General features: G+C 34.0%; 8 protein-coding genes, 1 long non-coding RNA gene and 1 other non-coding gene across 14 annotated transcripts in view; 4 read left to right on the forward strand and 6 right to left on the reverse strand.

Annotated features, from left to right (window-relative positions):
- The window catches only part of LOC7481241 (probable leucine-rich repeat receptor-like protein kinase At2g33170), a 5176-nt gene extending 1831 nt beyond the window's left edge, over window positions 1-3345 (forward strand). Inside the window, exons 2-3 of the mRNA XM_002303773.4 lie at window positions 1-2358; window positions 2662-3345. The exon at window positions 1-2358 is cut by the window's left edge and continues 631 nt beyond it. Coding sequence (XP_002303809.1) covers window positions 1-2358; window positions 2662-3047 — 2744 coding nt within the window. The 3' untranslated portion in view covers window positions 3048-3345. The remainder of the gene's footprint in view (window positions 2359-2661) is intronic.
- Window positions 3346-12333: 8988 nt separating this feature from the next.
- Window positions 12334-13511, reverse strand: LOC7478271 (S-protein homolog 21). Its single transcript, XM_002304660.4, has one exon. The coding sequence runs from the start codon at window positions 13078-13080 to the stop codon at window positions 12655-12657; it is 426 nt and encodes a 141-aa protein (XP_002304696.1). The 5' UTR covers window positions 13081-13511; the 3' UTR covers window positions 12334-12654.
- Window positions 13512-14524: 1013 nt separating this feature from the next.
- On the reverse strand, window positions 14525-20733 carry LOC7478272 (uncharacterized). 4 transcript variants are annotated; one of them, XM_052451190.1, is made up of 9 exons: window positions 20543-20733; window positions 20283-20375; window positions 19947-20069; window positions 19756-19842; window positions 18672-18821; window positions 16518-18115; window positions 15217-16100; window positions 15090-15134; window positions 14525-14741 (listed from the first exon to the last, which is right to left on the reverse strand). In XM_052451190.1, the coding sequence occupies exons 1-8, from the start codon at window positions 20603-20605 to the stop codon at window positions 15094-15096; spliced, it is 3039 nt and encodes a 1012-aa protein (XP_052307150.1). In that variant the 5' UTR covers window positions 20606-20733; the 3' UTR covers window positions 14525-14741; window positions 15090-15093. The 4 variants fall into 4 exon arrangements, with proteins under 4 accessions (XP_052307150.1, XP_052307149.1, XP_052307151.1 ...); XM_052451189.1 differs by lacking the exon at window positions 14525-14741 and having other exon boundaries at window positions 15081-15134; XM_052451191.1 differs by lacking the exon at window positions 14525-14741 and having other exon boundaries at window positions 15081-15134; window positions 15223-16100; window positions 20543-20732.
- A 3522-nt stretch (window positions 20734-24255) lies between these two features.
- On the reverse strand, window positions 24256-24451 carry LOC112327042 (U2 spliceosomal RNA). The gene has a single exon (XR_002981121.1). It is a non-coding gene; the product is annotated as a U2 spliceosomal RNA (small nuclear RNA).
- LOC112326878 (uncharacterized) lies at window positions 24287-28227 on the forward strand. The gene is made up of 2 exons (XR_002980872.2): window positions 24287-24932; window positions 26130-28227. It is a non-coding gene; the product is annotated as an uncharacterized LOC112326878 (long non-coding RNA).
- Window positions 28228-29755: 1528 nt separating this feature from the next.
- LOC18097128 (glycine-rich protein 23) lies at window positions 29756-30651 on the reverse strand. The gene has a single exon (XM_006385853.3). The coding sequence runs from the start codon at window positions 30361-30363 to the stop codon at window positions 29956-29958; it is 408 nt and encodes a 135-aa protein (XP_006385915.1). The 5' UTR covers window positions 30364-30651; the 3' UTR covers window positions 29756-29955.
- Window positions 30652-34290: 3639 nt separating this feature from the next.
- Window positions 34291-35430, forward strand: LOC7478274 (uncharacterized). Its single transcript, XM_002303775.4, has 3 exons — window positions 34291-34528; window positions 34957-35058; window positions 35197-35430. Exons 1-3 carry the CDS (start codon window positions 34409-34411, stop codon window positions 35299-35301), a joined length of 327 nt encoding a protein of 108 aa, XP_002303811.2. The 5' UTR covers window positions 34291-34408; the 3' UTR covers window positions 35302-35430.
- A 2972-nt stretch (window positions 35431-38402) lies between these two features.
- On the reverse strand, window positions 38403-42649 carry LOC7481245 (LRR receptor-like serine/threonine-protein kinase RGI1). 2 transcript variants are annotated; one of them, XM_024596894.2, is made up of 3 exons: window positions 41333-42649; window positions 39239-41116; window positions 38403-39154 (listed from the first exon to the last, which is right to left on the reverse strand). In XM_024596894.2, the coding sequence occupies exons 1-3, from the start codon at window positions 42252-42254 to the stop codon at window positions 38634-38636; spliced, it is 3321 nt and encodes a 1106-aa protein (XP_024452662.2). In that variant the 5' UTR covers window positions 42255-42649; the 3' UTR covers window positions 38403-38633. The 2 variants fall into 2 exon arrangements, with proteins under 2 accessions (XP_024452662.2, XP_002304699.4); XM_002304663.4 differs by having other exon boundaries at window positions 39239-42649.
- A 5984-nt stretch (window positions 42650-48633) lies between these two features.
- On the forward strand, window positions 48634-52292 carry LOC7478275 (inosine triphosphate pyrophosphatase). Its single transcript, XM_002303777.4, has 9 exons — window positions 48634-48847; window positions 48936-49000; window positions 49092-49155; window positions 49254-49263; window positions 50428-50459; window positions 50557-50669; window positions 51634-51710; window positions 51807-51928; window positions 52019-52292. Exons 1-9 carry the CDS (start codon window positions 48706-48708, stop codon window positions 52036-52038), a joined length of 645 nt encoding a protein of 214 aa, XP_002303813.2. The 5' UTR covers window positions 48634-48705; the 3' UTR covers window positions 52039-52292.
- A 1907-nt stretch (window positions 52293-54199) lies between these two features.
- On the reverse strand, window positions 54200-59401 carry LOC7481246 (probable pectate lyase 8). The gene is made up of 7 exons (XM_002304664.4): window positions 58959-59401; window positions 58369-58422; window positions 57729-57806; window positions 55770-56412; window positions 55576-55679; window positions 55214-55352; window positions 54200-55104 (listed from the first exon to the last, which is right to left on the reverse strand). The coding sequence occupies exons 1-7, from the start codon at window positions 59075-59077 to the stop codon at window positions 54883-54885; spliced, it is 1359 nt and encodes a 452-aa protein (XP_002304700.1). The 5' UTR covers window positions 59078-59401; the 3' UTR covers window positions 54200-54882.
- Between the last annotated feature and the right edge of the window lie 11376 nt (window positions 59402-70777).

Below are 70777 nucleotides of genomic sequence, written 5' to 3' on the forward strand. Positions count from 1 at the left end.
TAAGGAATCTTAAGAATTTGAAAACAATCCGTGCAGGGCAGAATCAAATTTCTGGTAGTATTCCTGCTGAAATAAGTGGTTGTCAAAGCTTGAAATTGCTTGGTCTTGCCCAAAATAAAATTGGAGGGGAGCTGCCAAAGGAGCTTGCGATGCTAGGGAACTTAACTGAATTGATTTTATGGGAGAACCAGATCTCGGGGTTAATACCAAAAGAGCTTGGGAACTGTACAAACCTTGAGACACTTGCTCTTTATGCAAATGCCCTTGCTGGACCAATACCAATGGAAATTGGGAACCTGAAGTTTCTGAAAAAGCTGTACCTCTATCGGAATGGATTGAATGGAACTATTCCAAGAGAAATTGGAAATCTTTCAATGGCAACAGAAATCGACTTCTCAGAGAATTTTTTGACTGGCAAGATCCCAACTGAGTTCAGTAAGATAAAGGGTCTACGACTTTTGTACCTCTTCCAGAACCAACTTACTGGTGTCATACCAAATGAGCTTAGTATCTTGAGGAACCTGACTAAGCTTGACCTCTCAATTAATCACCTCACTGGTCCTATTCCTTTTGGGTTTCAATATTTGACTGAAATGCTTCAGTTACAGCTTTTTAACAACTCTCTGAGTGGTGGCATTCCTCAGCGGCTTGGACTTTATAGCCAACTCTGGGTGGTTGATTTTTCAGATAATGATCTGACTGGAAGAATACCTCCTCATCTTTGCCGTCATTCTAATCTGATTTTGCTGAATCTGGATTCTAACAGGCTATATGGAAATATCCCGACTGGGGTCCTGAACTGCCAAACATTGGTACAACTTCGTCTTGTTGGAAATAAGTTTACAGGTGGCTTTCCTTCAGAGTTGTGCAAATTGGTGAACCTTTCTGCTATTGAACTGAACCAGAATATGTTTACTGGTCCACTTCCACCAGAGATGGGGAACTGCCGAAGGTTGCAAAGACTTCATATTGCAAACAATTACTTTACTTCAGAGTTGCCAAAGGAATTAGGTAATCTGTCTCAACTTGTGACTTTTAATGCATCATCAAATTTGCTCACCGGAAAGATTCCACCTGAAGTTGTTAACTGCAAGATGCTTCAACGACTCGATCTCAGCCACAACAGTTTTTCTGATGCTTTACCAGATGAGCTTGGAACTCTTCTTCAATTGGAGCTTCTTAGGCTTTCAGAAAATAAATTCTCTGGAAATATACCCTTGGCATTAGGAAATCTCTCCCATTTGACTGAATTGCAGATGGGTGGCAACTCATTTTCTGGTCGAATTCCTCCCTCATTGGGCTTGCTTTCAAGCTTGCAGATTGGAATGAATCTCAGTTATAATAGTCTTACTGGCAGCATACCACCAGAGCTTGGCAATCTTAATTTACTGGAATTTCTCCTGCTCAATAACAATCATTTGACCGGTGAGATTCCCAAAACATTTGAAAATCTGTCGAGTTTACTGGGATGCAACTTCTCATACAATGAGCTCACTGGGTCTTTGCCTTCCGGATCACTATTTCAGAACATGGCCATCAGCAGCTTTATTGGAAACAAAGGGCTTTGTGGTGGGCCTCTTGGCTACTGCAGTGGAGATACATCTTCTGGTTCTGTTCCACAGAAAAATATGGATGCTCCTCGAGGTAGGATCATCACAATTGTTGCAGCCGTTGTTGGTGGTGTTTCTCTCATTCTGATTATAGTGATACTATATTTCATGAGACATCCCACTGCGACAGCCTCTTCGGTACATGATAAGGAGAATCCATCTCCAGAATCAAATATCTACTTCCCTCTAAAGGACGGAATCACCTTCCAAGATCTGGTTCAGGCCACCAACAATTTTCATGACAGTTATGTTGTTGGAAGGGGAGCTTGCGGAACAGTTTATAAGGCAGTTATGCGTTCTGGGAAAACCATTGCTGTGAAAAAGCTTGCTTCTGATAGGGAGGGGAGTAGCATTGAGAACAGTTTTCAGGCTGAGATTCTGACTCTCGGAAAGATTAGGCACCGAAATATTGTGAAACTTTATGGCTTCTGCTATCACGAAGGTTCCAATCTGCTTCTTTATGAGTACTTGGCTAGGGGGAGCTTGGGTGAACTGCTTCATGGGCCCTCTTGTAGCTTGGAATGGTCAACTCGATTCATGGTTGCTCTTGGAGCTGCTGAAGGTCTTGCTTATTTACATCATGACTGCAAACCAATTATTATTCACCGTGACATAAAGTCAAATAATATTCTACTAGATGATAACTTTGAAGCCCATGTTGGTGATTTTGGTTTGGCAAAAGTGATTGACATGCCCCAGTCCAAATCCATGTCAGCAGTCGCAGGATCATATGGGTATATTGCACCTGGTGAGCCCTTCCTCAATTCAGATTTAATAAAATTATCTTTCTTTTGTTAATGATGGTTTTATTTCTTTTAAGGTTGTATAAGTTATTTATTTTCTTGATATTTCTCTGCTGCTGATATAGTTTAACTAAATGAAAAAAGTAGTAGATGTCAACTTTGTTTATCAGAGAAGAAAACTTTCATTTCTGTTATAATACGTTCTTAACATTCACACACCATCTGCTTAGCATAGTCAAACTCAATGGATGTTAGAGAAGAGATATAAGCTTCTAACTTATTCGTGGCTTGCCTCTTATTCACTGCAGAATATGCGTACACAATGAAAGTTACTGAAAAATGTGACATCTATAGCTATGGAGTTGTTCTATTGGAGTTGCTAACTGGAAAAACTCCTGTACAGCCACTAGATCAAGGAGGTGATCTTGTCACATGGGCGAGACATTATGTTCGGGACCATTCATTGACATCCGGGATACTAGATGATCGATTGGACCTTGAAGACCAAAGCACTGTTGCTCACATGATTAGTGCATTGAAAATTGCTCTACTTTGCACGAGTATGTCACCTTTTGATCGGCCATCGATGCGGGAAGTTGTGTTGATGCTTATTGAGTCTAACGAGAGAGAAGGTAATTTGACTCTGTCTTCGACTTATGATTTTCCGTGGAAAGATGATATTTCACGAAAATAGGTGACCATTTCCCAGATTTTATTAACTGAGATGGTTTTTCGGTGCTGATTCTTCCTGATATGATTTGCAACAGCAAGTGATTACATCATGTACATTTTTTTATAAGAAAAGATCCTTACCTTTTCCGTTATGGCTCATGAGGGTAATTGATGTTACTCTCAAAATCTGTATTTTGTCTTGCAATCAGTATAGGCTCGACCTTTTGTACAGATAGAAGTACCAACCTCCCATACATGTATTTTACAGATCTTGATGTGATAAAGTTTCATGAGTACTCACCAAATACCAGTTCCTGTTATTTCTTCTGTCATTAATTTTAATTTTTTAAGCTATATATAGCTATAAAGTCTGAATTGTAGCTACTGTTACTCTCTATCTCCTCTGATTATAATTTACGAGGTTAACATAACTTTCTGATGGTGTTGGTTGCTATGGTGAAATCTTACTAAATGTCCCTTCATATATGGATGCGAGAAGCGATTCTTTAGACATTGCTTTCCAAATTTCTTATATGGGCATGCCTGTAGCCAGATTGAAGAGGTGGACTTGGTAAACCAACTTCAATGGAGAAATGGGTAATTTGAATGGACTCTTAGTTTAAATAGTAATGGCTACTTGATAGGTATTAAGAGATTATGAATTCAATCATTGTCACTTGGTTTCTCTGTAGATTTACAGGAAAAGATGGAAAATAACACAGCAAAAATGGGTAACCATGAAAGAAAAAGAAAATAACAAGCAAGCAATATTATTGCAATTATGTCTTCCTTATTATTTATGATTGTTTATTGAATTGGAAAACTTCCATTACCACTGATACGCCCGATTCCAATTGCTGTTCCCGTTGCTAGAATCGAACCCATCCTCCCTGACAGGCCACATGAAATGCTTTCTGCTGCATCTGTTCTCGTCTCTTTTTGCACTAAATGCATCAATATCTGTTTTAAGGTGGAACTGTTGTTTCCGAGACAGATATTGGACTCCGAGGTCCTTGCTTTTTGTCCTTGCAGTGAACCATCAATTTGTTTGCCGGGTCACCAGGCAAGTCATTAAATCGATGGATATTAATTATTAATCAATAAAAAAGAAATTAAAAACTACACAACCATTTGTTATCAAACTGTTATCTCATTGACAACCAAAACTCTGTGATACAAATATTATATTCATCATATTGTATGTACATGCTTATTTTCCAAACAAATTCAACGACAATAACACAAGTAATCTATGGATATAAATGCATTCGGTACGAGAATAGAAACTAAAAATCACTCAGTTTCCCATCTGTATTTTCTCACCCACTTGGCTTTATCCCAGCTAATAAAGAACCCATCTTCTTCCACCATCCAAAACAGAGTTTCATGATTCCCATCTCTACGAGGTTGAAATGCATGCCAGGATGCAAAAAATCTTTCCCAGATAGCTACACAGTAGTGTAGCTTCCTCTTTGACACCCTCCATTTGTAGACTTCACCATTAACGAGTGACTGCTCTCCGATATCAATATTGTTGGATGAGCAGCTGACATTCATTGCTTTTGAGCTTTTAGGCAAGGCATTGATAACGTAAACAGTGGGTAAAGGATGGTCATCATGCTCATTTGTTGTTGCAGTACTCAAAAAGCACAGTTGGAGAACAAGGAAGAGAAGAAAGTTGATCCAAGAAGTCATCATTTTGTTAGGACTGGTGCTCTGCCTGATTAGTCTGCTATCCTTTTTATAAGAACTTTGAAATATTGGAATTAATCTTGAAGTTTTAAGAAAATATAAAACTGAGTTTATTTAAATAGTGAGTTTAAAAAAAATGCATGAATGATTGTTTCCACTAGAATAAAAAAGTTTAGTCAATGTACTCGTCGTGGGATTAGAAACTTAGCAATAATTTCTTTTTTGTTAAGTATATATAAAGATTTAGTTATTAAATCGAGACAGACAAATATAGATAAAGAAGATATGTTTCTTTCGTATCTTTTATTTTTTTTTTAAAAAAAGTAGAAATCCATTCAAATATCATCATAAAATATATTTATTTTATTTTCATTTCCTGTCTTTCTAATCAAACATATTTCTATATCTTGTGTATCTTTTTTTTTTCAATTACACCCTCCATTCAAGGAAGGAAAGAGACATTTCCTTTTCTTTTTGTGCGGCTCTGTATGTTGTTGATTAAAGGATAAGTACCGTTTTGAAATCATAATTCTTATATAATTAAATATTAATTCTCCCAGACAAAACTTTCCCGGCATGCGGTTCGAATCACTCAAGTGTTCATGGATAAAGGGACCGTAACCATGATTCCATGATGACAGTCTAAATAGTTATACCTAACGGGCTAACACCAACGAAGAACAAGTGGAGTAATCTCTTATGGGACGAAGAAACACCAATTAAATATCCAGGGATTGTTGGGGAGGTGGGTTGCTAAGACAGTGGAAATTAAGGTAGGCATATGCAATTATGATCCTGCGGAGTTAAAGTTGGGCTCAATTTAGCATGGATGGGTTACTAAAGAAAAGTCATCCAAGAGCATATGGAGGGGGCTCTCAATGCTGCCGTCTCTGGGCGTTTCTGTGCTGATGGTGAAACTGCTATTCATTTTACTGTGAAGGAAATATGTTCAAAGGGAAGGGAGTTTCTGTGCTGATTTGCTCGCAAATATTGGAGCGAGTGGGAACTGTGCATCAGTTGTTTTTCACCATTTTCACCTCCTGGTCCTGCGTGGTGGAGTTTGCTCTGGGCGGATTTTTGTGCCTCAGCTATATTGCGTGTAAGGAAATGCAGTAAAAGTTAATAGATTGAGGTTAAGTATAACTTAAGTATGCATAAACTTCACCCATAAAAAATAGCTTTTTTATTTAAAAATAAATATAAAAAAGTAAGAGATTAATGTCTAGATTCTTATTAATTTATTTTCCAGATATACAAGTTATGTAATTTGTTTTACATACTTAACATTAAATCGGTAGATATGGCAGATTTTAATGAATCATGATACCAAGTTTTTTGGGTACCCAAGATCTTATACTGTAAATCATATATATTATCGCCGAAATTGTAGTATATATTGTCTTATAATATAATGACCTTAATATTAATCATAAGTAATAATAACTAAAAAAAATATGTTAATCATATAAATCAATCCGATAGTTTGATATTTAAAAAAATATTATTTTTAAATAAATATATTTTATAAAGTACAATATTTGAACCGATTGAAGATAAGTTTTTGGAATAATCTTACACCTATAAATCGAAAAGACTAGGAAATAAGAAAAAAAATGAGAAAATTAGTAATATTTTATTAATTATTCCAAAAACTCACTTTAAAAAACCTAGAACGATAGTAATGAAATATCACTTAGTTATTATATTAACATTATATAATTTCTTCTTAATTACCATAAAGTTTTCGTGACGATGATTAAAGCAAGTCAAACCTGCTCCCATACCTGTCCTCTAATTCCGATCAAATTAAATCCAGTCCGATTGGGGCTGTTAATATAATTTTATTTTATTTTTGTCATAGGAGTTTATTTTATATATAAAATAAAGGTTCGGATTAATTTTGTTTTTTAAAAGGAGACGCTACTGTTAATTCATTTTTGTTTTATTAACGTGGGTGTCTGGATCAACTTGCGCATACCTCGACTAATCATATGAGTCATAAATTAACGATCATGTAAGCCGTCAGTGGTCATGATTTATAAGGTTTTGTGAGACTCGAACTAATGAATTTTAGAAAGCAAATCTAGAACCTGACCAGTCGCTGCTACACCCCCTCATGATTCTATTAACCATTTTATTGACCCTGTACATGTTAGTTAACACATTAAAGAGATTCATAATTAAATTTTAGAATTGCAATTCCAACATGTGAGAGTAGGCAACGAGTAGCCATGAACACACCTTTTAATATCCCTTTCGTTCCTTGCTTACCAAGGCATTGTTTCTTGGGTTATGAAAGATACGAGAAAACATCATTGAAAAGGGGAGAGGATAGAGGAAGGGTCGACAGTCTAGCCATATTTTAACTATAAAAAGCTTGATTTTAGCGCTATTTGATTTGTATTGGAGATAGCAGTTCAATGAAAGTTATGGTTCTGATCTTTGGATATACTGAAAAAAATATATCAGGCTCATAATTGTTTTTTAATTTGATTGAATTTTTTATTTTTAAAATAATTAAAAAATATTTTGAGGTTAAAAGAGGCTTATCATAGTTCATAAAAGCAATAAAATGATTTTAAAATGTTTTCAAGTAAAAATAAATTGAATTTGAGTTTTTTTCAATCCAAGTTAAAAATATTAAGTAATACTCTAAAAGGTGCGGGAAAACTACTATAGTTTTCCCATGCCTTTCACTTTCCTATCTTTAATATATTATATTATTATAATTATTATATTATATTATAATATATACTAAAAATTAAATGAAATGCTAAATTTTTTTTGAGTTTTTTTGTTTTTTTTAATGAAATTTTTTGTTTGATCCTGGGTTTGATGGGTTAGTCTGGTTTGACGCGTTAACTTGAATTTTTTTTTAATTAATTTTTTTCATTTAGTTTAGTTTGTTATTGTTAAATTTTTTTATATTTAATTATCAGATTTTCATGACACGTATCCCGGACTTGACGGGTTAACCCAATTAATTTTGGGTAAACCCGTCAATTATTTTTTTCTATTTAGTTATCAGATTTTCATGACACGTATCCCGGACTTGACGGGTTAACCTGGTTTGAAGGGTTAACCCAGTTAATTTAGATTTTTTTCTTTTTCTTTATTAGTTTTTTTCTTCCTATTGGTTTTTTTTCCTTTGTTTTTTTTAATTAATCTATTTAATTATCACACTTTTATGACACAACTTTATAGCTCGACCCACATTCAATGCTCTAGGGTCCGGTGTTGCGGCCAGGCTCACTTAAACTTAAGTCATGTAAGTTTAATGTTATTATTAATATTATAAATAGTATTCTTAAGTCAAGCGTTGCAGCTAGACCCAAGGCTTTTGGGTATATCTTTGCAGAAAGACCTAACACTCTTAGATCTTAGCATTTTTTGATATTTTTTTATGCAAGAAAAAAAAAATTAACCCGTGGCGTATGCCTTTGTTTTTTTTTTTTCCTTTTTAAGCCTTTTACTTTGAATAGCACAGTGCAATCTACAGTGAAAAAGCTTATGCTTTTAGTTTATTTTTTTCTATAGTTTTTTAATATTAAATTTTTTCTGTTTAATTATCATGCTTTCATGACACGGATCCCAGGTTTGATGGTTTAACCCAGTTGATTCAGATTTTTTTTTCTTTTTCTTCATTAGTTTTTTCCTTCCTGTAGGTATTTTTCTCTTTGCTTTTTCCTTTTTAATTAATCTTTTTTTTAAAAAAATTAGTTTATTAATATTAAATCTTTTTTCTATTTAGTTATTACACTTTCATGACACAAATTCCAAGTTTGACCGGTTAACCTGATTTGACAAGTTAATCCAATTGATTCAGATTTTTTTTTCTTTTTTCTCATTAGTTTTTTTTCTTTCTATTGGTTTTTCTTTCTTTGTTTTTTTTCTTTTTAATTAATTTATTTAATTATCACACTTTTATGACACGACCTTGCAACCATACCTACATCCAATGCTATTGGGTCTGGTATTGCAGCCAAACCCACTTAAACTTGGGTAATGCAAGTTTAATGTTATTATTAATATTATAAATATTACTCTTAGGTCAGACGTTGCAGCCAAACTCAAGACTCTTAGGTATAGCTTTGCAGAAAGACCTAACACTTTTAAATCTTAATTATTTTTTATTTTTTTTACGCAAAACAAATTAACTCGCGGTATCGCGCGGGTCATGTAACTAGTAACTATGAATTACATGTTGCTTGATCAATTTTTTTTTAAAAAAAGTCGAAACAACCCTTGATTTTTTTACTTTTGTTTTTAAATATTTTTTAAAATAGCAATAAATATTTTGGGTAGTACCTCCAAAAGTTTATTTTATTGTAATTTATACATAATTTCTTTTCCTGCTAAATTTAAAATTGATGAGTTATATTTGTATTATGCATTTATAAGAACAAAAATAATATGTATTTAGCAACCAATATAGATTAAAAAAAATAAAAAATAAAAAAGATGATTTAAGTAAAATATTTGCATTTATATCTATCTTTTACTATTTACATGAGAAAATTAACTTTTTACTCTTATCTTTAATTACCATTCAAAATTAATTTATCAAGTAATACAATTTTTTAATTTATTATATTAAACACAAACATATCTTTCCATTTCTTAGGTAAAAAAATTCATGATATTAAAAAAACAAATCCATAATGACAGTGTCTTCTTATCTTGCATTCAAAATCAATTCGAAATACTATGCACAGTGCAGTACGGTTACATCAAATAATACAAGTAGCAATAACAATAAATTTATTATTATTATTATTATTATTATTAGATAGAATTGTATGTGCTAGATTAATGCACTTGCTCCGACACTACAGCAAACACGAACATAAGAAATCACTCAGTTTCCCATGGATCTTCCAGCACCCAACTGGCTTTATCCCAGCTACGATAGAACCCATCTTTCTTCACCAACCAATACACAGCTCCATGATTCTCATCTCTAGGTAGTTCAAAACCATGCCACGATTCAAAATATCGTTGCCATTGAGCTGCGCAGGAATATATATCCTTTCCCTTGACTTTAAATTCGTAGGCTTCACCCACAGAAAATGAGCGCGCGCCCAGTTTGATGTTCTTGGAAGAACAGCTGACATTCAGTGGTGGTGAGTTCGGTGGCAAAGAATTGATGATTTGAACAGTTGGTAGAATCTGCTCGGCCTCATCTTCAATTGGTCTCGCACTCAAAACACAGAGTGCAAAGTTGAAGAAGAGAAGAAAGTGGATCCAATCAGTGGCCATGATGTATTAAGAGAAAGCAAATTTCTTTCGACAGTGTGAAGATATTATTTATCAAAATACATGCAGTAGATATCTTCTGTAGAGAGAGCATATATAATATCGAAAAACTTGCAACTATAGAAATTTATAAAGTCCAGCATTAATTTTCTTTTATATTCTTTCTTTAGTAATTGAAATTTCCACATTTTCTTATATAGAAAGTCCAAGAATTCAAGAAATTTCTGAATATCTTTCCTGACATGCATCCGAAGATTTCTATTTACAGGGTGGCTTGAGAATCAAAATATTAATTATTCATAATTCATGAATGAATAATCATAGTTAATGAAAATTTATAAATACATTGATTCTTATCATATCATAATTAATGTATTTGTTTATGTATCAAAATATTTCAGGGAATAAAAATTACTAATCAAATATGGACTTAATAATAAAAAAATATTTTTCATTAATGAAACTCAAGCCATTGTGCACAAAACTTTTATTATTCAAAGATTCTTTGAGAACAATTTATGATTCATCTTTAGTTGATTTTTAAACATGTTGATATTACATGTTAAAGTACTCATATTGAATTGCAAAATTCAACATGGTTTTAGCCCAAATATAAATGGACCTCACATTTAATTTGATCTCAAAAGTGTTTATTACATGTTTTATAACATAAAATAATTTTTAAACTTATATAGAATTATTTTTTGCCAACCTATTTTTTAATTATCCAGTTCATGAATAAATAGAATGAACAATTTTCTTTTTTAACTTGAATAATTTTGATTTAAATAAAAAAGTTCAATTTTAAAGCCAAAATCTTTCATGTTAATTTTGTTTAATCCGATAAATAGTGCAAATTATTTATAATAATTATCAAAATTAATTATAAATTAATTTTTATTCTAAAATCAACTATGAAATGCGGGTTGAAGGAAGAGTGTTTCACATAGATTTTGTAGACTTTTCTCCACCTAGGTTTTTTTTTTCAAATTACTTTTTCCTTCCTCTGTTTTTTCATATACTTTAAGGTTTAGGTTTGATATATATTTCATAAAATTTATGAATCTTGTTTAAGTATGCATCTCATTAAAATGATGTTGAAATCATAAGAGATTAATTGCAGTTTGCACGAAAAAACAAGAAATAAAACTTTAAGAATAAGAAATTAATCATTAACAATAAATTTTCATCTAATTCAAATTTCAAGTGCTTCGATAAACAAATGTTCTTAACAAACTAGTTTAGATATTATTTTTACAATTTGTTCAAGTATATGTTTTTCAAAAAAGCTTTAGTATGATTTTATGACTATATAATTATTATGCAAATTTATGTTTATGTTAAAATATGTTTAGTTCATGGTTGGAATACATTCTATAATCTTGATTCTAGTAATTCAACCAATATAGTTAATAATCTTAAAATTGTTTAGTTTTATGCTCAATTTTTTTTACCAGTAACATAATTAAAAATTTCCTAGTTATTATTTTTCATACAATTCTCTAAAAATTAAACTAAACAATAACTTATCCGAATTGAAATTAGATTCTTTTATTTATATCATTATTCTCAACACAGTATGCTCTTTGCAGGTTATTGAATGAAAAACAGTATCCTTCTTTTGCAATAAGTTCCTTTTATGGACCGTGAAAAGAGGCAGAGAGAAAAAAAAAAAAAAAAAAACTCCACTACTGGTATCCTTGATATTTATTTACAAGTATAGCGGTTATTAATAAAATGAAATATAGATTTAGTCCAGTTACTGTCTTTTGCAGGAGAAGTGCTTTTGTCTCGTGTTTTACATGCGGTTTTGTTTGGAAACACGTTTGAAATCATATTTTTTAAAATTTAAATTTATTTTTATGTTTTTAAATTTTTTTAATGTGCTAATCTGAAAAATAATTTTAAAAAAATAAAAAAAAAATAATTTTGATGTATTTCTAAGCTAAAAGCACTTTGAATCGCAAGCACTACCACAATCCTAAACAAGTCCTAAACATATTTGAAAAATGGTAATGTTATACTTATATGTGTTTTTTCAAAAATATTTTTAATTTTTTAAAAAAATAAATTGATATTTTTTAATGTTTTATGATAGTTTTAATATGCTAATATCAGAAATGAAAAATTATTTTAAAAAACATTTTACATCTTAATTCTATACGAATATTAAAATGGTGTTTGGAAATATAGTAACGTTTATTTTTTAAAATATTTTTTGTTTAGAAATATATTAAAATAATATATATTTTTTAAAAAAATTATTTTTAACATTAACCCATTATAACAATCTAAAACAATACAAAAAATTAAACTTTTAAAAAACACATTTCAAACACGTTACAAACAAAATCTAAGTGTTTCATATAGAAGAAAAACTTGTTATTCAGGCAAACAGTAATTTAATTATTGAAAAACAAAGTTGAGAACTTCTATTAATTAATTAATTAATAATACTCTCCTGCAATAAACATGATTACAAGCTTGGACGATCTCTTGGATATCCTAACTTGTAACAAAATACAAGGGGGGAGTATATACTACTGCAATATTGCTAGCATATATATTGCCAAATGCTGATAACTATTGCATCATTAGATTTGCAAATCCTCGAAAGTACATGATTAATGATTTTAGCAACAGCAAAGAAGCCATGTTGCCCAGAAAATGAAAACATATAATTATAACCATGAGAAGTCTTTCTTCCAGTTCACTTCATCATTGCTGAAATAGAACCCATCCTCTCTCACCGACCAAGAGCACTTCCTGAAAAGGCTGCAACGCTGAAGATCCCTTGGAACCTTGAAGGCATCAAATTTCCTCCTCATTGCATCCCACTTCATGGTGCACAAGAAATGAGTAGTGCCCCAGAAGTTGGTCTTCAGGCTCCAACTGAAATCATCACCTTCCTGGAGGGCACGTCCGCCGAGATCATCATTGTTTGACGAGCACCATATGACCAGTGGCAGTGATGAGTTGTTTTTAAACCCATTGATGACACGAACATCGTACTCTAGTCCATAGAAATATTCTGGTTGATATATTGACATGAAAATGATGCCTATGGCCAGGCTAGCAACAAGAAAGATGTTAGTGAGAACCTTCATTTTTGTGACTGGTGAGATGAAAATCTCGAAGGCTGAATATAGGCTGGCAGATAGATTTGTTAAATCGATTATAAGGGTAGGACTTGACTCCAATCCACCTCCCTCCAGATTCAAGAGATTACCATTTAAAGTTGAAAACCGTTGGTATAGTTTTAAAGCATATATGAGCTGTATTTGGGAAGCCTGATTATCGATGAAATCTCTTCGTATCAGAATACAGATTTGTTTACCTTTTCTAATGCATATTTTTTTGGTATCTATAGACTTTTCTATAATTTAAAAAAGTATGCATTACCATGATAATGATTGGTTTTAAGGTTAAATAACATTTATTTATTTGTTGGTACATGTCTATATGTTCCTTGGCCTAGTACTATTTATTCCTTCACATATAAAAGATACAATTAAAAAATGCATATAAGATTATAATCTAGGCTTGCGCCGCCCTTAGCACAGCAAAACAGAGTCAAGGTTCCGAGCTGAGCTCTAATTTTGTATCGGTTTAAATAATTTCATAAGCACGGTCGTTTAGCTCTTCTCTATTCTTAAAATGAAATGTAATTTGCCTCGTGTGGACTCCCTAATTTACTAGTTTCGACAACTTCTATAATTTGTGCTGTGTTATAGATAGGATTTCAAATTAATCTTTTTTTATAAATATATCGTGCAACAAAGATAAATCACAACAATAGCTTCGTGTGAACTTCAAAAAAAATTATTATTTTTTTAAAATTGAACTAAATAAGGGATATTAATTAAAACTTAAATAAAAAAAATGAAAAGAAAAATAAAAAAAATAAGGAAAAGGGTATTAATTAAATTATTTAAAAATAATCACATGTTAAAAAAAAGATATATTACCCATGATTGATATATTAATCAACTCAATTATACTGAATTGAAAAGTATAATTGGAAATAGAATCAGTATAGAAAAATATTTTTTTTTGTTTGAATAAAATATGACTTGTAATGGAAATAAAAAATTAATAACACAATTTTTGTTTGCGCGAGAGAGGAAGCTTTTTCGGGTTCTTTTTTCCCTTAAAACAGATTTGCCTCCTTTCATCCAAATAAATAAATAAATCGGCTTCGCCACTGCCCCTAGATTAGCCCATGGCTTCGCAAATGCTAATGCGCTCTAAATATCCATTAGATTGACACACAGAAACCCAGCACTGAAACAAGGAAAAGCTAAGCCCACTGACCTAGGAAAGCATGCCTAGTGTTGTAGGATGAGCTAGGCCACTAGCGAAGGACAAAATTGATATATATTCTTGTTTTACAAGAATATGAAAAACAATGGGCTGACGGCCCATTTTATTACTATATTCTTGTTTATATATATATATATATATATATATATATATATATATATAGAGAGAGAGAGAGAGAGAGATTTGCTTTTTTATATAATTCATTAAGATTTCTATCTTTCCCTTTAATCATATTAAATCACATAATACATGTTAAAAATATTTACATTAACTAATAAGATTATTACTTAAAAATAATATATATAAAGATAAGCTGTTCTTTTAATCCTTTAGTAACCAAATGTAATTTTTTTCCATTCGCTAAAGGATTGAGCATTGTAACCATAAGATCTTGTTGAACAGGTTAAACGTTGCATTTACTGACAGCCTATATTCCAAGCATAAGCTGTTGCATGTAAAAAAAACTCCAGTAATTAATCAAGGAATAACTAAATAATAAGGTGAAACCTAAAAAATCCAGTTCTAGAAAAAAACTAAATAGAGAAGTCTTCATTTCTTGTCCATCAGGTTTCCTCAAGCAAACATGATTAAAATGACAAATCTATAATTAAGAATTAATACTCGTTTCTGTTAAATTTATAGCACTTGGAGTTTCGAATTACTGTGATTATGGGTCCGCTACACGGGTTAATTCTTTCAAACGCTATACTGGAGAGGGAGAAGCGATACCATTTTCACAGCACGTTAAATTTGTACTTTGAAAAATAAGAGAAGACGAGGCAAATAAACATACCTGCTCAGCACTTAATTCTTTTATTTACATTCATTCCTGCAGTACCTGTGCACTTAGAAGTCAGTAATTTGGTCCTTCGTCCTCTGTAGACAATTTTCCACTAGAGAGCTAAAAAATGGAACTTAACCGTTACCAGCCAAGCCTGTCAAGTGAGCAACGACATCTTCAAGGCGAGAAAGGTGGCTCGAAAATTTGTCATGAAGTTCGGAGGATTCACAGTGATTTTCCTGCCACTGAGAAATACCATCACCAATAACCTTCAGACCATTCTGGAGTAATTCCAATCCCTTGCTGATTCCATCAGGGAGTTTCCTTCTCTTGTTTGATACGCTGTCAACATCAATCTCCATACTTTGACATTCCATAGCATCTATACCTGAAATCTTCTGAACCATTTCTTTCAGCATCATACCTTCCTTCACAAGCAACTCAAGCTGCTCAATGCTAGGTGTAGTGGTAAGAGCTGCTTCCTTATCCAGAAATGCCTTCAACTCAGACATAAACCTCTCCTCGCTTGCTTCATTCCCTGACACCAGATCATAAGATAGCGATGCATTTTGTGGCACAAATCTCCATAGCTGATTGCAAGTAGTACGAGCAGCAAAATATCCAAATGCCGCAATTGAAAGATGGACAAGTGCCCAATGCCGCTCCCTGAATAGCATGTGATACAACTCCCACACAGCAGAGCTTTTTGCACAATCATCACTCTCTGTCATCTCCATGTCTCCAAGTCCTCCCATAAAAAGAGCAAGATATGGTTTGCATTGATACAATTGGGTATTTGATGCTGCTGGCCCTGAGACAAACAGGTTCTGAAGCTCCAATAGGACTCCCTCCATCTCATCAGATTTGTATAGATGCTTCATATTTGACACAATTCCCAACATTTCACTTAAAAGCTCATGACAGTGTTCCTTCATTATTTTCTCGACAGGGTTTCTGAAGTTACGAATTATAGCAACTAAAAACTTAAGGGTCTTCACATCAACATCAGATATGCTAACCTGCCTAGAAAACATAAAGTTTCATCATATAATTTTAACTAATAAAAAAAAAGGTATGAGGATAAATCTGTTTAGGGTTTCTCTCACGCATTTACGATTTTAAACCAGAGGATCATTCAGAAAAGTTTGGTGATACCATTAGCAAGACTATGTTTAGAATAAGATAAAATGGTTTGAAAATAAAAGAAGGAATCAGTCATCACATAAGAGTGAGAGAAGCGCTGCAACAGCAAAAAGGGGATGGTGAAGCTCTGATTTTAATCCTATATATGAAAAACTACTTGAGAGCTATAAATGTTAGAGGCAATGTATAAGCTTCGTAGTTTGGTCAGGATTGCAAAATGTAAATGAGAGAGTTCATTTTCCATTTTATCAGAACAGCTTATATGTTGTATGTAAATAAAAGAAACTGGCTACTCACTGTGCCTGCAAGGATGCAGATAGAGCATGAACTGGAATCCCAAATGCACCAGAACTACAAGTAGTCAACACTTTGTCATCAAAACTCCCTATGAAGCCAAAGTAGTCAGTAATGATCTTCTGTTTTGCACCACTTCTGATGTTATCTGATAGTGAATTTAGAGGGAACCCTTCCAAGAGCAAGGCTGCATACAGAACTGATGACAATTGAAATCTTCCGTCACCAACAACAGAGCTGTATACATGGTCTGCCATAGGTGGTGTACTTTTAGCAAGCAAGCAGATTATCCTTGCCACTTTCCTCAGAGGAGAACCTGGAATAAGAACTGATTCTGGTGATTCCAGTAGCTTCATTAATGAGCAAAGTTTATCAATGATGCCTTTCACCATGTCCATTTCAGCATAACGCACTAAGAAGCACCAAAGTTCCATTACAATCTCCCAGCAAAGAAAATGTGGATGGAAAAGATTTTCAAGCAGGAAAGCCTCAAATTCTGCCCAGGCAAAACTTGAAGACACCGCAATCATGAAGGTTTTTAGTGCATGCAAAAGAGCTGAAAACATAGGTTGCCAAATCAATTCCAGTGTTTTCCCCGAACCATGTGGCACAGGAATCTGCAAATCAAGAACGAAGGAGTATACATCTTCAACAACTAACATATCCAGAAACCATCTGAGTTTTCTAGTGATCTTGATCTTTATGTCATCTTCAAGATCCATAGAATATCTTAGTAAATTATGAAACAATGCAATCCTGCCAAGCAACAATAATCTTGCTTCAGACATAGCTTCACAGCTCACAGAAAAGATTTCAACCATTGAAGTCATGTGATAAAAACTACTTGAATCTCCATGCATAGAATTTGAGCAGAAATCATCATTGAACAACCAGTCCAGAAGTTTAAACTTGAGCTCTTGTTTCACTTCAGCTGAATTGAGTAAAGAATTCAGCAAATCTATTGATGTCTTCTCCAAAAGTTCTGACAACACTTCACTAGCTGTGTTCAAAAGTTTTTCATAGCTCAGTAAAATTCTAAAGGATGAGATCATTATGACACAGAGGGTCACCTCCTTGTACACCAAATATGCTTGGCATGGATAGAGGGAAGATATTTTCACTGCGTTGGTAAGGTAAAACTTAGATGGAAGAAATGTCCTCCTGGCTTCAGTTAAAGAAATGGTTTCCTTCAATAAAGAAGACCAAGCCCCGGCTGCACACCTGAGAGGTTCATTCACCAGTGAAATTAGGGTTAGAATAATATCCTGCACGCTTAACATCTCTCTTAACACCCTCTTGCCTTGCTGAAGCAAGGTAATCACACCTTTCCATGACACATTGAGAATGGTTACCAGACTCCCACCATCATTTGCTGCAAGGATCCCCAGTTCACACAATTTCTCTATTGTACATTTTGTTATGTTCGTAACATGATTCATTATATTGGCTCTCTCTGAATCTGTATTGTTTTCATCCTTCTCAGGTCTTGCATCACAAAGATCCCAATTCACAGCATCAAAATATCCTTTGCATAGTCTCACTACAGTATCAATCACAGTCTGTGCAGCCTTTAATGCTTCTGAACCGAAGGAGTTGATCCTCTGCTTGAGAACGGTAACAGAATATTCTTAGAAAGAGATACTAACTAAATCCTCTAAGCAATGAATTAATATCATAAACAGGATAACGAAATTTCACCTAAAATGCAATTCAAATGGACCACCTGATGATAGCCTTGGTATGATCATTATGGTCGTAAAGATGTAATTAAATGCCTCGAAGGCTCAGAGTACAATTATGTTTCATGGTTGTAGACAGCTATGGATGTCACAAAGGCCATGCATGATGGAATTTACTCAGAAGCAAAAATTAGAGTGGGAAGGAGATGAAAAGGACTCACTGATATGGATCACGGTTTTAGGATTTCCCTAAAGATCTTCACTAAAAGACAGAATCATTGAAGATGTTATATATTATGATTTCCTATAAGCCTGAAAACAGATAATCTACCATTGACTTTCACCGCAAGTACAATTTTTGCATGTAAAAATTGTTAATGAGGTTATGGGCAACAGGTATTTCAAGCAAGCAGCCTGATCCCAAGTCACAAGCTATTCGATGATGTAAAAGCACAGAAGAAAATAAAAGACCTGGTACCTTAATCTCTGATACTACGTCTTTTATCAAATTTAGCTGTTCCAAAATGAATTTCTCAACAGTAGCTGCTGATGCATTGTCAACAAAAACAGGGTGTCTTTTCAAAGCAACCATACTGGCAGCAGAGAGACTAAATAAATCCAAAAGAAGCTGCAAAAGATAAGTTTAAGACGTCAAAAAACAAAAGCAAAAGCAACCACTCGTTATTCAGAAAATATATGATAATAATCACTGGGATCTTATCAAAAAAATCACATTTCAGCTCAAAAGGCCCATATTTTACAAAAGCATAAACCCCAATATTATTGTCAAGAAGAGAGGATGTTCATCATTGGAGAACTTGTAAGTATATTGCACAAAAGGAAAGTTAACTAATACAGCACAAATTAAGCACCTAAAAACGATATGAATTACTCAAGAAGTAGTTATGACCAGTTTCTTATTAGACACATCAGATCAGCATTAGTAATTTTCTCACATACTAAATATGCACTTCTATGGTTGGCTGCTTTGCAGCAACTCCAAGATAAGTTCATGACCTTTTTCATTTTGGTAACCTGTAGTTCAAAAGATGTTGGTTGATGCAAGTTAAATAATTTGCCCAAAGCTTTTAGCAAGGAGACAGACATTATAGCGAACGACTCACTTTCTTCTTTACAAATTCCCATTGGGGATATGCACAACTTAATATGCAAGATTGTCATTCAATGTATAACTAATGATATAACATAGTTAAGCATTGAGAAAACTAACATTTACATAGGCCTGCAACTGATTGAGTGCATTCAAATATTATTATATTCTGCAAAAGTTGTCCTTACTAAGTAATAACACACTACTGGTTTCTAAAAGTTCAGAAAACATACAATTAAAGACTGCCAGTGTCATTTTAGTTTCTATAACAATAAACAAAGACCATCAAAGTCATGTTGGCTCCAATCCAGCTCGTTCCAGGAAGCCTCTTTTCTAAAAAAAACACAGATCAAGAGTGGGAAACCACATGCTAATCATGGAGAAAAACCTAAGAATACTATCCTAAACAGAACAATCTACACCCAATGGCGCTGCAGAGATCAGTACATACCTGAAAGAATAAATTTGAATGTTCTTCTTGAGATTCTTCAGTTGACATCGCAGTCATCTTCAGATGTTTTCCACACCACCCACTTGCCTAATGCACACACGGTCTCAATAAGGTCAAGAACAGACATACCACTCAACAGAATGTCTAACAAGAATACCAACAAACAGAATTAAGCTAAAGTGAAACTCTACCTTTGTCCCGAGAGCAAGAAACTGTACTAAACATCCAGACACATCTGAATCTACATATTTCGCAGCCACGCTCAAAATAGTCTTGTTTAACATGCATTGAGATATATCCAAGCAAGTAAAGTCCTCCCAAAATGTCCAGCTTCTTGTTAAGGCAAAATAATAATAATAATAATAAAAAATCTAACAACAAAGATATTCAGAACATCTATCGTAAGCATCCAAAATCATAGGAATCCAAACTAATCTCCAAACCCTAATTTTTTATTTTACATCAGTGATGCATTTTCCGAATAAATAAAAAGAAAAAAAAATAGAAACAAGTAAAATGGAGGATACTGTGAGGAATTCAAGAAGAGAAGCCAAATCCGATATCTCCAGGAAATCAAAATCCCGAAGCTTGTTAACCAGTTCAATCTGGCTCTCAACAACCTGTATTATTAGCATTCGAAACCTCTCAGATTACAAAATACACAAAATCATAAATGAGATGAATCATTTCGTTGCTGTTTTTGAGAGATCTAATTTCGATTTTGGTAGCCAAACAACATCAAAAAATAAGAAGGCGAGAAATGAAGAAATTGAACGAGCTAGCTTACATCTGAAGATTTGATGGCTTGCAGAAGATCCTGCAACTCCTTGCTGGAGCTTTTTCTCTCCATTTTCCGCTTTCTTAGTTCCCCTGTTTGAGTTTGGTTTATTGTTTTTTGTTATTTTGTTATTTTGTTTTCCCGCCTTCAATAAAAATTGAAGTGGAAAAGGGCTTGTCGAAGTTGTATTTACAATTGGGTCCTTTTTTCAGGTTTTTTTCGCGCTATTGACCTTATTATTAAATCTCTCTTCACAAACACACACACATATTAGAATCATCCATGATGAAAAGCTATAGCATTCCTTGGTTTATTGTTTTCATCTTGCTAGTTTGATTCCTTGTGTTTACGCTGTGGGATAGAGTTTTTTTTTCTCGACACAAAAAAAAATTGTGGTGTTCTACTGTTATTAATGGATTTCTCACTAAAAAAAAATTAATTACAAACTAAAAGATTTATATATACATTCAATTAAAAATTATAACTGTTAATAATTGGATGGAAGGTTGAGGTAAAGATATTATTTCTTTAAAAAAATTCAATTTTTGTTTTGTTTTTAAATTAGGTTTTTAAAGTTTTAATTGATTTGAATTAATAAATTTAAATTTTATTTTTTCAAATTAAACATCGACTCAATATAAAAAAAGTTATTTTTAATATCGTGAAAGACGCATATAAAATTTTTAAAAATAAAATATCAAACTCAATCTCCAGTCAACTTAATATAAGAGGGTTAAATTAGAAATATAAAAACTCAAGTGATAAAAAAGGAAAAACAAAACATTGTAGATAATTATTAGAATCCACAATAGATTTTATCTTTCTTTTATATTGCATTTCCATTAATTTTTATATTTTTTTTATTTTGCATTGCTTCAAGTGTTTATGATTTATCGAGCATCAATTTTATAAAATCAAACTACAATAATTGAGAAGCAAAAGGACTAACAAAAAGAATGATGTAAATAAAAAAAAAACTAACAAAAAGAATGATGTAAATGAAAAAAAATATCTAGTAAAAAAATAATGAGTGAGAAAAAAAAAAACTTTGAGGTGGTTCACAGTTGACAATCAAAACACAATTTCATGGTTTGCTAAATGCAAATTTCATAAAATCAAAACATAATTATTAAATAAAAAGCAAAATAAATTAATAAAAAAATACAAATAAAAAAAAAGGATCAAAAGAAAAAAAAAGTGTTAAATGGGAAGTAAAATGCCTTTATGTTAAAGTATCTATACCCATAGATTTACCTCACATCGATAAATCCACTCATCAAAAGAGCCCCAAATCAAACCCCCCTCCCCTTTGAACTCCCTCTAAAATAAAGGATGCAAATAAAAAAAAATAATCTAAAAAAAAGAAGGATGTAAATGAAAAAAGAATTGAGATGGTTTATTATTTATAATTCAAACACCTTTTTATGGATTACAAAGTCGATTTTATAAAATTAAATTATAATTATTAGATAATAAACAAAATGATCTAGTAAAAAAAAAATGCTAGGATCCAGTAAAAATAAAAAGGATGTAAAAGAAAAAAAAAGATTCAAGGTGGTTTGCTGTTTTTAAGAACAGTGTCTTCACCTGTATCATTTAATATATATATATAATACTCATATGGAAATTCATTTAGTTTTATATGAGATGACATGCACGCGTGTTGCCGCGGGTTTATAAAACAAATGTACTTGATAGTGTTATAATTGTGAACCAACGCTAGATAAGTAATAGAAATTAAAAGTATGATGGAGCAAATATTTAATGACAGAAAAAAAAGTTGTGTTGGTGATGAAAAACTTAAGACTGAACAAAATGATTTGTAGCAATCTACAGTGTTTTGTGAGGAAAAATACAATGTTTTCGCCACATGATTTAGCTTTTCAGTTAATAAAAGGCAAAAAAAATTACAAAGCTAAATTATCTACCAACTTAATATTAAAAAAAAAACCAACAAAGATAATTTTGGAAGGAAAAAAACCCATGAGAAAAAACGTTGCAGCAATTGACAATGTTTTGTGAGGAAAACTATAGCACTTTTCCCAATAAAATAAAATAAAAAACCATTTTTCCTCATATGATTTAACTTTATTGTAATTATAATTCTTAACCAACTCAATATTAAAAAAAAATCAACAAAGATAATTTTGAAAAAAATCATAAAAAAATCACATGGGAAAACATTGCAACAATTCACAGTGTTTTAAAGAAAAAAAATTACAAAGCTAAATTCTTAATCAGCTAAATATTTTTTTTTTAAAAAAACAACAGAGACAATTTCAGAAAAAAAAAAAAAAACAAAACAAACACCAAAAAAAGGAAAAAAAAATCATGTTGAAAACACTGTAGCAATTCACAATATTTTTGTGATGAAAGCTGCAGTGCTTACTCACATGATTTAACCTTATTTGTAATGACTTGTAATTGTAATTCACAAACAACTCAATATTAAAAAAATAAAATCGAAAAAGATAATTTGAAAAAAATTATAACAAAAAAAAATATGCGAAGAGACACTGTAGCAATCCACAATGTTCTAGGAGCAAAGCTACAATGTTTTCCCCACATGATTAAGCTTTATTACAAAGTTAAATTTTCGACGAAGATAATTTTGGAAAAAAATGTTACAAAAAAAGAAAACACAAGAAACTGAAAAAAAAACCATGCGAGGAAAAACTGTATCAATCCATAATGTTTTGTGAGGAAAAACTTGTATTTACTTGTAATTGCAATTCTTAACCAGCTTAATATTAAAAAAATAAAATTGACAAAGATAATTTTAGGAAAAAACATAACAAAAACAGAAAAAAACCATGTGGGAAAAAACACTGTAGCAATCAATAGTAATTTTCGAGGAAAGTTACAGTGCTTTTCTCACATATTGTAACTGTAATTTTTAACCAACTCAATATTAAAAAATAAAATAAAAAAAGATAATTTCGGAGAAAATTATTAAAAAAACCATGAGGAGAAACACTGTAGCAATCAACGATGTTTAAAAGAAAAAAAATTACAAAACTAAATTCTCAATCAGCTCCATATTAAAAAAAATCGACAAATATAATTTTGAAAAATAAAAAAATAAAAAAGAAAAATTATGTGGAAAAACATCGCAGCAATCCACAGTATTTTAAAGAAAAAAATTATAAAGCAAAAATTTTAATCAGATCAATATTTAAAAAGTAAAATTAACCAAAATAATTTTGAAAAAAAAAATAAAAAAAAAATAAAAAACCATAGTGATTTAGTTGTGGGGAATTCACCATTTAGATATTGTTTAATATATCGAGGGTGCAACTGTTCGTGTATTTTTACGCAGGGACTGGAGTCCACCTTCCTTCACTTTTCAGGCTTGGATCGATCCGAGCAGTTGGTTGCCTTACCAGACCCGAGCTCGCAAGTTGAGACAATGTCCAATCACACCATGAAGCCCTCACCTGGGTTACCAAACTCGGCGATTGAATTCAGTGTGCAGAGTTCTCATAAAGTACAATGTGGTATATTTTTCTTCCGACCAGGAATATGTTGGTTCTTTATTAGAAGTTCGATTTTCTCGTTTTCAAAGAAAAAAGAAAGGAAAGGAAACAAGACGGATTATTATATTTAACGTAGCGATAAGCATGCTTTAAGATTGACAGATGTCACCAACCTTGATTTGCAAACCGCGGAGTTACGCCTTGAGTTCTTGTCTAGAACAACCGACTTCGTTTAAACTAGACTTAGTGGGGTGCGCCAGGCTCTTGCTATAGTGCAACGCATGAGCGACGCCCGAGAGCCCCAGTAGCAAGCTACTGTTATGGACTCTCCCCCTCAAAAAATTAATTTAATATCGTGTGGACCTATGGCCCACGTATCAGATATTAAACTGATAAGAACAGATACTACACTTGATCTTAGCCAAAAGGCCGAGAAAGGTATGATTTGTCTAGCATTCAGCTTTCGTTTATATACACGACTCGTCTCACTTACATGGTCTCTTTAGCGATGTGGGACTATCGAAACGCATTAACATGGCTTGTAACTTGTAAGAAAAACCAAGAACCAGCAGTTTTTCTCACTTGCAAATTGCACAAATAAAAAGAGAATTTCTCTCTTTTGGATGCCTTCCAGTGTCGAGCAATAGATTAAGAAGCAGAATCACTGGTTTTTGGCTAGAAGGTGGCGATCTTGCTGTCAAGATCAAGGCCATGTTGGTCATGTATGGGCTAAAGCTGTTAAACGACTGTCTTTTTTAAGCTAATAAAGCTGCTATAGGAAACAGTGGAGGTAAATTTAAGAGGCTCCCAATTGGGGTCCAGTAAACAAATTTGCGGCAGAGGCATATTTGTTGGTGGGTTATCTCAAGAAGGCAAGTAAAACGTTTGAATTGCGATTGTCATGCTCATATCATCAAGAGAAGGTATCTTCCTTGTTAACTTTCCTTTGATTTCTCAGTAATTAAACAGCTAATTGGTGTTATGGTAACGCATGCCGTTAAATTGGATAGTTTGTCATAGAATACTTGATTGCTGAGAAAGTGGTGGGATGGGAGAGTTAAGTTGAATTTATCGTTTCAGTAGAATGAGAAAACTGCAAGCATAAATCTTCAAACAAAATTTTTGGCCCCTCTTGCTGCTAAGAACTATTGAAGTTATTGTAACTACGAAGGAATTGTTTTAAGGTTGGATGCAATGCTATTGATCAAGGACACATTTGAATTAGATATGGGCATGCACAATAACTAATCAGCCGAAGTAGCTAAAAGAAGCTAAACAAGCAGAAGCAAGTACACAGCTTATTTGATAATATTCCAGTTAAGAAGATTTGATAATTGTGAAGAGAGCACTCTGGTACGAAAATCTCTAGTAAATGTTTTTGCCTGATGGATACATAAAAGTGGGCAGTTCTGAATCTTCTGATGGTATTAAAACTCTACTTAATGATTGTTTATCTTAATAGCCTTTCTTTTTGTGGGCTTCTCTTCATACTTCTTTACATTAAAACGAGCCCCCCCCCCCCCCCCCTCCCCCTCCAATCGGTCATCATGCTGGTAAGTTAAGCTTTTGCAGGTTGCATAAATGCTTGCACAAGTTAGTCTACTATGCTTTTCTTACAGTTAGCTTTCCTGTGTGTGTTTTAGTTCCTTCTTTGCATTTTGGAGTCATGAGGATGTGATTTTGAGTAATGGGATCAAATTAAACTAGCAGCTGTTTCCAATCCAGCAGAAGAGTTTTTATTGTGACGTTTCATCTTCCCCTTGCCAAGTTTAACTTGAGATATTAACAAATTCCGTGGGCATTGGATTTAGGAACTTCCAGTAGTTGAGAATGGTTTCGGTACAGTGAAAACTTACAGCAAAATGAAACAACGGCCTAAGAAGTGCCATATGTGGACGATGATGGTTTCAATCTAGAATCATGTGTTTTCTGTAACAAATACAATAGCCATGTACAAACCTCGATCTATCCATTCACAAATCTTTTTTTCATTTGCTGCTTTTATTAGGGAGAATTAAAAGCTAAACAATTTTGATTGCCATTTTGATTTCATATGTTGTTTTGTAAATTAAAATTGACATCGTTTCATTTCTTTTGTACAACAATCCTTTTGTTTGAAGATGATCATCTGACTGTCCAGTCTTCCTTGCCAAAATGTTTGAAAGTGGCTGCGCTATAACTAAATAGAATTGCATTTACTTGGAGCAAGGAGCATATGTCTGCTGAGTGCTAGTTTTATCAAAGAAGAGGATAGATCCCGAAGGGAAGATTGCCTTGGAGCCACTGGAAAATCATGAGAAAAGCCAGAGAGGTAGTGGAAGTTTTGAGTAAGATACTGAACGATGCCTTGCTGCTTGTAGCACATCATTTTTGTTCTTGATTTTGTTTTCATTTATTTTTTGTCCTGTTTTATTTTTATTGCTTGCCATATATGCGAGAACAATCTTCAATTGCTTTAGTGTTCTTTTAGCTATGATGGTAGATGGCTGGTGCCAGGGACTCAGGTTTGGGAACTCGAAGGTCAGCTAATGAGGGCAGAGGTGTACCTGTCCATTGCAACAATGAAATGCAATCGGGGCAGAGATGGTTATATTAAAGAATTATCATTTTACGTAAATACGCAGCTAATTAGAATTCCGAACTGTCAAAATCGTCAATTTTTTCCTAAACGCTCATTTCAGCTTGTTACATTATTTAAAAATTCTAACACAACTTTCAGTCATGCAGGGAAACCAAAATTAGATCAGGGAGTGTACCTCTACTCCAAGCTGTTGAGTTTGTGGAAGCTCCAGGATCTTTGTTATTCCACATGCTTACATGGTCATTGTGCAATCATTCCTGGAAAACGCACATGCTTTCACCACTCAAGTGCCATGACCATCGTAGAGAGAGATTTTACACAGAGATGCAGAGAGTTATTCTTAGAGAGTTTTTTAGACTCAAGTTCTGATCCATGTACTGGCTAGTTGGTTTTCCTTTTGAAAACTAGCTAGCAAGTTCATGGATCGGAACTCTCAGTCTGAAAAAACTGATGAGCTGGTTTTTTATTGGCAAAGTTCCCGTTGATTTAGAGGACATAATCCTGCATTATGCAGTACATGATCATGATATTACCTTTTCCCTCTGTTATGCATTGACAGTCATCAGTTTGCACATGTATTAGAGTCCTTCTTGCTAGTGGATTCTATATTTACATGTATGACAAATGCAATGTTTTTCCTCGAATTCGCTTCAGATTGGAAAGCAGAAGTTAGGGCATCGTGGGAGTATGTATGCATGCTCATTATGCCCCTACTGATGCCTGCATATAATTGGTAGAAAACTGCATGCAGGCAATGTATGGGCAAATTTACCTTGGATTTTATGTCCCTGATGACCTGAGGTAAAAACAGTAACAAGGACCGAAGTCTTTCGCAAGTTGTTCTCACGGGGATGGATTCATGTAACATTACTTTTCAGAGATACACATGTGCCACGTAATGGATTGATGTGCCTTCTCTTTGGCTTGCTTTCTATATAATGAACTTGAATTTCAAGCATAACCAAAAAATATTTTATATCAGAACTAAATTAAATATGAAGCAATTCTATTATTTGTTTATCGTCCTCTCTGTGCTGTACATTTTATATTGTAGGGTTGATGGTTGTGATCCTGATTATGGTGGCTGTCGATGAAGCAATGATGCGAGTGGTTGCAATCGTGATGATAATGGTGGGGACTTTGATGGACAAGATCAATGTGGTGGTGGCCAAATGGGAATTAGGTGGAGGAGGGTAGGGTGGATTTGGCAGTGGTTTTGGTATGTGGCAGTTATGGAGGAAGAGGAGATGCTGGTGGCGGTGGAGTTGGAAGTGGCAGTGTAGGTGAATGTGATCATGGTCAACGGTGCTCCTAGCTAGGATGTCAAATGTGTGTTGGATGCAGAGCCAGCTTGGTTTAATTTTTTAATGCTCGCATCAGTGCCTATTCCATGATGTTTCCATTTTGTAATACACGCACAAACCCTTCAATTTTGTGTGCATCTAGCAGAACTGTCTTTCATTATCTTAGTTAATGTCTTGTAAGTTTGTTTTCAGGTGGTAAGGTTGTTGCATTAGCAGTCCATCTCAAGGGTTGCGCATGCATATCACTCTCATACATGCTAGCTACCTTAATTCTCGTAATGTTTATCTTGTAGTAGATGACAGTGTCTTGAATAAATACACAATAATTGTATATGTGATTGCTACTGACTTAATTATCTTACACTGTCTGAATTTTGCTTTCAATGGGTTATATTAGTTGCTTTCATAGCATTTGACTAGCTAGCTAGACACAGTCAGGCCTGTGACAGCAACAAAGGCAATGCCTGTCTCCACCATTTTGACTTTTGCTTTTCTTTAATTTGGAGTTAATGTATATATACTTCTTCTGTCTGGGATTTATTGTCAATAAATGCACATTAGACTGATCTGAACTGCTGCATGACACTGCCTGTACAGGTGGTTTACATGCAAAATTCGAGTTCTGATTTTATCTGTAATAGTCGAATATCGAAGAAACAACTTCTTAGAAAGATTAAATAACAAAAGCTGAAACTGCATGCAAATTTTATCCTTTTAGAGAGAAAACGTATGATTGGAATCTCTTATGTATGATTTTAAACTGTGTTTCAATTCGCGAAACTACGTTGAATGGTGGGGGCTACGACATCCCAAACTTCAGAGAAAATTTTACATTTTAGTGTTAGAATTTTGAACATGTTTAATTATAGTCTTCAATTTTATATATTATACACCCAAATTAAAATCAATTATTTTCTTATCCATCCCCCCATTTGAAGTTTTTGATTTGAAGTTTAATCAATAAATAATATAATATTTTAACGAAGCAATCTCGTATAAATGTTATTATCTCTAATAGCAACAATTTTTTATCTTTTTATTCGTCTAAATGTCTTTTACAACACTATATATATATATCAAGCGCACAATGCGTGTATTTAGTTTTAAATGTTAAGCGTATTTTAATTTGGACCAACAATGGAAGGGGGAGGGCTTTGTAGTTTCTGATTATTTGACTATTTCTGGAGGCTTTACTGATGTTGTTTTCGTGTTTGTTATAGGAGTAAAAATAGCTTTTACTCTTCTTCATTGTATTTTTTTTAAAATTCTTTTTTATAATTAGATTAATTGTTTAATTAAATCCTCAAACATTATATAAAATAAAACTAGTTACTACACAAAGAAAATATATACAGAAAAAAAATATTTTTTTTTTTATCTTTTCTTCTCATTGTTTTAGAAGTTTAGAATGTGTAATTATATATACAGAAAATATTGTTTCTATATAGAATAAATAAATTAAAGATAATATTTTTACCGTTCTAAAACTAACTCTTTATTTATTTCCATCATAAATAAATTCTCTAATATATAGTTGTTGTGGTGGTCGGAGTTTGGGTGCTCATTGATGGATCTAATGGATGAAGTTTTAGGGTTTTGGTGGCAGTTTAGGGGGGCTGGGGATGGTGATACAGGTAGTTGTTTAAGGAGATGTGGTGGTGGTTCCAACTTCCAAGTGAGAAGATGGAAGGGTGTTTTAGTATTTTATTGGTGATAACCAAATCGCCAAAGCCTGGCATGCATGCTTGGTTCTGGTTTTGTTTTCTAGTTCACAAATTAATCACACAACTAACTAATTATGCCAAGAGACAAGGTAATTACATTAATGATAAATCCCAGCTGGGACAAAATTAACACGAGGTTTTGCTAAAACACGAAGGCAACAACTGCAATTATCATTGAAACATAAAGATAACAACACATACAGCATAAGATGTGTCCAAGGAAACAACTATTTGACAAGGATAATAACTCGCACTTAACACAACGACCTGTCTCAGATAGTTCACTAAAAGTCTAAAACACCAAACCAAGCGCAAAAACATTAAGCTAATTATTGACTTAAGGGGATGGTAGAGTCGAACCACCAGCACCACCAGCTGCACCTCCTACACCACCAGCACCACCAGTGCCAAGGCCAGTAGCACCTCCTATTCCACCAACCCCTCCAACCCCTCCATATTTGCCAATTCCACCAAGGCCACCAATAACTGGCAGACCACCAATGATACCAGCGTAACCTCCCATTCCAGCAAAGCCACCAACACCACCATAGATGAAATTCTTTTTGTCTTTAAGGCCAGTGCTGCTAGGTGAATCGGCAGCTGGTGCACTAGCATGCAATACTTGCTCTTCATTAGGGACAGCATTATTGCTATCAAGATCAACATCATCACTTGGAACATTACGTGCTGCTGTTGCATGCACAAATGCTAAAACAAGCACAAAAATCACAACCCAGCTAGCCATCTCCCTCTCTCTCTCTCTCTCTCTCTGATATACTTTTGAAGCAATACTTGAGTTAGTGTTGTTGCATGGATGTGGATTTTATAAGGATTTGAAGGGTGGATAACGGTTGAGGATAATAAAGGGGTTATAGTAAATGACAATGAGACATAGCTCTCGTAATCTCGAAAAGGGAAATTCTTTGAAATTAGAACCAGAGAGTTAGGTGAATCAAAAGTAGTAAAATTTAAGGAAGTCATGTGTCATGTCATCCAAGTGAATTGCCAGGTTTGTCTGTGGTGTCAAGCCTCATTAAACAGTGCCAAATACATACATTTTTGTCCTCTGGGACAGAGTACTGATTAACAGATTCTGAAACGATCATCCTTCATAAATTATATATATAAAAAAAATTTAAATGGATCGTATAAAAATAACTATATAGATAAAAATCTGAATTAATTATAGCTTAGTTCTGCAATTTAGCAAAAATATTATTCGATCTCTAAATAATTGGTCCACGTAAAGAAAGAATTTCAGGAGGGTTCAAACAATTTTTCGAATAAAGAAATATTTAAGCAAATAAGTATTTTCCATAACTATGTAGTTTTAAACCCTGATAACGTTCTTGACATGCTAATCTTAATCCTATTATTAAAGAATGTCTTGATGAACATATGGACCAATCACGCTAAAAGTTTTAAATAATTTTTATTGTTAACAATCAACGAAATTATTAAGCATATCAAACCCTCCCACCCCTGAGAAAAGAAGAAGAAGAAGAAGAAGATTTTTCATGTGTAGAGAAACTCTTTCTTCAAGGATTGCTAATTTTTATGCACCAACGGCTCCTGATATGGAAGCATATTCTCTAGAGAAAAGACTAACTGTAAACATATTTTCATATCTTTTAAGTTAATTTAGGATTCCCTTTTCAAAACTAATTTGAAATTAAGTTAAATAACTTCTGTCATAATAGAAATTATTAATTTTCACACTTAGAAAATTGGGATTGAATTCTAATTAGGGAAGGCTGAAGACTCTCTTGGACCTAGCATTGAAATCCATGCAGGTCTATTACGGCATAAATTGATTTTGGAATTTTTATCGTGGAGATGTGCTGAAAACTGTTTCAAAATACAAAACAAAAATGAAAAAGAGTTCTGCGTCAAATCTAGCCTAGAAAAGATTTTATGGTAAACTATTTCATATCAATTATCTCCCAAAAACAAGAAAAGGCAAATCGATCAAGGAAGGAGGGAGTTGCAAACAAGTACTCCATGAATCATGATGGCGGATGCTTTTTTGTTAATAAAAAATAAGATTTTAAGGTTTTTTTTCCTTCAAAAAATACTAACTCCTAACCATGGAAATCTATATTATCGGAATAGAGACTTTTGTAGAATTTCCATTTTTTGATTAATTAAAAATTTTTCATGATGTTGAATATAAAAGAAAGTACATTATGGTATTAATTATACTGCCGATTAGTTTTTTTTTTTTCAAAAATAACAATTCGTAATAATGGAAATATATATTCTAGGAATAGAGATTCTTCTATAATTCCTATTTTATAACTAATTAATTACATTTATATATATTTTTTTTCTTTTGTAATAGTCAACCGTACGTTGTGTTAACATGAGAACCAGTCATATATATAATGTAGAAATTTTTCTAGGATTGCTATTGTATGGCTAATTAAATCATATAATATAGAAATTAAGCTATATTTGGAAACGGTGAATATGCCAATATAATTATTGCAGGGGATATAATTAAATATATGGAAACCCTGCTGAACCTCTCAAGAAATATAAAAGGTGTACTGTACTGATAAAAAAAACTCACCTACACTACCATCGCAGAAAATCATAGAGGTGAAACAAATGGCTGTAAGACATTCCTCTGTCAAGATATCGATCATCGCAATCATGGTCATCGCTCTCCTCTTTGCAATAGGTACACACACACACACACACACATAAATATATATAGAAACTGAAGCTGTTGCTTATGTTTACTTATCTGTGATATGTTCCTGTAAACTGTTGTTTCTGTCTCGTAATTAATCCTCTTACAACTTCACACAGTGAACTAACATCCTTTTCAAGATCACACAAACAGTAATTGGTCAACAGATTACATATAATTATAATAAATAAATCTACCAAACAGACAACTTTCAAAACACTTAATCTCTTTTGCAAGAGTACTCGGGCAAAACCTCGTTGGCTGCGTGCACTGGAACAATGATTTTCCGGGTTGTTATTTATGTTTTTATTCACTTCTTAGTTTAGATAGGTAGGATTATAAGTCAAGATAATTAGATTAAAAGTTGAGGACCTCGCTCAAAGGCGTAAAGGGTTGGTTCTCAATCTTCTGTTCAGACGATGGACTAACAACGAAATATGCAAAGCTAGTGAAATCTTGAGGTATAAGGTTCCCGTGGCTTGTAAAAATGCCCAATTATTTTTTTAGTAATTGGAAAAAATATAATTAAATTATCATAAGAAAAAACCAATAAAAGGACTATGTAACAAACAAATATGAAAATTGGGATTCAATAATGGGTTTTTAAAACCAAAGGATTAATTGATTATTTCACTAAAAAACAATGAGATTAAAAATATTTTTTTTTTTAGAGCACCCAATTATCCTTTAAGAAAAACTATCATATTGACATGCGTGTGTATATTACCTTGTGGAAGTTAGAAAATTAATTTTCTCCTCTTCTCTAAATACAATCAAACTCTTAACAATAGAAGATTATGTTTATGTTTTCAGAGAAAAAGGAAAAAGAAAAAAACGCTTACTGATGCTTTGCTTGCAGGAGAGGCTGCGCTGGTTTGCGTAGAAAGATGTGGAGTCCATCCTGACTGTAATGCCTTTTGCAATCGCCTTGGTTACAGAGGAGGCCAATGTCTTCCACCAGTTTACGTACAATGTTGTTGCAATCGGTGATGGATTTCTCTTTATTATTAGTGGCAAGACAGTTGTTGTGATACCTTTCTCGAGGAATAAAACAGGATGGTTATAATGCCATTCTCAAGGAATAAAATTCATTATTCGTCTCTTATATTTTTTTCACCTTGCTAACCTTTGCTGTGTTTTATTCCTAAATATAAATAAAAAAAAAGAAAATATGAGAAGGTATAGAAAAATTACTAGATTGGTGTCCAGTGCTATGATGCAGACTAGAATAAAATGTATTTTAACATAAAAATAATAATTAAGTATTATTAACATGTTTTCGGGTTCAGTTTTATCATAATCAGACTAAGTCTAAAAAAATTCTAATTGAGCCAAAATAAAACCTAGTTGGGTTCAGTTTGACCAAGTTAAACTAAATCCCGTATTAAACTAGGTTTGACCTTGGTAAAACCAGGCACCAAAGTAATCCAGCCAAGCCCATGTTAAACTACATTCGATCATGGTCAAACTCAGCCCAAAAGAAGTGCAACCAAGCCTAAGGTGGGCTCGGTTGGGTTTGGTTTGACCGGGTCAAATTAAATTTTATATTAGGCTAGTTTTGATCAAAAAAAATCTAATTGAGATTTGTTTTGATTGGATCGAATCAAGCCTTAATGTTGGGCTAAGGTTTCACCGTGGTCAAACCAAGCCCACAGGCTTAGCTAAAAATCATTATATATTTTTTCTTATTTTCTTTTTGAACCCTTGTCATCGAGTCCCCCAGAAACGAAGTTATGATAAGAAGGTATGGACCGAGCCATGGAGGAGAGATGTCCAAACAATTTGACCTGGCACTCCTCAGCTCACTTGCTATTCAGGTTAAGCCTCTACGGATGAATTGGTAAGCTATGGAAGCATGGAGAAAAAGGTGCACAGAATGTGATCCAATTCTCCCGGAAATTAAACAAAGAATGACCCGCGAAAGATGGATCACCACAATGGAGGTAACCGACCAGAGGGCTGAGAAGCATTCCAGAGACTGACAAGTGGAAGTGGTTTCATTAGGACCTGTGAAGTAAATTAACCTTGCTGGTTTTCACTTGGAAAGGAGAACAACAATCAAAAACTAGCTTAGCATATTTAGCATACCAAGAAGATGTCAACCCTGAAAATTACTTCGATGCTTTCCAAATTCCTTACTGCCAGAGGGAAAACGACAAGCATTGGGAGGCCGAGCCATCGTGTTTTTGTCACTGCCACTTCTAGACCACTGCAAGTGAGTTGCCTGTAATTTCTGGCATATATAAACATGTTTGTGTGTACCTGTGTGTCTGGACAATTTTGTTCAGTTTTTTGTTCACAGTCATTCATATTTTATACCTTAAAAACGTGTAAGAAAGAGATTAGTTTTCTCGTACAAATTTTCTTCAATTCAATAACATTCTTGGATTACGATACATTGGTACAACAATGGCATGTTCCACCAAACCCGTAGAGAAGACAATGTGTGTGGTCTCTAACCAATTCAAATCCTGAAATCCACGCACTTTTTTCACTGAAAATTACTAAGTAAACAAACGGGCCATGCTTTTGCTTAACTAATTAAAACACATCATGATCGATCATTCATTTTTATAACTTGTGTATGAAAGATTCGGAGTATATAGTGCTTTTTTCCTCCAAAAAACTTAACAAGATCTACAGGACAAAAAGGATAAACAGACAGCAGAGGCATGTCAGAGTGTAACAGAGGCAGCAGAATCAGTTAAAGATGGTGCAAGATCAGTGAAGAAAGCTGCTGAAACTGTAAGAGCAGTGTTAATGAACATCATCTGTACAGAAATGTGCATATATATATAGACTTCAATCAAAAGAACGTATTAATTGTGCATAAATTATAGAGAATATTAATAAATCTGTTATTGTTTTGTGCGAGATGATCAGGTGACAAATATGAGTAAGGAGGTGACAAAAAAAGTATCTGACACTGCAGAAGCCATCACAGACAAGGCTGCTTCAATTATCAAGGAAAAAGTAGTTGGCAAGTAGATTGATGCTTGCTGTCATGATCAAGAACACAAAGAGACTAATATTTTCATTTCTATTAGTTTCTTAATTCCTTCAACTTTTTGTAACTTGCCTTTTCTCAAGTTGATAAATGTTCGATTTTCTCTGTTTTTTACCTTCTTAATTTAATTTTCTCTGGAATACTAACGTAGACATTATAATAAACTAAAGACCTTAAGCTAGATGAAACGCCTCTTGCGACGTTCGTGCATGATCTTGGGTTTAGATGCTCTGTTTCTGCTTCAAAATATATTAGGGCCAGGTGAGCTATGGCTGTATCATCAACAATATCATATTATACCTAGAACTGAAGTTGCTGCAATAAACATGCATGGGCCGGCAACGTTTAGTGGCACCAGGACATGGCTAATTAAGTGATCCTAGGTGGGAATTCTGTGAACGGGCAGACACTACATCATCTAAGCCGACGACGTCCATGCCCAATTAAGTGATTGAGTTGAGAGTTATTACCATCTGTCATTAGAAACACCATATAAAGACAAAGTAACCCTGCAATATATAGAACAGACGAGTTACATTATGCGGCAATATACAAGATGGTGCGCGCGCTTCAGCATTGCCAAGTCTCCCCACTGCCTGGCACCGTCTCTGAGAAGTCACTACCTTCAACCTTTTTTGATCTTATGTATTTGCATATTTTTCCTATCCAACAACTCTTCTTTTTTGAATTCCCCACTTCTGAGGATCATTTTCATCAATATGTCATTCCAACCCTTAAGCATTACACTTTCTGTCACTCTCAAACACTTCTTCCCTTGACTGGAAACTTGGCATTTCCTTCCAATTCCAGCAAGCCTGAAATTCGTTAAAAAGATGGCGACTCGGTCACACTAATCTTTGCTGAGTGTAGCAATGATTTTAACCATCTTGTAGAAAATTATGCTAGAAATGCATCTGATTTCCATTATCAGATGATCTTCTAGCTCAACTTCGCCAGGGTCCATGTCAAACGACACGCTGTTATGGTGCTACCATCTCAAATTTCATATATAAGGTCATGATCAGGAGGAAAAGAAAAACTTTTAGTGGTTACTACCATGCTACGATGGGGCTCCTGTCAGAGATCTTAAAAGGGCTTGAGCTTGAAACTATTTTTTGGTGGCCATATATATTTTTCAATTTCTCTACCAGGAAGAATTAGCCGACCATTAGGCCATGAATAAATTCGTCTGCTAAAGTCGTACACTCATATGTGTCGTAGTTTCATGTTAAATTTACTTTCTCACTTCTTTTTTTCTTCAGTCAATAGGCGATCTCTAGCAACTTTTCATTTCTTATGAGCAAGTTTTCACTCTTCCTTGCGCGTACATCGTCCTTTTTTGAGTCGGCCTCACTCTGCTTCTCAAACATTAAAAAAAAGAAAGCAAACTCTCACCCAGACTGCAGAACACTACTTTCGATCCGATAATGATATTATTAACCAAGCAAATCAGGGGGGAGAATGAAGTCAAGTCAAATATCTCTATTTTACAGGCCAGGATGAGCCTAAACTCGATTACGGGAAGGCAACTAACTAAATCTGTCTCCGTATTAAATTTCAAGTACAAGAGTTAACACTGATTTCCAATCAGGCCAGACCCAATCCCATAAAAGACTCTAAGATCCTTCACGGGCCTTTTTCCTTTTCTCTGATAATTTGAGACCGAGTAAAAATTTTTAGTCCGTCTTCGTAGTTATAAATCTCAATCTAACTCATAAATTGGTTTAAGATTAGAGCTGCTTGGGTTGAATAGATTTAACACCGAACCCATTTCTTATTCAATCTTATTCGAGATTAAGAGGAACTGTGGACCAATTTATGTTTCAAAATTTGAAAGACGCATCTTCTAGATTGCAAATATTGATATTAACATGAGTTTCAGATAATTAAAAGAATAATTTACATTGATCACTAGTTTGTTTTTAAACGGTAATGGTGTCGTGTCATGAAATAATTTCGCCTAAAAGGGCAAGAAGGATGGCAGAAAGGACCTAGCGAAGCAACGAAACCGGGGTTGAAAGGAAGCATCAAAAGTGATGAGCAATGTCCAGGTCTTTAGTTTTTTTTTTTTATTATTAACGTGATTTTTCGAGCCAGTTTGTGCGCACCTCAACTAATCTCACAAATCCTGAAATTAACGACCATGTAAACCTTCAGTGGTCCTGAGGTTTGTGAGACTTGAACTGGTGATCTCTAGATAACAAATCTAAAACCTGACCAGTTGAGTTACATCCCTCAGGATTCCAGTTCTATAGTTCTTGATCTTGCCAGTGATGATCGTGGACTCGTGGTCTATCTCTTGAGGCACAAAAACTCAAAGAGCAGCTGCAGATCAATTATCCAGTAATAACAAGCATAAGATGAAATTATGAGGCCATGCATTGGGCCACGTGGTTGCATATGATAGTGCAAGACACAAACTACAGTCTTCACTGCTGATGATAGTGCAGTCCTTTCCAGGCGTAAAGTTGTGCCTTTGCTAAAGTAGCTCAGCAGTCTAAGATCTTTGGAAAGGTACAAATGGACTGTGTGCGAATTTGGAATCTAATTCTTCGATGTTAATTGCCCAACTGGGAAATGAGAAAAAGGTTAAACCCAGACCCCGTTTATGCACGGACAGGGTGCCTGTTCATGAAGGGAATCAGAGACCCAACCCATCATGAGACCCACCCCATTGGAGTTTAATGGTCAATCCAATGACTTGATGTTTGAGTCAGTCAATCTTTTGTGAACTTTCCACTTGATAATTCCTTTCTATCCATCCTAGAAATGTCTTAATTTGAATACTCTTCTCACTACTCAGCTTTCTATACTCTCTCCAGTGAACCAGAAAGCAGTCCCGAGTCTTTGCTCAGCCAGCAGCAGGGCCCCTGGGAGAAACCTGAGCAACTAAGAAGAGATGCTAGCTTGGTGCTGGGGTCCAATAGACATGGCCTTAAACCAATCAATTAAAGACCAATTGTCCAATGATATGATGTAATGTTTATCCATCTGGTTTTCCAAGAAGCTGATCACTTATCCTGTAATTGTATTGATCTTTATTCTATCACTGTCTATGCTATCTATAAATTGGGACTTAAGATTTGTAAGAAAGCAGAAGTTATTCAGTGTCAACCTGACCCTTGTGGAGCATTACAATACCAAAAGCTAAAGCCTGCTATTATATTGGCTCTATTCGTTGTACTTCATGTAGTAATAACGAATGCTATTGACGTTTCCATCTTTACATTATAAAGAACAAAGAGTTTCAAACTGACGAAACATATAAGAAACAAGCTTCTCCTCTACATAGTTTTGTGACCATTCAAATTTCTCACTTGAAACCTGTTTTGGAGTTAGAAGACGATGAGTATAGTAACGAGGAAACAGAGAAACTTGAGTTTTTGCTCTTTGGATACAGACTTTGCGTTACTGGCTTTGATGATGATGTTGCTGGAACTACTCCACTCGATTTCTTATTTTCTTGATTATCAGTTGCCGGTGATCCCTTAAGGAGCACGTCAACCTTTGCATACTCCTCTCTTTCATGTTTGATCTCCTTAAGCATTGCAGCCACGTCTTTCATATTTGGCCTTTCATCAGGGGATGAATTTACACACAGCAAGGCGATGCCTAATGCTTGCATCATTTCTTCAATTTCTGACGCCGGTCGAGGGAGTAGGCTTGGATCTAACACTTCAATTCCTCCCCTCTTCTGTCTCACCCAATCCACCACATGTAGTCCATCTGGTATTGTTGGATCAATCGGTTGCTTGCCTGTCAAGACTTCTAATACCACCACACCATAGCTATAAACATCACTCTTTTCTGTGATCTTCATCATGTATCCATATTCTGCGTACAACCGAGAAATATTAGTGCAGGATTGTATATATCAAAAAGGACATATGAGAACTGAACTGTAGCAAGAGGACTTACCAGGAGCAATGTATCCGTAAGATCCAGCAACTGTATTGGATGACCGGGCAAAGTCACCATCATCAACAAGCTTGGCAAGGCCAAAATCAGCAATGTAAGGCTCAAATTCAAGGCCAATGAGGATGTTATTAGCCTTGATATCCCTATGAACAATTGGAGGGACACAATCATGATGCAAATAAGCAAGACCTTGAGCTGCTCCCAGCAAAATTTGGTATCTAAGTTCCCATTCCAATGCATTTCCTGTTTTTTCATGGAGGAGACTACCCAAGCTTCCATTAGGCATATAATCATACATAAGCAATCTTGTATTTCGATTCCAACAACAACCCAAGAACCTAACAATGTTCTTGTGCCTGATGGAACCAAGTGTTTTCACCTCTGTCGAGAAGGAATCACGGACACTACATTTTTCATCATTGCATCCGTTGGATGCAGCCATTGTATTTGGCCAAAGTTTCTTCACTGCAATTACTTCACCGTTGTCCATATCAGCACGATAAACAACCCCGGAACATCCTTTCCCAATTACGTTGGTATCCACCAGGCATCTCAGTACTTGATCGACCGAGAAATTCAATTTCTGGAATGGAGTGAATTGCCAGGGCCATGAATCGCCCAACTCAGAATCATCATCATCTCTGATTGTTCTTCGTGCCCGCATAATTGCAATTGCTCCCATAATCACCATTGCTACAGTCAATGTGATCAACAAAGCAAGAGCTAGCTTAAGCTTTCGTGATTGCCTTGTGTCATTCTCATTTCTTGGTAGCCCTGTCCTGTCAGCATCCTTCAAGAAACACGAGTCCCGGATTGAAGAACATAATCCTTGGTTACCTACCAAGTCTGTCGGCGATAACTGTCTAAACAGCTTATTATCAGGGAGATAACCGATGAAGGCATTGTAAGATATGTTGAGAGAAACAAGGTTGTCAAGCTCTGCAAGTGGACTTAAATGTCCCTCAAGCTTATTATGCGAAAGGTCCAATATTGACAGCATAGTCAGCGAAGATATCTGAGGTGGGATTGGTCCTGTAAGTCGATTGCAGCTGAGATTGAGGGCAATTTCAAGAGTTTCAATTTGACCCAGTTCCATTGGGATGCTGCCAGTGAGCCCATTGCTGCTGAGATCAAGCAATTGAAGACTAGATGATAGGCCAAGAGACAAAGGTATTGATCCAGAGAATGAGTTCCTACTCAACATGAGCTTGTTCAGTGATGTGAGACGACCAAAACTTGCTGGTATCTGACCAGTAAATTGATTAGCTGAAACATCCAGGACCTGGAGGCCGGTTAGAGAAGACAATGAATTGGGCAGAGGACCCTGTAAGATGTTGTTGCTAAGGTCTATCATTTGCAGTTCTGTGCAGCTTCCAATCTCATCAGGCACTGGCCCAGAAAGGCGATTGCTGGAGAGATCAAGAAAGTTCAAGATCCCAAGACCTCCGATTTCTTTAGGAATGGTACCAGCAATCCTGTTGTTACCAAGCCTTAAACGCACTAGAGAGCTACAGTTACCAATTTCTGGTGGTAAAGCACCAGAAATGTCATTGGATATCATGAGAAGTTTTGTGAGGTTTTGAAGTTGAAACAGGCCAGGAGGAATGCTACCGGTGAGTGAATTGTGGGACAAGTCTAGTGCTTGGAGGCTACTGCAACTAGCCAAACTTGAAGGAATGCTTCCTTCAAGCTGGTTTTGCCAGGCAAAGAACACGGTGAGCTTCGACAACATTCCAAGTTCAGGTGGGATCAAACCTGAGATCTGATTTGTGTCAAGTTGCAGTTGCAAAAGGTTGGTAGCATTTGAAAGATCGGATGGTATTGAACCAGACACGTTGTTATCACTAATCATAAACTCTTCAAGCTGAAAAAGGCGTCCTATGGAAATAGGTATAGTCCCGGAAAGAGAATTCAAAGAAAGATCAATCATTTTCAAGCTAGTACAGTTACCAATCTCTTCGGGGATAGCTCCAATAAGACTATTTTGCCACAACAACAGTTGTTCAAGCTTATGAAGTTTACCAATCTCAGGAGGAATGGATCCAGAGAGACTATTTTCGTAAAGAAACAAGTTTACAAGCTCAGAGCAGTTACCTAAATCAGGAGGAATCTCACCGGAAAGCATTGTCGTATAAATGGACAGTGTTTGCAGTTTGCTTAGCTTTCCCAATGAAACAGGCAAAGAACCTGAAATTCTTGTATCAGCCAGTCCCAAAACAGTCAATTTGCTGCAATCTGCAAGCTCATCAGGAACTTTTCCGATGATGTCTTTGTTGCCTCCAGCTCTAAGGACTTGAAGACTGGACAGCTTGCCTAGCTCAGGTGGAATATATCCAGCAAGACGGTTATCGAAAAGAAGCAGATTCTTGAGTCGAAAGCAGCTGCATAGCTCAACTGGGATTTTTCCAGTTAACTGATTTGAGTTCAAAATCAAGTTCTCAAGATTTTGAAGCTTGCCAATACTAGCAGGTATGGTTCCAACAAGACTATTAGAGCTAAGGTCAATAAACTTGAGTGAGAGACAGTCACCAATATCAACTGGGATAGTTCCAGTGATATTAGCATCAGAAATGACAAGTTTACTAAGAAAGTGAAATGAAGAGAGGTTCAATGAGAAAGGAATCTGAAGAGGAACTGACTGAATGTTTATCTCAGTGACAAAACCTTGTGGAGAGCAAGTTATGGAGGTCCACTTGCACGGTGTGGAATCAAGATTGTTCCAATTAGATAAAGAAGAAGGTATTGAAGGAGAGGAATGTAGCCAAGAAAAGAGAATAGAGGCTTCATGATTTGGTATTGCAGCAGCAGAAGCGAAAAGAAGAGCTGAGAGAAGAGTGTTAAGGATAAAGAAAGATAATGAAGTAGGAGGAGGAGGAGGAGAAGAGAAGAGGAGGTTTTGCCTCGAGCTGGGTATCGACATTTGCCTCAATTTCCAAAACTTTCTCCTCGGGTTTGCATCTTTGGGTTTTGCTACTTCTACTTCTCTCTCTCTCTCTCTCTGGGCGCGCTGAAACATTATACTTCTTTCTCTTGCTTCGAACTCAAACTCAAAACAAGTACTATAGTGTTCAGCACCTTTGCCTAGTGATGCAAAACCAAAGCACAAACAAAACCGTAAACAAAAGAAAAAATAACCCTCTAAGATATCATTGAACAAAGTGAAAAACCAATGCCTAGAGATCAACAAACTGCTGCACCACCTCCACCTCCACCACCATCACACACCCTCACCTATAGGATCCCACTGGTGTCTCACCCTCTTTCTGACATACAAAAAAATAAATAAGGATTTTGCTGGGAGGGTTCACGCGCAGAGAAGAGAGGCACCACATGGGCACATGACTTTTAATATCTTTCTTTGTTTATTTGCAGAGAATTGTTTAATTTGTATTATTCAGCAGAGAAACAGGTTTGGCTTTATTCTAGTTTAGTTTCTTAGACTCCATTGCAAATAAGTATATACACATAGAAACTGTAGTAAAGAAATGAAAGTGTGTGGATAGCGTGTTGGTAAAGAAATAATACTATGTATAACATGAATCTTACATTGAACATGCCTTTTAAAAATAGCTAATCTAGGGTATGCATGGGAAAATTCCCTTATATTGACCATGGATTGTATTCTATGTGCTATTAATGTTTTTTTTGTATCCATGTAGATTAATCTTGTATTGTAATTATTATCATAGTTGTTAAACCTATTCAAGATTTAATATGATTATAGCTTAGGTTAGTACTGGAATATTAAATCAACTCAAATTAATTCAAAATGATATTGTCATGAATTTTTTAACTAAAATAATGTTTTAACTAAAATAATGGAGCTTTGGATAAAGATTTTGAAAAAATTAAAATATTATTATTTTAAATTATATATATGTTTGAATTGGCATGTCATCAAATCAATCTTAGCAGGTAGATCATATTTAATAATTATAATTTTTAAATTGAGTTATGTGGAAACAAATAGCATTATTTGATAGTAAAAAGAAAATGTTGTGGCAAATATTCCTTTTGAAATCAATTGGATGGTTGAGAGTGTAATTGTAGTTGCTTTTTAAAGTATTTTTTACTCGGAAATGTATTAAAATAAATTTTTTTATTTTAAAAAAATTATTTTTGATATCAATGTATCAAAAAATTTAAAATAAATAAAAAATATATTATTTTAAAATAAAAAATAAAAATATTAAATTTTTTCAAAAATATTTTTAAAATACAAAAACAAACTCTCGTTGTTTTTAGTTTCAAAGTTGAAGAACTTTCAACGTCCCTTAGCTTGGGACTTTCCCGATGGTTTTCAGGCCAACTCCATTTTTGAATATCATGTGAGGTTTCAAACGGTTTCAAGGCGGTGGACGTTCAACATCAAAACTGTTAAGAAAGCTTCAGGCAGAATAGAAAACTTCTGAATAGTAAGGATCAATCTGGGATTTTCTATACTTAAAATTAACCAACTCTTGATCGGGGGAAGAAGCGATGGAGATTGAAGAACCTCCTCTCGTCTGAACGGGAAACATACTTAAAGAACGGCACAGTAAATCACCAGATAAAATCGATCAATCCATCCTAGAATATTGAAAGGTAATTACTTAACAAGTGTTTGTCAAAAAGTTCCCGACCAGATGAACAGGGGGGCTTGATAAAGTATTTAGTTCTGTCACCACCAAGATTATAAGATACATAATGCATTATGGACCACTTAATATTAATTAGTTCTCTAGTGCCAAGAATTTCTTCGAGGATAGAGAGTGTGCTAAATACATATTTTGATTTCGAATTCTCGTCAAGACAGAAAGCTTAGTACAGGGTGTTACAAAGAAACCTGTCCTCGCAGTGGTGTACCGCTTCACTCATTTTAATTTCTGGAATGTGTGTTTATTTCAATCGTGGAGGTCGAGTTTTGTGCGTGAAATCTATAAAAAAAAAAAAAAAAAAAAAAATAAGAAAGATTAGTTTTTGTAGTTGAGTTTTGTGTATAATTGGATTGTATCGATCACAATCCCAATCATAAAAATTAAAATAAACACAGTATCAAAAGTCTCCTCTCTATATATATATATATATATATATATATAAATAAAGGGATTTGTTTTGCAGAAAAACACAAATCAAGTTTGAAGTCTAAATTATATTTTTAAATCCACTTATCTATAAAAAAAACCTCAAATTCAAATAAAATATTTTCCAAATCATTTTGTTTGATTCGAGTTATCAAATTATAACTCCAAAAACAAAAATACTTTTCAAAAATACAACTCTAATGTGCAATCTTACAACTAAGTTTGAAGTTTGATGGGATGCCCAATGCCATGTTTGATATTGTAATCCAACCATGCTTTTAAAAATTTTATTTTTTTATATTTTTTATTGTTTTGATGCGCTGATATCAAAAATAAATTTTAAAAAATAAAAAAATAGTATTTTTATGTGTTTTCAAGCTAAAAGTACTTTGAAAAGTAATATTTAACACACTCCCGATAACGGTTGTTTTTTAAAGTAATATCAGTGCATTAAAACAATCAAAAAAATATTAAAAATTATAATTTTAAAAAACACAATTTTAATTTTTAAAAAACACAATTTTAACACGTTATAAAATTGTTAAAATAACATCTGATGGGTTCCTTGGACATGCAAACAGTCATCTTTAACTTGCACTGAAAGTAACAAAGTGTGATCAAGATGAGGGTACGATGATCACTTGTTCTACAAGCTTGAATAGTGTAAGATCATGCGCAGTACTAAGCGTGGGTAAGTAATTAATCTACATTAATTAAGCAATTTTACAAATATTAACCTTATTTTAAGTTTGATTTATCTGCATTTTACTGTGTCCAGTCACGCTCTAACCGAGAAGCTACAGCCTACATGGGTAGCAATATTTTTGCTTTAAAAAAAATTGACCTGACAAACATATATTTAATAAGTAGGAGCATCCTTCGAACGAAGAGATTAGGTAGAGATCACAATCAGATCCAATGTTATTAATTTGTGTGTTTTTAAATTTTAATATACTACAGGAGCAGCTCCAAAATTTCTTAGGATCATGTATTTCTTTATGTTTACCTCTGGAGAATAAAGACTTTTAGGAGAAATAGTTTTTTTTTTGTGTTTCGAATAAATTTTAAGAAATTTTTTTATTTTTTATTTTTATTTTTATTTTTATTTTTAAATTGTTTTGATGTGTTGTTTTAATGTTTTGATATTAATAATAAATTTTTAAAAATAAAAAAAAATGTTAGTTTAATATATTTTAAAATAATATATATAAAAAAAGTCAAGGTCTGCCTGCACCGGCATCTTCAGTACTGCGAGTCACCAATAAAGTAATATATTCAATTTAATGAGGGACTTGAAAAATATTTAACTAATCAGTGTAGTCAATTTTGATTGATAGTCAAGACAGTCCTCTCTTTTATTTATTGCCACTTGATACCCACTTTTTTTTTTCTTTTTGGTGTACCAACCCACTTTATATGCGTAGCTTCAACGGCTACATTTAAACAATTTTCATAGTTAATTTAAGGGTACGGATGCGCTAAATAAAAAACCAAAAAAAATATTAAATTAATTTTTCAATGTTTATTTTACATATTTCAGGAGGAATATTAAATAAAATGTTAAAATACTATTTTCTTTATAAAAATATCAAAACCTTATAAAATATTATTCATTACGAGAGTGTTTTTTTTACTAGTTTTTTTTTTCTAAATCTATGTTTTTTTAGTTTATTTGTATAAAATTATCATGATCTTATAACTCGTATCATGGGTTTGAAGAGTTCACTCAGGTTGATTAAAGTTGTTTTTTTATCTGTTTGTTAGTTGAATTCTTTTCAATTTTATCTTTTAATATTTTGTTGATTGAAAATTACCCGAGTTGTTTTTAGACCTGCAAAATCAACCAAGTCATATTAAATTATTAAAATAGCTATATATAAAATATATTAAAATATAATTAGCTTTCCTAAATAATTTATTTTTCATTAGATACAAATAAATAAAAAATAATATTTATATTATTTAGAAAACCATATTACTAATTTACTTCTTTTTCTAGATATCATTTCCCCTTAGGAATCTACCAACCAGACAAGATTTTAATTAATAGTCAGAACAATCCTCTATATAGCTACTTGATACCCTTTTTTTTTTTTTAAGTTGTTTACCAACCCACTCTATATGTGTAGTTTAATTGGCTATTTGTAAACAATTTTCATAGTTAATTTGAGGGTGGGGAGTTCAGATTTGTACGTATAACACAGATGAATCATGACGTGTTCGAGTGTTATGAACAGGGAGGGACTGGTTTAGTTAACTAATCTTAGTGATTAACCTGATGAAAAACATGGACGGAGGGGGGCTTGATGCAATCCAAGACATAGATTAAGAGATTGATAATCATCTAATAGCTGGTACAGTAGTAAGAGTTTGAGATTAAAATATTTGTTTCCAATGTGATTTCAAGTTCGAGCTACATGATTGTTAATATGATAATCACTAGAGGTTTACATGGTTATTAACTTCAGGAGTTGTGGAATTAGTTGAAATACACGTAAACTAGCCCGGATATCTACATTAATGAAAAAAAATCAAATTGTTAATGACCTATCATAATAGCAGAGGGATCTCCCATAATTTTTAGCCCAAAGTTCATGATCCATGTAAATGTTGACTGTGGTCACAAGAACAAGCCAAGGGCTAGCCATCATGAGGCCAGGGAGCTCCAACAAGGGACAAGTGGGTCAATCTTACACCCCACAATCATCAAAAGAAGGGGAAAGGGGAAGGAAACAAAAAGGAGAAAGAAGAAGAAGAAGGCAACCTTAATTGTGGGTAAAATAATTTAAAATCATGATATGAACTTGGAGCACCGGAGTCGATTGGGGATTTTAGCTTTAACATCAGCACATCCCTGATTTTGAGGCCATATCACGTGAGGAAGGGAATCCAAATTCTGTAGCCCACTAATTGCCTGACCTAAACCAAATCCTGTTTCACAATCTTATATTATTATATGCCATAAACTATACTGTATAATTATAGTATATTGTTATTATATGGATAAAGCAAATTATTTTGTTCCATGTAAGCCTTGATGCCCCCTCGGATTGTTTACTTTACTTTATTTAGGACCATAAAGGGCCAAAAAAATAAAGCTAAACGGCGCAGCTTCAAGCCCCCTGTTTCAAGGGTCGTGGCCTCGGGAAATCCCCCAATGGGAATCTATACACGTTTTTGTTTCTGTCACAAACCTCACAAGTTAGCCCGACACCAATGGCCAGTGTTAACTTTGGAAAATGGTTGGATGTGGGTATAAATAATATAGCTGGAAATAAGGGTGAGTAAGGAAATTAAAAAATTAATTAAATTTAAAAAACTGAAAAAAAAAATTAAACCATGAAAAAAAATCAATTAAACCAATTAAAATATTTTTCAAAATATTTAGTTCGGTTCAGTTTCACAAACCTGAAATAAAAAAGCCAAACCAAACTGAAAAAAATAAAAAAACCGAACCAAACCGAACCGAAATCGAACCCATTAGAAAGTTCAAAAAACAATATAGTTTTTTGTTTTTAATATAAAATAACCGAACCGCAATAAAACTGAACCGAAACCAGTCGGTTTGAACCTGTTTTGGTTTTATTTTTTGTATTTTACAAAATTTTAGTTTGGTTGTTTTTATAGGTAAAAATCAAATCGAACTGAAAATGATCACCCCTAGCTGGAAAACATGCTATGAAGAGAGCACTCACACTATTTGGCTGGTGGTTGACTGGCCCAAGGCCCAGGTCACCGGGTCATTCCAGGTCGACTCCCAATCTTTTTTATAAAATAAAATAATATTGTTTTTGTTAAAAAAAATAAATAGTTAACGGGTTGTGACTGAATTTTTGACCAGGTCAACTCAAATTTTTATCTTCCTCTATTTCTCTTAAACTCGACTTGGTTTCAGCTCTAAATCAGCCGGTTCATGAATCGACCTACCCGGGTCTTAAAACCATTCTATCTGGTCTGAGTAGTCACCGTTGGATTAGGTTTTTATTTTATTTTTCTCTTCTGGTGATGTGATAAAAGAAAGCACCCACACAGTCACACTCGCTCGCTCTGGTTAATACACTTGACGAGGTCCGGCGTATCACCAAGGCCTTCTATTACAAGTGGGCCTGGGCTGGGTCAATGTGTCGTCAATGACTTAATGACCTGGTTTATTATTTTTGGGTTTGTGAAGGCCTCTTGGGCCTATTGGAATAGGTTAGAACCTTGATTTCTGTGACCTCCTCTTCCTCTTCTTTTTTTATTTTTTACAGTAATACATGCTATGGCTCAGCTGCAACTACGTGGATCTTTTTGCCATATTCTTAGTCCATTAAGCATCTTTGGACTCGATTATTGGGCCTATTTTTTTCCCTCTGTGTTCAATTAACGAATCCATTTCTCCCTGTCGATTACTTCGGAAAAGCAATGGAAATGGCGGCGGCAAAAGCAGCGTCTGGGGTGGTGGTGTCACGGCCGCTGACATTCGTGACCGGAAACGCAAAGAAGCTTGAAGAAGTCCGTGCAATCTTGGGCCAAACCGTTCCTTTCCAATCTCTCAAACTTGACCGTACAATCTCTCTATATACATATCCCTGTCTCTCTGTAGAAAATATAAAATTTATGCTTCTGGGTTTGATTGTTGTTGGCGTTTACAGTACCCGAGCTGCAAGGAGAACCTGAAGAAATCTCTAAAGAGAAAGCTCGTTTAGCTGCCGTAGAGGTACAACATGTACTATCTCTGTGTGTGCAATTTATTTTTTTGTTATGTGTAAACAAATATATAATGTTTGTATTTCTATTGGAAATTGAAGGTGAAAGGGCCTGTTTTGGTGGAGGATACTTGTCTTTGCTTCAATGCCTTGAAGGGTCTTCCAGGTACTAATGACCTTGTTTGTTTGATAACTTGTTCGTGTTTATTTATTTTTGTATGATTTTTTTTTCCAGTTTATGATTTTTCGTGCATTTGTTTGCAGGGCCATACATGTAAGTTGTGATAATTTTTTTCTTCTATTATCAAGGTGAAGTTTCGTTCTTTTAACAAGCCTTCTGATTATGGATTACATATCGAATTGCATTTCTTTTCTTGTCTACTTTCATAAATATCGATCAGAGGAGTTTTAGAATGATTGTTGATGGGAGGGAAAATAGTATCTAGGGAAATTCCAACTTGATGAAAGAAGGCCAAACATGCCCAAATCATACTCCCGTGCTAAGCTGAGATTTCAGTGGTTAGCATGGATTATCCCCATGACTGTATTCAGAACACTTCACCAGAGCCATGAACCATCCCATCTTTCCAATATTAGAAGGAATGTGATGTTGAAAAGAAAATACAGTCGCGAGGAATATTTCATTGGTTAACAGTTCAGGATTAAGATTTCTTGGATCTTCTCAAGCGCCTGGATTAAGCTTTCAGTAACCTTTTCTTCTCAAAAGATGTTCTGTTAAGTTGTTTAATCTTTTTCTAAAGAAGTATGATTTATCCATCATAATAACATGCAAATAGGCCGAGGTAACAGTGTTGACATGATAATCGACTCTGTCAACAGATATAACTCATCTCTTCACCTGCTTAGAATGTTCATGAACACAAAGGTTCCATTTTTTCATTTTATATGCAATTCCAACCTTGTTCTGTTCATTGAGGTAGAGTAGAAAGAACTGGAGGGGGTCATTTTTTCCTAATACTGCGTTGCCCTTGCCACATTAACTCCTCCAGAATATCTAAATGACATAGGAGATAAAGGTGTTTGATGCTCAACTTGCCTTATGCTTTTTGCACACCTCGTCTTTCGTTTTTTTTATCCTTTTGTGCCTGATGACTTAGAAGATCTTGCATGATTCTACCTCTTCCCTTCTTTTTTTTCTTCTTTTCAAAGGAAGATTAATGAGGTCTACGATTTTTGTTTGTATTTCTTTGTAATGATATTGGCAAGGTTCCTATCTCCTCTATTTCTTTGAAAATAAAAAATTATTAATTTTATCAAGCTCGACCTCGAGTTTTAAAAGATTCAACAGTTCAGTATCACCAGACAATAAAGCGTTCATCTAGTAGTTTTTTGGTAGTATTTTCAAGAATATAGTTGTAACGATCTTGTTTTGTGGTTTTTCTCTGCCATCATCTAACAAGACTATCAATTCACGCAGCAAGTGGTTTCTGCAAAAGATTGGTCATGAAGGTCTTTCTTTTCATAGTCTTTTGTTCCTATCATTTTTATGTTGTCATTTTTGTTGGTTTCTTGTACAAAACACCTTATGTCTTTTCTCCTTTCCTAGGTCTGAACAACTTGCTGATGGCATATGAGGACAAATCAGCCTATGCTTTATGTGCATATTCTTTTGCTCTTGGGCCTGATGCTGAACCAATTACATTTCTTGGAAAAACTCTGGTACATTTTCAAAACTTACAAGAATGTAACAAATATTCCTACCCTGAGTCTCTTTTCTTTTAAGATTTAATGCATCTATAATGCAAATAACTGTTCCTGAATCTTTTATGCAAAATAATTTCTAGCCTATGTTATTTAGGAGGCCACTGTGCCATTTTAATTTGAAGGGAATTATGACCGAACTTTGACTACGATCTTTCTCTTAGCAGTAACTTATCCTATGAATTTTATGTTGTGTCAGTGATGCGTGTAAGAGCTGTCTATTAATAATGAATCAGATAACTTTGTTGGTGGCTATTTCAAGAAAAAGAGCACACACATGCTGCCTTGACCCTTTTGTTTCATATAATTTCCTGGTCAGTTAATCAAAATTTTCAAATATCAAAACAGATACTTCTGGCTCCACCTTTTCCATAACACTTGAAAAATGTTACGAAGAGTTGAAGGATTAATTGCATTGGGAACATGTATCTAGATTACTTATATCTACTTCAATTACGTTTGCTATTGAGTTTTTTTTTTTTTTTCCTTTTCTTTTCATTTTTTTTTCTCACTTAGTCAAGGCCTACATCCCATTCTTAGTCATCTGAATACTTCTGGATGGATGATAATCTTGCTGAAGTTCTTGGTTGAAAAATGCAATAGTCTATCATAAGAATAAAAAAATCCTGGAAGAAGCTGCATGATGCTTTTTATTTACAATCCAGACAAATAGATGACTAAGGAAAATTCCATAAAATAGGATTTAGGAGTCACTGACTCATTGCTTTGTCCTTTCCTGTCAAGATTATTAAACTCAAATCAGGAAAATGATTTTCTGCTGTATGCTTAAGTTGAGAAATCATAATTATTTTAATGAACCAAAAATATATAATTTCAGATACAGCTATTTCTCAGGAAAACTGACAAATACTAGTTAAAAGTTTAAAATTAACAACATACAATCTGTGGCTTTATTTTTTAGGGGAAGATAGTTGCAGCGAGGGGACCTAATGATTTTGGATGGGATTCAATCTTTCAACCTGATGGCTATGAGCAAACGTAATTTTCCACTTTGATTCCTGCTGTTTTGGCCCAGTCTTGCTTGATAATTGAACCAAGAGGCAGCTAGATTATATTAATTTTCCTCTTTTACAGTTATGCAGAGATGCCAAAGGATGAAAAGAACAAGATTTCTCACCGTTCCAGGGCTCTTGATTTGGTTAAATCCCACTTTGCTGAAGCTGGATACATTTTCGAGACAAATGACTCTAAAAAGAGTGAGCTATAGTAGATTTTTGGCAGTTAAAAAAGATTTACTTGTGCTGCAGGATCCACACTTGCTTATTTCCATGATTGTCTTATGTTAGGAAAAAAGGACGAGGAATAGAGAAGGGTTCTTTTAGAGGGGGGGGGTCAAGAAGAAGGATTTCCGTCAACTGTACTGCTATTCTGCTGCGTAGAAAAAGTCAAAGTAGCTGTTTAACATATATGAATGATTTCCCTCTGAACTGAGGTGGAAAAGTAAATGTTAAAACCTTAATTGAAAAGCGAAATTTTACCTCTGACTCTCTTGGATGATCATCTGTTTTACCAGGAAAGGATGCTCTGGTTAATAGTTAATATGAAACTTTTGATATCTCATTGCAAGTGTGCAGATTATATTATTGCATGTTTGTTACCTTTTAATTATGATAAGTGTTTTTGATAAGGCTGGTCGGGTCAACCGAAGCACTAGAAACCTGGTCAGGTTAATTGGATCTTACCAGGTTAATATCTTGTTTGTTGTACCAGTGTTTTAAGACCCTGGATGAGTTCAGCTTGACATTGAATTGTTAGCGCTAGCGTTTGAACTCTGTAGCTTTCACCTCTTTAAGCAGAGATTCTCTATGTGAGCAGATATCACCAGCCTAGCGGCTTGTACCAAATGTTGCAAAAACAGGCGTTAAAATTTCCATTCCTAGGCCACCTTTTTCTGCCCAAACAAGTCAGGCACCATATGTAGGTGAAATCCAGAGTTTGGGATCATTCTATGTCTGCTTAAAAAAACAAAGGGCACAAACATCATATCCATTGCACACATTTAGTCTATTATAATGTTATGATAGCAATTATAAGTCTATATTTATGTCTAAGAAAATTGTGAAACAGTTTTGGTTCAATTGCTGGGCACTTCTATGTGACAAGCAGCATTCAATCCTACTATTCTTACCCTACTCGTCCAAGTTGTAGCCATCAATCATGTTTTTCATAATAGAGAAGTTCGCCTGCCTTAACTCTTGGGATTTCTTTTAGATTTTGTGGATGACGATCATGACAATTGACAGATAGTCTTCCCCACAATCATAAACGGACAACTTGCTATCCTTTCTGGTATTCATCTCCTAGACTTGTTGTCCTAAGATTCTGATCTTACTAGAATCTCAGGATTCCCGAGAATAATGAACAAGCAGAAAGATGCCCTCATACAATTCTGTTCATGATTTCTTTGGTAGAATTCATTCGACACCTAGAAAACTTCCTATAAGGACTAGTTTGTGTTTCCAACATTTCAACAGTTTGTCATTTTCCAGTTTGTCCATAACATTTCATTGTATTTTGAAAGGAATTCACTCCAATGGTGGAATCTGTACATTTTAGTGTGAAAACAATAAAGCCATACTGGGAATTAATGAAGCAGAGCAACGAACGATGCTAAATGTAAATGGCTAACTCTGGAGAAGGCTCTGAGATGACAGCGCTAGCAACGTTCACATGAAAACCATGTATTGTTGTTACATGTTCAACTTGGCTAAAAAATTAAATTGGCCCCATTTCTTACAGGTACAGAACTTCTCACATGCCATATGGGACCCTGACTCACAGCAAATCCATGCGTTTTTATCATCTTTGCATGTGAATCATACCTGTTAACCACCTCTCCTTCGGGTTATCCTCTTCCTTCTGTAGCCATCGGCTAAGAAGCATCACATGTTGAGAGACTTGTGCATAAATCAACAGTTCCGTTATTGCCCAAAAACCATGGTGGTGGTGGTGATTGTGAACCACATGGAAGGGGACAGGAAGTTCACCACGCCATTGTGAGTGGAGGGGCGTCAAATGTCCAGTCACTGTTTCTTGAAATGATTTATAAGGGGTTTAATTAGCTGTATTGAGAAGATCTATATGCTCTGATATTCCACCCAAAGCAGCAAGGCAGAATGTGCCGTTCTGGTGGTGGTTCAACCTTAATGAAAGTTTTGCTTATTCAATCTACCATTTGGAAGTAGGGAAATTTATAGCATTTACATTACGGTTTCAAGCTCATGAGTGATCTTATTATCATAGATGCTCTGTTGATTTAGATTCAAGATATATTTACTGAAGTAAGAAGTCGTCGCTCCTCAAGGCCCTGGCCAGCAATGAATCACGAGGGATTCCATTGGACAGGTGATGATGTTAGTTATTAGTTGGTTAATAGCTTTATATCATGTGTAGGCAGCTGGTGCTCACATGATAAAATCATTTCTACCATAGAACAAGGGATCATTTGTAAATTGCACAAGAAAAAGTAAAGATACGCAAAGCTTCCATTGCCAAAGAAAAAGCAGAAAAAAGGTAAGAGGTAAAGAACTTCATTGCTATTTCTTTGCACTCTGTAACAAAGTTTTTCCATCGACTCAGATTTGAAATCCATGGTACTGCTTGCTTGTATCACTAGACAGATAAAATTAAAAAAAAAAAAAGGAAAGGAAAGAAAGAAAGAAAGAAAGATCACAAATCATTCAAATCCTATAGACTCAAAAGCCTAGACAGTATGTGGAGATCGACCAAGACTGACACTGTAGATATAGATGCATGACTGGTAGCTAGAAGTAAAGGAGATGTGGAACTGGAAAGGGCAAAAGAAATGGAAGGAAAGAGGTGAAAGAAATAAAATGAACAACGCTTCTGCGCCTGCTCTTCTGGATAATGGTATAAGGTGTTGGTTTTCATCTGAAGCAGGCCGAGGTTGAGAAATAACAGAGACAAACTGGAATGGAGATGCCGAGATGGTATAGGTATGACACGTGTAAAAATTGTACACTTGCCAATATATGTGATGAATGCAGATAGATATGACAGAAACAATGGCTGAGACACGAGTAACAGGCAGAAGTAGCAGGACTATATAGTTGTAAGAAAAAATTAAAGGAAAAAAAGAGAGAGAAAACCAAGTGGCCTCTTTTTGACCACTTAAATTTGACTGAAAAGACTAGCACTGATGGCCCCTGCGGCAGCCAAGAACACCGGAATTAGCAGTCATTGCTCCGACCATGGAAGAAGACTTGGCACCCAAGCTTGAAGCGCGAGCATAGCTAGCTGAAGCTCCAGCCCCGGATGGAGTGAAGTAAGCTCCATTCGCCAACAGGTCTCCTTCTGACCTCCAATTCCAGCTTTTCCATTTGCCTGGAGCTGTATCCACCCTCTTTGTCACCTGGTCAAACCAATGAATCATCAATAACCAGCCTATGCAAAGTGCATTTCACCGCAAACATAAAAGCAAGGAGACAGAGAATGAGAAGAGTTAACTGGTTGTATAATACCTCCTTTGCAAAAGGGTTGGCTGGAGCATTATATCTGTTGCCCTGGCTGTTGATGGTGGGTTCTGCACTGCCACCGATGGCATACATTTCCCAGTGAGTGTAGTCATTGTTTACCACGTGGAAGTACCCATGTCTACACCTGCATAATTCATGAATTCAAGCAAAAGAAGGTTTAATTTCTTGAATTAGGCAATTTTCTCCCTTGGTCAAGTTAAAGAAACTATTTCTATATAATCACTAGTGGTCAATTATTGGGGTATAATTCCCGTCGTGTTAATTTTACGGGGCAAGTTTATAGTAATAAAGAGGTAATTTCGGGAAGCCAAAGTCCTTTCAATAAGAAAGATATAATTAAATGTTACCTTGGCATTCTCTGGATCAGTCCCTCTCCAAAATGGTTGTACGCAATGGTCACTTGCATTTGCTTGTCTCTGGTATAAGAGTCACTGTGGCCCAGGAGCATTACCTGTATTAAATGGCATGCAAAACAATATTAGCTTCCATCAACAAGAAAAATAAGTAACATTGAGAGTACCAAAAGGATCAGTAAGCTAACCTCATTATGGTGGGTGAAGTGATTGTTGGAGACGGTGATGGCAGTCGAACCCATAACAGCATCAACCAGGCCATCAGCACAGTTAGAAAGGGAATTGTGATCCACCCAAATGTGACTTGATCCAAAAATAGAGATGGCATCACCATCAGCCATTGTCCTCCATCCGTAATGAGATGGTGAGCTACGCACCATAGCATTGCCAGTGGGTTTGCAGTCATGGATGTGTAGACCATGAATGATCACATTGGTAACAAATTGGATAGTGATGCACCCACCATTAGCAATGTGAACATTGACCCCACGGCCATCTATGGTCTTAAAGCTGTTCATGATAAGTTCCTGCTTCAATTGAATCACCATGTCCCTTTTGAACACGATCCATAGAGGAGCGTCCTGGATCACGGCATGGCGCAAAGTTCCAGGCCTTGGGTTCACAGGGTCATGGTCACTAGAATCAGTAACAACATAGAAGCGACCATCACGGCCACCGATGGCATTTCTGCCAAAACCAATGCCACAGTCAGCAAGGCGCTTGCGGTTCTTGTGCCAGTTGGGGTCACAACGCCAGCAATCATCAATAGGATTGCCTGTTCCACAAGAGAAGTAGCCTAACCTCCTCCTTTCAGTACTGTTGCGGATGTTCCTGCAATCTCAAATTCAATGCTCTATCAGTATCAACATTAATATCATGAATGCTATTCAACCAAAAATTAAAGCTCATCTTTGATAATTACAATCCCATTTTTGAACTTCAACTCCGTTTCCCATTTCCAAAATGCTACACAAAATAATTTTATAATTTTAATCATTAACATTTTAATTACTATTTTGCATCAGATAATTATTACCGATTTCATTTGAACACTAAAATCTGCTGACTTTTGTGTCGGTGGAAAAAAGGCCACAGCTAACTCGGACATATGATTAGTGGCACCAGGAAACAAACAATTTGTCATATTGTGAGGACCATCAGGTCTTTTCAGTTCTAACGGGTAGAATTATCTTGGCTTAGTGTACATGACATGTACGTTGTGTTGTCCAGCTTCATACATGAATGAAGCTGTCACCTCAGATAGACAATGCGAATTAAGAACCCACATGCTCTCTGCAATCAACTCCATGAAATTTCACAAACCCATCTTCAGCTACTTGAAAAAAACCCAATTAAATAAATTGATCTGCAGCTGAGATTTTAAAAGGCCTATCAACAAAAAATGGAAAAATGACAAAAAGTAGAAAATTGGGTCTCTCCCTTTATAAAAGCCAAACTCTTTTATATATATATATATAATCCATACTGGTAGGTCACGATCAATTAAATCACAGCTACAAAAAAGCATCCGACTAAGACATCACTGGTTAAATTATGTGAAAAGGAGGTGTCTAAATCAGTCCCATGTTAAGTAAAATACAGTGACCAATAGAGATATTAAGTATAATTGTGTTCATAAGAAATCAAAATCTGTACCTATCAAGTATAATTTAATTTACATGGATAAAGAAAATATACAAAAGAATGATATTCTTGGAACACAGATCTCACTCATTCACTGCCCCTACTACAACAACTACAGTAGCTGGCAGGTAGTGGAGAGAAACAACGTGAAAAGGGTCAAAATATGAACAGCATATCAGATTTAGGAGAGGAACGTGCTGGGAGGCTGATTCCACATATTCCCATTGTCCCTTTTATTAAAGTGCAAATCCCACATGAAAGATTAAGGCATCAAGGGAAATTTCTTCTTTTTTTAAAAAAAAAAACATTAACTGGTCTAGTGGTAGTAAGTAATTACGAGAGTAGCATTTTCTAAACACCTACCATAAGCACCAAATCCTCGCTCTAGTAGTGAATTCGGTTAGATTTCAAGTGCTATGTCGGAATGTAATTAAAGGGCAATAGCAATATTATTAATTAATCGCTCCTAAAACATTAACGAGAGGGTAGAGAAAGTGACATACATCTCAACCATTGAAACCACCTCTTCAGGATCAGCAGCAACTGCTTTCTCATTAAATGCATCAGCCTCTTCTTGAGACCTAAAACAACCACCAAAAATTAACAACCTTCGAGTATTAAGTTAAATCAACCAAACCCAATTAAGGACTAGTGGAAAGGTGTGAATCCCAGGAAGGGAGTGGACAACATGTGGGACACACAACGAAAGTAATATGTACAGAGAGGAGAGTGGAGTGTGTGCATTGCTCAAGGCGTCGGTCACTGACTGCTAAGTGACACCGTTAAAACGCGTTTCTCCAGGAAAGTAAAACCACAGGGTCGACTCGAGGGCGAGAACATATTTTTATGACTAAACTGCCCTTGTTTTGTCCTCAAGTGAGCAGTGAAAACAAACGTGGAATTCGGGAAAAGGTGTGAGGGCAATATTGGAAAGCAGGACTCTTGGGGTTTCTCGTTAATCTTAACCGAGGAATCCAAAGGTGGTAGTAGTAGCAAATAACAGAATAAACGATCCAGATCTGATGATCTCAACGGCCAAGATTCCTACGGTTACTTTGGATAAATAAGAGACATCTACCTGACCAAAAAAAGACAGTACATATAAACAACGGCTCAGAGTAACCGTTAAAATTAACGTTATACCTGGCCGCCATTGTTGAGTTGCTTGAGCTCTGTTCCTTCTCTGCTTCTACATTCCTGAGAATACAACAAAAACCCATAATGTAAACATTTTAGGAGAAAAAGTAGTGGAATTGAACGGTCTCTCTCTGTTTTTTTCTCCTTCAATCTCTCTGTTAAGTTTGTGTGCTCCATTGATGAAGAGAAAGCAACTCCCCTTAGTTTTGTGAAAATGGGCATTAATGGAGTTGAATCAACAAGCAGAGAACCGAAATCTTGGTTTTACAGATTTTCATTAAAACACCATAGACTGTAGCTTTTTTTTCTTACAATCATGAGATTTTCAACCCAAAAAAAAATCAAGTATGTAAAAAATATTTCAATTGCAACCTCGAAAGAAGCTCATTGCATAACAGTTAACATAATTTCAATTTTGGCAGAAGCTGGGAGAACAAAAAATAAAAATACAAATCAGAGAAAGCTCTGTTTCTTTTAACCCAAAACGCACACAAAGCAAGCACAAAGACAGAGAAGTTGAGCAGCTAATTCTGTGTCTTGACAAGAGAGAGGCGCATATGTGTAAACATATACATTTTGTGCGTTTATATGTTTACCTGGTAAGAGCAGAGATCCCAACAACATCGGGTCTTGAAGTAGCCACGACACCAACGAACAACAATACAATCACAGCAGAAAACACACAAACCCATTTCTGAGGCACCGCCATTGTCATTCTCTCTCTGCTTCTTTCTCTCTCTGCGTGGAAAGATTTGAGAATAGAGAGAAATAAAAGAAAACGTAAAGGGCAGGGAGAGAAAAAAGAACCTAAAGTATAGAGTCAGAGTTTAGAGCTCCAACATAACGGCCTTCTTATAGACCCACCCATGCAGTAACAACAGTACCTTACAACATAAAAGTCTCTAAACAGTACATTTAACGCCGTTAACTAGCTAATATAACCCGTATAACGTTTTCCTTTTTCCTTTTTCTTTTTTCTTTTTGAGCTTTGACGATTGACATTACCTGCTGGTTATTGGTTAGTTGTTAGGTTCCATTTAACCTAACCTAACCCAACACAACACCCTGCTCTTCCTCTTAACCACTAACCAGGTAACCCTTCTCCCACGTGCCACTCACACACATACACGAGAATTTGCCTTCTTTTTTATGTTTATATTTGTTCCAGCTACGAGTCATATCAAAATCAAATGACTACTTCAAAAAAAAAAAATTGTAAGTGTAAAATTGTAATTGTTGTTATTTTTTTTTACATGTGATAAAATATTTGAAATAAAAAATATAAGTGTTGTTTTTTTTTTAAATAAGATAAAATATTTGAAATGAGGATTAAAAACTTGACATATATATCAGAAACTTGACAAACTCAACTATCATATGCGTTAATAAATAAATAAAAATTAGTGTTGCTTTTTCAACGTAAAGGGACAAGAGTGTACTTTTTGTTCTGTTTAAATGACAATCAGGTTAAAAATAAATTAAAATCACTATCGTTTTAACCCTTAACTAATCCTAACTCAAATGTGAAACAATAGTCTGTCAACGAATTAAATCGCAACAAAAATCTATGAAGTAAAATGAAAAGATAGCAACACATTATATTGACTCTTCATAACCCACGAAATTAATGACCCAAGCAATGGACACAACCACAATGGATTAACCCAGTTGGACAACATGCTTCTTCTTTTTTCCTTCTCTTATTCTTCTCTTGACTAAGCCCTGATCATATCTCAACTAACCTCGGGTTCGATTAAATAATGGAGATGAGATTTAAGAAATAGATAAATGTTGAAGGATGAAATTGGAAAAACATTAGTTTTGAAAAGGAAGAAAAAAAAACTAAGGAAACGCGAACGAATCTCTTAGACCGAGGTTAATCATTCAAACTCGCAACTTGTAAAATCCTAAATCAGAGTTCAATAAAGAAACTCAATCCTCAGTCAATTTAATGTTTGAGGATCAAATTGTAAAAACAAACTCAATTTAAAAAAAATCTCCAAAGCAAAAAGAATTGCAACAAAAAGAATGAGAACCAAAGCACATAGGAAAAAGATTTGGAGGATGACATAGTAAAAAAACTTAAATTCTAAAAATTATCCAGAACAAAACTAATAGCAATTAAAATAATAAGGATAAAATATGTTAGATTAAAAAAATTAAAGGAGGATGAAACTTAAAAATAAATAAACGTTGAAGGATGAAGTTGGAAAAATATTATTTTAAAAAAAAAACTAAACAAACCCACGTGAATCTCCTGGACCTGAGTTAATCCCTCAAATTTGCAACCCGCGGAATCCTAGATTTTAATTGAAAAAATAATAATGAGGATTAAATTACATAGGAAAAAAAATTCAAAGATGATGAAATCATAAAAAAAAACTTCAATTCAAAAAATTATTCAAATCAAATAAATAACAATTAAAACAATAAAGACTAAATCTAATAGATAAAAAATTAAATGAGAATGAAATTAAAAAGAAATTATAATTTAATAAATTATTTTAAATACAAAAAAAAATAGTAATTAAAAAAACATGGATCAAATTTGAAGAAAAAACAAATTGAATGAATGATTTTAAATTTTGAAGAGACACGCGTGAAAACCGAGGTAGAGAGAGAAAAAAAAAACTCACTAACACCAAATTGGAGCTAAAAACGCCACGTGCACCTCCCGGAAGGGAATGGGTTGTTGAAACGTATTTGACCACACCAAAGAAGCTTGTTGTTAATGGCGGTGGAGTTCTTGATGTACGTCTACTATGCACGCATTAATGATTTTTTTAAAAAAATATATTTTTTATTTATTAAAAAATAAAATTGTTCCGAAGCAAGCATAAATATAAACACAAAAGAGTGAAAAGACAATATAGTCCCCGGTGATAGCTTATTATTTTGTGCCTTTTAAGGGTATAAGCGTCCTTTCACCATGCAAATAAAAAGACTTAAATGACCTTGGATGATAATTGATTATTTTTTACTTTCTAAGGGTATTTATGTAATTTTACAGTGCAAACGTAGCAAAAAATCTTGGTTGCCCCGGTTAATTTCACAATGACCGATGAACAATGCGCAGATATTATATTACCCTTAAAGACAAGCAAATTTTTTTTTAAAAAAAAAATCATTACATTATAACGACGTATAATAAACTGAGTCTTAAAACCACAATGTTTTAACCTTCCAATTTAGCTGTTTCGATATTTACAAGTATCAGGGGTATTTATGGGTTTTTCATGCTCAAAAACTAACGCTCGGCATCTTGGAAGTTACTGGGGTCGTGTCAACAACCTCTTTAATCAGAGAGAGTCTATCGTAAATTTCTAGGAAGGTAGAAACTCCATGCTTAATAGTAAATAAAATTTATTTACGTAAGTTATCAAGTGCGAGTACATATGATAGTTACTGAATTTACAGTAAGATTTTTTTCTTGGACTTAATAAAAACAAAGTGCAAACATTAAGAAAGTCCCCTATCTATAAGGGTAATTTCAAATAAGTCCCTAACCCTTTTTTTGTCTTGATTATATTCCCAATGTATCAACGGATTCTTAAATGGATTCTTTTGCTGGTTTAAGTTAATAGAATAGTTAGGTATTCGTGTGAAAATCATGTGATTTTTTTTAATCTCGTTAAAAGTCAATTAATTACTAAAATCTTCTACATCACATGATACAACGTATTATTACACCATAAACTAGAAGATGAGGGGAAATTATTATTACTCCATGCATGGTAGTCTTTCTCACAATTCACTGTGAACTTTCACAATTGATCTTTTTTTATTTTAAACCTTTTTTTAATTTTGCTATTAAATTGCCAAATTAGAGGCCAATTTAGGTTAATTTTTAAAAAGTAGTGAGATTAAAAAAGAAGGGAATCAATGTGAAAAACACAAAGAAAATAAGTGATTCTAACAAAGTTTACATGAAATGTACATTTTAATCCCCAATTTTTTCCAATTATAAGAATGCGGTTCCTTCAACTTTCAAAGATTAAGAACAAAGTCAATATGGGTCCAAAACTTTATTTTCCTTTCTTTTTGTCCATTGTTTGAGAGAGGAAAGGGAAAATGGTCGTATTTTAATAATAGAGAGAAAAAGTCATCATTTACATCGATCAACACCATGAAAAAAGGTTATTTTACTGTTATTGAGTTTTTTTCGTCGCTGAAATTCGAGCAGGAGAAGTGACGCATTGCATGGAAATTTTTTTTCAAAAGTTTAAGGGGTGGACGACCTCGTCCGACACTTAAGAAAATGAAAAAATAAAGTCCAGGCATAAGGGTTGCTCTAGACCCGCATGCCCGAGCTTTTTCATTAGGCCTGTGTGCTCTGGGCCAACTAGCCCACTAACACCTGGGCTTCCCCCCCACCTCCCAAAAAAAAAATTTACCCATTGCAACTAGATTTTTTAATTGTTTTTCCCCAACTCTTGTCGGTTGATATTTTGTTGATTATTAATTGAGCAACATGATTTGTTTTGATTTGGTATTTTTATTTATTAGTTGCCTCAGTATTTAGCCAATTTTCAATTTTATAAGTGTCTATTTTAGATAAAAAAAAATATTGAAAAAATTTCTTTAGCCCAATTAAGTTCATGACCCAGGAGATGAGTTTGACTGGATAACTTTGATTGGTTAAAAATTGAGTTTCATGATTTTTTTGGTTGCACAAATAGTTATTGGTTTATTTAATTAAATGCATAAATGAATTTTTTTATTTGTGATTAAGATTTTTGTTAAATTAAAAAACATGTATAAAATATTGTCGTATTAAGAGAAAAAATTATCTGACCCGCGACGAAGCACGAGTTAAGTAGCAAGTAGCTAGTAGAAAGTAAAGTAAGAGTTTTGAATATTTTTTTTATATATAGTTTGGTATATCTCATGAGTTTCATATTATTCAAAACAAAGATTTTAAAGAATTCATTGGTTTTTTTTTTTAAAAAAAAGGAAAAAGAAAGAAAAATAATGTGAATTTCATACGACTACTAAACAGCTTTGTCACTAAAGGTGAATTAAGAATCTAATTGAGAATTTATAATTAAAGATCTAGCAAAGATAAAAACAACAACAAAAACAAGAATAATAATAGTTTGTCCGAAAACAAATCATATCTCATGTCGATTAGCATGTATAACATGGATTCAAATTCAATGAATTCTGGTTAGAATATGAGATATTGTCCCGTGAATTTCTCACCGTGAATGAGAATGTTTTTTTTTTCTCTTTCTATCCAATCAAAAAAGTATATTTATTTACTATTTTTTTTATATCATGAATTGCTTTTTAAAGTTTTTTAATTTAAAAAATATCAAGTTAATAATTTGTAAGTGTTTTTAAATAGTTTTAATATGCTAATATAAAACATAAAAAATATTATTTTAATATATTTTCAATTAAAAAATACTTTTCAAAAAATACAATACCAAATATTGGCATATCATAGGCAAGTTCACACAAGATATCATATATTATAATTGCAAAATGAACAAATTTGACTGCACTGTCTATACTCTAAAGAAAGAAAAAACAGAAGGAATTGGAATATAATTTGCAAAATAATTTCTATAAAAAATAATATAAAAAAGCACTTTCAAGAGCTAAACAGAATAGCTTCCAAACGCATTTTGAAATTCTCTTCCAAGTTCCCATCTCTCTTTCTCTCCCTCTCCATAATCAGTTACTTGCCGTGGGAAGTCATAACGATGACGATTTAACCGTGGAGATGCCACATCAGCAAGGTCAGCAACGGTGTCCGTACAGAACAGGCAGATTGTCACGGTTTCCTGCTGATTTTGCGGTGGTTGGATAAAAGCAAAGTCAATTGCGTGTCTACAAATAAAATTCCGAGGAGATGTGTCTTTATTTATTTATTTCCCTTTCCTCTCTATTATGTTTTCTCAGGCGCCGATCGCGGCATTTAAAAGCCCTTTCCATTGACCAACCGAATTCATCACCCGCTTCAAAGCTAGAAGAACAAAGGCCAGTCTCCAAAGGGGTCTCCACGTTTTTTATTACTTCTTATTATTTTTAGGGTGGTTTTCAAAAAGAAGTAGAAGACTTCTTTTTATTTATTGGTTTTTTTTACTGGGGTTAAAGTCTAAGAGGTTATTTGGAAACGACTTTGAAAGCTGTTTCTTAATAATTTGATTTTTTAATTGTTTTAATGTATTGATATTAAATATATTTAAAAAATTTATTGAAATATATTTTTTAATAAAAAAAATCTCAATCTGAGTCAAAATCTCGATAAATTGAGAAATCTTGGAATACGAATCCATTGCGTCACATCTAATTATTAATTGGGTACATTAATTTTGGGTGCGTGCATGTGAATTTTACAACCTTTGACGGAGACCCTGACCATGCCATGCTGTGCACTTCGTGTAGACCTCTGTTTTCAGATTAAGGTGAAGGAATAAAGATGAACGTAGAGATCATGAGTGTTGACCTCAAGTACTCTCCATGGTTTACGAAAATGGATTTTTATTTATAAGTGATTACGTAATTTAGTCAAAACTAGACATGTTACGCGATTCTTGTTTTGCTAAAGGCTAGATATATTTATTGTCTTAAAAAAATTATACATGTAGATTTTTTTAATATATTTTTGTGATTGTTCACATAAATTTTTTTTTATGTATATATATAATCAAATAAATTGAAAATGATGTGTGTGAATAAATAAATAAAAAATTACTAACTACATCTAAAAATAAAACTTAAAAAATCAAGAGACAATTATAGATCAAGATATTTAATCTTGAAAGACAGGACGTTCATCCACTTGTGTTTGCTAAATTTTTTTATTTACGCAAACAATAATATAAATAGAAACACAAATTAAATTGATCGAATAAAATAAAAGAAAAAAACATCATGTAAGGCTGCACATATTAGAAATAGTTTTTGATTTTTTTTATTTTAAAAAATAAAGTTCATCCATAAAAAAACAAAAAAATATAGATAAATAAAAAACTCTTTAAATTTAATGTATAATTAAAAAATAATCATCATTTAATAGAGACTTTCCAAACAAAATAAAAGAGAGAAGAGGTACTAATTTAAATATAAATTAAAAAATAGATAAAAAAACCATAAAAAAGGAATCATTAATTTAAAAAAATAGAAAAAAAAACTCTTTCAATCTCACATTTTCATAAAAAAAATCAAAATTAATTAGTTTTTAGTTAGAATTAAATCGCCGAAAAAATATATTTATGAACCAAATTAAAGAAACACAAAATTTTACACAGCAGCACATGTACAATAATATAAAGAGATTAAAAATGAAAACAAATAACCAAATCTTTTTAGAGTAATATTTAATGAAGTAGCTTGTTTTTTCCAATGATAAAAGTAAAACTGATAAATCAAGAGATCTGGTCTGGACTCTCAATTTAGTCATTGCGGAGGCAGCTTTTGACTGTAGCCTTTTTTGAGAGTTACTTCTCTTGGCTCAGGTTCTGATTTTTTTTTTTAAAAAAAAAAATGGTTTAGATTCATATTCAAATGGACAAAGTAACATTTTATATTGTAATTGATAGATAGTGATTGGCTACTGTATTTTAAGACAGGAAAAAGAAAAAAGCGGATTGAGACAGAAGGGACTGATTCTATCAACTAGCCATGTTAAATTCAGGAAGTGCCCAGTGCCTAATGGACTCCAAAGGATAACTACATTTTTAACACTTCGATATATTAACAAAATTTTCAATTACCAGTTCGATTACCAATCCCGAGAGGTATAACTGAACTAATCAGATTTTAAATTTATTTTTTCAGAGTTACTAGTTCGGTGTCACAGGACCACCAGAAACTTATTTGGTCATTAACTTCATATAATGATAAAAAAAGAAGATAATTGAGATAAAACAAATATGTTTTTTTTTTGTTTTTTTTTAAATGATAAAAATTCATTGAGTGATAATTTAAAAAATAAATTTATTTTTATTATTTTAACCGAATATATTTATATTCTTTATATATAAATTTCTTGTATTTTAAGATATAAACCAAACATAATCTAAAAAGTAATATTAAACAAGAATTTAAACAAGTGTTCCTCTTAATTGATGATGATTTATTAAAATAAATTATCTGTGGCCAGAAATCCAAGGAGGCACCAAATCTATTTAAATTTTTTTACAGCAATTTAATTATATATTCTAGCACTACAACATGTTTGCTTTGAGGCCAGTTTTTCCATTTAATTTTTTCGAGACCTTCACTATTACCTTTCCGGGGGCAAGATTATGTTGTCATGCATCAATCCAAGTGGTTCCCATCATGGCTATTTCTCACGCTTGTACAAGATTTTATTACAGCTCGACCATCGATCATCATGTACAAAAAGGTACGCACAACATTATGATCTACTTAGCAGAATGTGGACCATCGATTATGTGGACCAATCTACCACGAGTTAAAACGGGGTTATTATTTGTTTTGACTTTTGAGTTCTTGAAGTTAAATTCCATAATTAACTTGTAACTAATCTTTAATCATTGCATGGACCCATCTGTCCCTCAATCAAACGGTTGTCGTCAACTGTTGAGTGAGGGGATTGTCTGGGTACCAAACGCAAATTTAAGATAATTATTATGACAAGCTTGTTATAAAGCATTTTAATCTCCTAGCACTGATTAAATTTTTTTTTTTATCAAAGCAAATTAGTTATGAAAAACATAGCTTAGCAATTGATCCATATAATGACATCCTGGGTCACTTCTGATATAAAAACTTGACTCGAATTAAGTTTTAATTTAAATCGTGAAAAAACATATTGACCTGAATAAATTTGATTAATTTGAAATTAACATTAAGAATGTTTTATATATATATATATATATATATATATATATATATATATAAAAGAAAAGAGTGAAATGATTTCGTTTTAATAACAATGATTAACTTAATGACACAAAAGTCTAACAACTATGATACTATATCGTTGAAATTATTAGTTGGATTTGGACAAAAGGCTTTATCAAATTTCTAGATTTAAGACGAAATTTCACCCAACCAATGCCTAGAATTTTCAAGCCTATTGCTTGAATCACCGTCCCTTCTTGCCTAATTGGTTTCATTGATCGCAGATAAAGCCCGCAATACCCATCAGAGCAAAATCCAATTTCATACGTAGATTTACACGCAAGAAAGACATCGTATGTGGTGGATAGATCACTTTTTACTCCATTGCATCTTTTACATAATGAAAAGGAAAAGCTATAGATTTCGTAGGCCAAGGATTCAAGGCAAAAACATGGATTTTATCTTTGCATCTGTGTCCAAAGCGAGGCGCAGCATAGACCCGGGAGTCTCTTGACCAGACCTCAAAATGTGCTACAAGGAATGTTTTTGTAATGGAAAGCAACAAATTATGATTGAGCAGGAATCCCGGATGCGAGCCAGAGAGTGATTGCATCATTATAAGTTGGGTCAAGTGGTCGGTCACCGGTGGCAATCTTGGATCCTCATGGGCACCAAGTCTTGACGTCCGTTCATAAAAAAAAAAAAGAGGTCTCGATTCGTTTTTAGAAAAAAGGAAAACTACATCTTAGGCTTCAATTCGGCTAATCAGGTGTTCATAGCTTGGTCCAAGTCTTGCCGAAAATAGTGTACTTGTCTGCAGATAGTTTGCTTAGCCGTGAAGTGAACTTGTTCGATATCTCTATCATATGGTCAAATTTCATATCGGCACACATGATGAATAATAGACCGAATTATTCCTTGGAGGTTCATGCAGGGACGGATTTAGAGGAGCCAACACGGGTCATTGTCCCTTTGAAGCTCCAAGATTTTCCAAATCTGCATGAATTGGCCCTCGTCGAAGCTAAAATATATATTTTGATCCATAAAGTTCGGGTCTTTCACTGGATTCGTGGATTCATCCGTTTTAAGTTTTTTTCAACACACGAGAAGGGGGAAATAATTAATTAACTTGTAGCAGAAGAGATGGCTAGATAAAGTTACTGAGATGTTATCACAATAAAACATAAACTAACTTGAATTATTAAGAATGTTGTAGTCGATGGCATAGCCAGAAATTTTCTTTGATAGAGTCAGACAGTTAACATCATTTATTATGAACAATTTAATTTCTTGGATGGAAGATGAATCTTATGATGGAGTTGATATTTTTTTTCAAAATATATCCAGTGTAGAGTTAGAAGCCAGTTAATATTTGTTTGTTAGGGAGCATATATATACCTTCAATGATATTAGATATATACAGTCCATATTGTTGATCTAATTGTATTTTAATTGAGATTTGAATGGTTTCCTACTATATTTTGTATTTAATTAAATTTGCTACTTTGTATTTAATTTAATTGAGATCTAATTGTATTTTGTAGCTTGGAGAGGTCTGAGCTGGGTAATGCCGTATGACCTTGACAACCTTCAATGTTAATGGCTGGGTCTTTTGCAGGGCAACCACTGTAAGTTTGAAAGATCTGTTTGGGGGGGCTTTATGTTTAGCATTGTCTGGACTATATGGAATGCCAGGAACAACTTGATATTTGAGGAACAAAAGCCAATATGAGAAGATATCCTATGGCATTTGTTTTACTTCGCTGCAGGTTGGATCAGGAATCTCAACTCTTCCTTTTGGTATACCAGTGCTGATCTATACAGAAATCATGAATGCATTTCGGCTTGGTCTGCTTAATTTCTGATTTAGTGTGGGTTTGTTTTGCTTGGCTTAATAGTAGGGTTATAGGTTTTCTTGTATTTTTTTTTGTAATTAGGCTGATGCCTAGGCTACAATCTATGTAGCTAAAGCTCTGCTCACACTGCTTATGTTTTCTCTTTTTATTATATATTTATTCTCGATTTCACCAAAAATAAAATAAAATGGGAAGGCATCGTTATAGCAAAAAAAAAATATTAAATTTGCTACTTAAATTTTTCATGTGTAATCCTTTAGCATTATTTGTTGTGATATTTGTACAAGTTAATTTTTAAAAATGCCTTTTGTTATAGTTGTGGGTTTATTATGAACAAATAGTTGTTAATTCGAGGATCATAATAAACAAAAAAAAAATTAATTGAAATCTCTGATGAAATTGCCTTTTTCACCTGTGATTCCGCATAAATATTCATGCCCGGTCTAGAACTTTAGGCAAAACCTATAGAAAGTGTAGGAACTCAGTGAGTGAATCGCCGACAAAATATTTTGTCAAAAAAACAAATGTTGATGAATTTGCTGATAAAAAATGAGCGGTAAAATATAATTTTTAAACTTGAAAATTACGTTCATGATTCTCAATGTATTAAAAATTACTGATGAAATAAAAAACTTAACGAGAAACTTTCCGGCTACAATATTTCATCAGCAAGTTTCAGTGCCAACAAAATATTCAGTACTATATATATCGGGTTTTCTCGAGAAGCGACACAAACATGGAGGCAATATTCATCCTTTTTTTTTTTTTTTTTTTACGATGGGCCCTTGAAACACCTCTTTTTTAAGAAGAACCTAACCGGTAAGTTGTAAAAATTCTACATTTAATCGTAATTTTTTTAAAAAAAATTGACAATTTGTTTTATTTTAAAAATATGTTTATTGATTAAATGCAAAATTAATTTGGAGGAAAGTTTTTCCAAGAAATCTCCAGCCTCCAGGATTGAAGCTAATGGTCAAAGTCAACTACCACTAATCATCTAAAATTGATGGAAGTTCTCAATTAATACAATTGAAAAGGTTGATATCCTAATATTTTTTTTAAAAAAAAAACCACCGTGTTCAATCAAAATACATGAAAATTTGGTGCACCAACAATGTACTTTTCTCTCTCTGTTTTTTATTTTCTCTACCTTTTTTACCCCCCCTCCTACAAGCATGCACTTGGAAAATTTTATTAAACTCTCTCTCCCAATCCTCTGGGACCATTTAACAAACACCTAGTGCAAAATCTTCCTCTCGAAAAAATATCACAATAAAGCAACTTTAGACAACCCAGAAAGTCTGGGGGCGGTGGATGTTTAATTGGTGGCAACGGTTGTTTGCAACCTTGATCGAAGATTTGCGACGGTGGTGGTTGTTTGTGTCACTGTTGGCATTAGTTGTTTACATCAGTGGTGGTAATGGTGAAGTGGTTGTTTCAATTAGTAGTTTGACAGTGGTGGTGGTTTGAGATGATATTGATATATAGTTTTGACCCGTCAAAAATCTGATTATTCCATTGTTGTGTTGGTTGAGTGGATTTGTTCATCTTATTGCTGGAGTTGATTGAATTTGATACGGGCTGTTGTTATGATGATATTTGGGTGACAATATTATTTTTAAAAAAATGTTTTTGTTTTTATAAGATAATTATTATATTTAAACCCAGTATTTATTCAAAATGAGATGTTTTTACGTTAATTCCTTAAGGAAATCCCATTTTGAGTCTTTGACCAACGA

The sequence above is a fragment of the Populus trichocarpa genome, chromosome 3 (assembly GCF_000002775.5).
Source record: "Populus trichocarpa isolate Nisqually-1 chromosome 3, P.trichocarpa_v4.1, whole genome shotgun sequence".
Taxonomy (NCBI): domain Eukaryota; kingdom Viridiplantae; phylum Streptophyta; class Magnoliopsida; order Malpighiales; family Salicaceae; genus Populus; species Populus trichocarpa.

Coding starts and splice junctions, on each gene's coding strand:
- LOC7478274 (XM_002303775.4), top strand. CDS start 34,409: ATGTCAACCCTGAAAATTACTTCGATGCTTTCCAAATTCCTTACTGCC. Junction 34,529..34,956: donor CCACTTCTAGACCACTGCAA/GTGAGTTGCCTG, acceptor CAAGATCTACAG/GACAAAAAGGATAAACAGAC. Junction 35,059..35,196: donor TGAAGAAAGCTGCTGAAACT/GTAAGAGCAGTG, acceptor CGAGATGATCAG/GTGACAAATATGAGTAAGGA.
- LOC7478271 (XM_002304660.4), bottom strand. CDS start 13,080: ATGAAGGTTCTCACTAACATCTTTCTTGTTGCTAGCCTGGCCATAGGC.
- LOC7478272 (XM_052451190.1), bottom strand. CDS start 20,605: ATGGAGAGAAAAAGCTCCAGCAAGGAGTTGCAGGATCTTCTGCAAGCC. Junction 18,822..19,755: donor ATTCAAATTTATTCTTTCAG/GTATGTACTGAT, acceptor TATCTTTTGCAG/CTTCTTTTGGATTTATTTAG. Junction 16,101..16,517: donor TCTGCATCCTTGCAGGCACA/GTGAGTAGCCAG, acceptor TATGTTTTCTAG/GCAGGTTAGCATATCTGATG.
- LOC7478275 (XM_002303777.4), top strand. CDS start 48,706: ATGGAAATGGCGGCGGCAAAAGCAGCGTCTGGGGTGGTGGTGTCACGG. Junction 49,001..49,091: donor CTCGTTTAGCTGCCGTAGAG/GTACAACATGTA, acceptor TGGAAATTGAAG/GTGAAAGGGCCTGTTTTGGT. Junction 50,460..50,556: donor GCAAAAGATTGGTCATGAAG/GTCTTTCTTTTC, acceptor CTCCTTTCCTAG/GTCTGAACAACTTGCTGATG.
- LOC18097128 (XM_006385853.3), bottom strand. CDS start 30,363: ATGGCTAGCTGGGTTGTGATTTTTGTGCTTGTTTTAGCATTTGTGCAT.
- LOC7481245 (XM_002304663.4), bottom strand. CDS start 42,254: ATGTTTCAGCGCGCCCAGAGAGAGAGAGAGAGAGAAGTAGAAGTAGCA. Junction 39,155..39,238: donor TTACGGATACATTGCTCCTG/GTAAGTCCTCTT, acceptor GGTTGTACGCAG/AATATGGATACATGATGAAG.
- LOC7481246 (XM_002304664.4), bottom strand. CDS start 59,077: ATGACAATGGCGGTGCCTCAGAAATGGGTTTGTGTGTTTTCTGCTGTG. Junction 58,423..58,958: donor GGGATCTCTGCTCTTACCAG/GTAAACATATAA, acceptor TTGTATTCTCAG/GAATGTAGAAGCAGAGAAGG. Junction 55,353..55,575: donor CTGATCCAGAGAATGCCAAG/GTAACATTTAAT, acceptor TGAATTATGCAG/GTGTAGACATGGGTACTTCC.